This window comes from Saimiri boliviensis, chromosome 15 (genome assembly GCF_048565385.1).
Source record: "Saimiri boliviensis isolate mSaiBol1 chromosome 15, mSaiBol1.pri, whole genome shotgun sequence".
Taxonomy (NCBI): Eukaryota; Metazoa; Chordata; class Mammalia; order Primates; family Cebidae; genus Saimiri; species Saimiri boliviensis.
In genome coordinates, this window is record NC_133463.1 from 8,202,612 (window position 1) to 8,274,700 (window position 72,089).

General features: G+C 43.5%; 1 pseudogene; it reads left to right on the forward strand.

The window, feature by feature from the left end:
- The first annotated feature begins 8,160 nt into the window (after positions 1-8,160).
- Positions 8,161-49,751, forward strand: LOC101053558 (RNA-splicing ligase RtcB homolog; annotated as a pseudogene).
- Positions 49,752-72,089: the final 22,338 nt, after the last annotated feature.

Consider the following 72,089-nt stretch of genomic DNA (forward strand, 5'->3'; position numbering starts at 1 on the left):
TACTCAGGAGGCTGAGGCAGGAGAATTGCCTGAACCCAGGAGGTGGAGGTTGCGGTGAGCCAAGATCGCGCCATTGCACTCCAGCCTGGGTCACAAGAGGGAAACTCCGTCTCAAAAAAAAAAAAATGTGAATAGAAATCATAATGTACATACCTTTTTTGATGAATTTAATGAGATATCATTTACACACCATACAATTCATCTATTCAAAGTGTACAATTCAATGGTTTCTCATATATTTGGAAAGTTGCACAGCCATCAGTACAATCGGTTTTAGAACATTTTCATCACCACCATTCATGCCAAGCCAAAAATACCTACGGGTGCCAATGAAGAGTCTCTTCTCTTCCCCCGACCCTGCCCCGTTCCCAGACCTAGACAACCGTTTCTAGAGGGTTGCCTAGTCTCGTAATTTCACAGAAAGTGAATCGTATATGTGACTTCTTGCATCTGGTTTCTTTCACTTAGCGCAGTATTTACCATTCATGTGTGCTATAGCATGTATTTATATTTTTTCATTTTTATTGCAAAATAATATTCCATAGTATGAAGGTATCACATTGTATTTATTTATTCACCCATTGATGGCTATTTGGTTTGTTTCTACTTTTCGGCTATTATGAATAATGCTACTAGTAATATTTCTGTACAAGTTTTTATGTGGACACATGCTTCAATTCTTTGGGGTGTATACCTAGGAGAGGAATTGCTGGGTCATATGGGAACTCTATGTTTAACCTTTTGAGGAGCTGCTAGACTGTTTTTCAAGCAGCTGCATCATTTCATATTCCCACTAGCAGTGTTTGAGGATTCTGGCTTGTCCGTAACCTCAGCAACATCTCTTATTGTCTCTTTTTGACTCCAGCCATCCTAGTGGGTGTGAAGGGGTATCTTGTGATGACTTTGATTTGCATTTCCATGATGACTAATGATACTGAGCATGTCTTCATGTTCTTGTTGGCTAGCCGTATACCTTTTATGGAGAAATGTCTGTTCAGATCCTTTGTCCATTTTTAAAATAAAATTACTTATCTTCTTCTTTATTTATTTATTTTGAGATGGAGTTTTGCTCTTGTTGCCCAGGCTGGAGTACAATGGCACAATCTTGGCTCACCACAACCTCTGCCTCTCAGGTTCAAGCGATTCTCTTGCCTCAGCCTCCCAAGTAGCTGGGATTACAGGCATATGCCACCATGGCTGGCTAATTTTTGTATTTTTAGTAGAGACGGGGTTTCTCCATGTTGATCAGGCTGGTCTCAAACTCCTGGCCTCAAGTGATCTAGCTGCCTCGGCCTTCCAAAGTGCTGGGATTACGGGTGCCTGCCACTAGGCTGTCCTAAAATACTTTATTTCTAAAAAATGTTAACAATCATCTGAACCTTCAACAAGTCCTAATCCTTCTGCTGGTGGAGGGTCTTGCCTTCATATTGATGGCTGTTGAGTGACCAGGATGGTGGTTCTGAAGGTTGAGGTGACTGTGGCAATTTACTAAAATAAGACAATAATGAAATTTGCTGCATAGATTGATTCTTCCCTTCATGAGAGATTTATCTGAAACATGCAATACTGTCTGGTAACATTTTACGAATGGTAGAACTTCTTTGAAAATTGGAGTCAATCCTCCAAACCCTGCCACGCTTTATCAACTAGGTTTGTGTACTACTCTAAATACTTTGCCCTCATTTTAATAATGTTCATAGCATCTTCATCAGGAGCAGATTCCATCTCAAGAAACCACTTTCTTTGTTCATCCATAAGAAGCAGCTCCTCATCCATTAAAATTTTTGCATGAGCTTGCAGCAATTCACTCACTAGTCTTCAGGATTCACTTGAAATTTCAGTTCTCTTTCGGTTTCTACCATCACCAGTTCTTTCCTCCTCTGAAGTCTTGAAGCCCTCAAAGTCATCCATGAGGGTTGTAGTAAAATTCTTCCAAACTCCTGTTAATGTTGATAGTTCGACCTTCTCCCATGAATCATAAATGTTCTAATGGCATCTAGAACGCTGAATCCTTCTCAGAAGGTTTTTGCTTTACTTTGCCCAGATACATCAGAGGAATCTCTACCTATGGCAGCTATAGACTTAGGAAATGTATTCCTTAAATAATACTACTTGAAAGTTGAAATTACTTCTTCATCCATCGGCTGCAGGATGGATATTGGCTTGGCAGGCAGGAAAACATCATTAGTGTCCTTGTATGTCTCCATTGGAGCTCTTGGGTGACCAGTTGTATTGTCAATGAATAGTAATATTTCAAAGAAAATCTTTTCTTCTGAGCAGTAGGTCTCAGCAGTAGGCTTAAAATATTCGGTAAGCCATGCTATAAACAGATGTCTATCATCCAGGCTTTGTTGTTCCACCTATAAAGCACAGGCAGAGTAGATTTAGCAAATTTCTGAAAGACCCTAGAATTTTCGGAATGTAAAAAGAGCATTATCTTCAACTTGAAGTCACCAGCTACCTTAACCCCTGTTGAGACCCAGCCTGTCCTTGGAAGGCAGGAATTGATGTCTGCTGTCTAGCTATGAAAGTCCTAGACGGCCTCTTCTTCCAATCAAAGGCTGTTTTGTCTACACTGAGAATCCGTTCTTTGTGGCTACCTTCATCAGTGATCTTTCCCAGATCTGGATAACTTGCTGTAGCTTCCCCATCAGCACTTGCTGCTTTACGTCACACTTTTATGTTACAGAGATGGCTTCTTACATTTCATGAAGCAAACTCTGCTAGCTTCCAACTTTTCTTCTGCAGCTTCCTCATCTCTCTTAGCATTCAAGGAATTAAAGAGAGCTAGGGCTTTGCTCTTGAGACGAGGCTTTGGAGTTAAGGAATGCTGTAGTTGGCTTGCTCTCCTATCCAGGCCACTAAATTTTTTTCATATGAGCAATAAGTCTGTTTCACTGTCTTCTCATTCATGTGTTCACTGGAGTTGCACTTTTGTGTGTGTGTGTGTGTGTGTGTGAGACGGAGTCTCACTCTGTCACTCAGGCTGGAGTGCAGTGGTGCAATCGGAGTAGCACTTTTAATTTCCTTCAAGAACATTTCCTTTGCATTCACCACTTGGCTAACTGCACGATTCAAGAAGACTGGCTTTTGGCCTGTCTTGGCTTTTGACATGCCTTTCTCACTAAGATCATAATTCCTAGCTTTTGATTGCAGTGAGAGACATACAACTCTTCCTCTTACTTGAACCTGTGGAAGTCATTGTAGGGTTATTAATGGGCCTAATTTTAATATCGCTGTATCTCAGGGAAAGAGGAGGCCCAAGGAAAGGGAAAGAGACAGGGGAATGGATAGTCTATGGAGCGGTCAGAACACACACATACATTAATTGCTGTCTTACGTGGGTGTGGCTTGTGGTGCCTCAGAACAATGACAACAGTAAGGGCAGAGAATGCTGATCACAGATCACCATAACAGATATAATAATAATGAAAAAAGTTTGAAATCTTGTGTGAATTACCAAAATGTGACACACAGGCACAGAGGGAGCACACGCTGTTGGGCAAATGATGCCAACAGGCTTGCTTGACGCAGGGCTGGCACAAACATACGATTTGTTTAAAATGCAGTATCAGTCAAGTGCAATAAAGCAAAGCATGGTAAAATGAGGTGTGTCTGCCAGGCGTGGTCACTCACGCCTGTAATCCCAGCACTTTGGGAGGCCAAGGTGGGTGGATCACGAGGTCAAGAGATCGAGACCATCCTGGTCATCGTGGTGAAACCCCGTCTCTACTAAAAATACAAAAATTAGCTGGGCATGGTGGCGCATGCCTGTAATCCCAGCTACTCAGGAGGCTGAGGCAGGAGAATTGCCTGAACCCAGGAGGCGGAGGTTGCTGTGAGCTGAGATCGCGCCATTGCACTCCAGCCTGGGTAACAAGAGCGAAACTCCGTCTCAAAAAAAAAAAAAAAAAAAAAAAAAGAGGTGTGCCTGTACCTAGGAGCGGAATACCTGGACTTAAAGAACGTCAGTCTTCAGGCTTATTTGATATAGTTACATTCTTTTCTTTTTCTCTTTTCTGTACCAGCAGTGCATTCGAGATCTCATCAGTCTTCCACAGATGTAGACGGTGGTATTAATTTAGTCTCTGAAAATAAACAAAATGTTAGAGTATCTGGATATTTCCCTCCAGTAAGTTTTCAAAGGCCAAAAAAGTTCAAGAGTTTAATTAAAAATAGTTGGACCTCTCGACTCTCAAATGAAGCATTCTCCTTCAGAGGGAAAGGTAAAGTCAGGAAATCTTTCTAATACTTGGTATTGTTTGACATTTAAATCGTAGCTGATTATGGGCACGAGTTGGTTCCGATTGCAGTTTTTAGGATGAGGGCTGACTGATTGTCAAGCCTGCGGAGAACAGGAAAGCTGCTGGGCCTGTTTTGTTATCTGTAAAGCAGAGTCACAAAATTGTGGCCATAGTATGCTGTTGTGTGTCCAGAGCTCTGGAGAGCCGCATAGAAAGAGAATGATACGAAGAATTTTACGAGATACTTGTATGGTTTCTCTGTACAGCATTAGTGGTTAGTTGATTATGTTATATCATCGACGATTTTGACTATAGTATGGAACATATTTTAAATTTGTAATGTAAACTTTTTCCAGTTGAATAGTATAAAGTTCTAGAAATTCATTAGTATAAGCCTTTTGCAAATTCTTTAACCCCTGAAAGTTCTGCAAGAGCAGGATCATTTGCATTTCCATTCATTCATTTAGTCTTGATGTTAATAATGCCAATTCCTTCAGCATTTTCTCATATAGTTCGACTCAACTCTTTAATCTTGTAAAAGATAATTTTTTTTGGTAGTGCATACATAATGCACACATAGCTTTGCATAGCTTTAAAAATCAACTCCTCTTTCAAGGTGAAGATTAAATAACTGAGACCACTATCGTGTTTCTTGTTTGACATTTTTAGCAGAGTGGAATTTTACCAAATAGCCTGTTTCTACATATCTCATCAAAGTTATACTTAAATCAACATATTAGGTAAGTATTTAGGTAAGAAAGAAACTTTTCATAGTAAATGAAGGCTTTTCTCTCAGACTGGAGTCTGAAGAAGACTAAGGAGTAGCTTCAATTTGAATTGTGAATAGACCATGTTGTGAATTGTGAAATATGATTAGACCGTGTTTTTCAGCTGAGTTTCTCACATGGGTGTTGATCTGTTGCTTTTAATATGTGTAGGTAGATCCTGCAGAGTGAAACAAGCAAAAAAAAAAAATCTATGAATGAATTAGGAGCTTTCTTTTTTCTTTTTCTTTTTTTTTTGTTGTTTTTTTTTTTGTTTTGTTTTGAGACAGAGTCTTGCTCTGTCGCCTGGACTGGAATGTGGTGGTGTGATCTTGGCTCACTGCAACCTCTGCCTCCTGGGTTCAAGGGATTCTCCTGCCTCAGCCTCCCAAGTAGCTGGGATAACAGGCGCCTGTCACCACACCTGGCTAATTTTTATATTTTTAGCACAGACAGAGTTTCACCATGTTATCCAGGCTAGTCTCAAACTCTTAACCTCAAGCGGTCTACCTGCCTCAGCCTCGCAAAGTGCTAGGATTACAGATGTGAGCCCCCATGCCCAGCTAAAGTGAGGAGTTTGCTATGCCAAGAGCTTTATAAATATTGTGTCCCTTAATGTATACTTTGTGCTTTTTCTACATGCATTTTAACAAACTGGTTCTCTTGCAGAATGTTTGTATGTCACTGTGCTCATTATACATTCATTATATCATTTTCTGCTGACCAGGGTGTCACCAGACACTACTTCACTCATCCTGGCTTTAGCTATTTTCCAGAATCTTCCACAGATGTAGATGGTGATATTAATTTGGACTCTGAAAATAAACAAAATGTGAGAGTATTTGGATATTTCCCTCCAGTAAGTTTTCCAAAGCCAAGAAAGTTCAAGAGTTTAATTAAAAATAGTTGGCCCTGTTGGTTATCAAATGAAGCATTCTCCTTCAGAGGGAAAGGTAAAGTCAGGAAATCCTGAGATGTTCTAAGTCCTACTTTACTGAAGTGATAAAAGATAAAAGGTCAACCTCAAAGTTATTTTTATTGAAAACTGGGCAGACTCCAGTTTGCACCAGATTTTCTTGGCCCGACTCTTTCTCAACTCTCTGGGAGAAGCTTGGGGCTGTCTGCGCGGCTGGTGGGTCGTCGCCTGCGGAAGCGCCTCAAACGAAGGGCTGTCGGTGGCGGAGAGGAGAGGTTCTAACCCTGTTCCCAAACCCGTGATCATCCAGTGGTAGCACAGGTTTTGTATCAACACGACTGCGGATGTGATGTTGGCCAGACGTGGACACAGCATTGTGCATGAGAACAGATCTGGGTTGACTGAGAAGGAAAATGTCCCACTTCGCAGGCACTGCAGGGGTCTGACTTCTGCTGGTGGCACCTGCCTCTCACGCGATTATCAAATTGAGGAGGAAACTGAGTCAGGTCTGCTTGGCAGTTTAGCTTTGCCACATATCAGTTGCATGTCATTTATGTGTCAGTACCCTCATCTGTAACTGGGGGTACTAACAGAACAGTCCCGCAGAGCTACAGGGAGGATTAAATGAGATCAAATATGTAAAGTGCAGAAATAGTGCCTGGAAAAGAGAAGACGCTCAGTAAATGTCAGATAGATGATGGCTGAATTATTAGTAATGCATCCAACAAAGTCAGGGAAAAAGAAATTAATCCTTAATGTAGACAAAGAGTTGTGAATAAATCTTCAGCATTTTTAGAGATCAATCATGAGCATTCAAATAGATGCAGAATCATTGTAGGTCTTCTCAGTGCATGGTCAAATTGAACTTAAAAATAAAGGAGAAGTGGGCTGGGTGTGGTGGCTCACACCTGCACTTTGGGAGGCCGAGGCAGGCGGATCACGAGGTCAAGAGATTGAGACCATCCTGGCCAACATCGTGAAACCCTCTCTCTACTTAGAAAAATTAGGCGGGCATGGTGGCACATGTCTTTAATCCTAGTTACTCAGGAGGCTGAGGCAGGAGACTCACTTGAACCCAGGAGGCGGAGGTTGCAGTGAGCCAAGATCATGCCACTGCCCTCCAGTCTGGTGACAGAGCAAGACTCCGTTTCAAAAAAAGAAACAAAAGAAAGAAGAAAGAAAGAAAGAAGAAAGAGAGAGAAAGAGATAAAGAAAAGACAGGAGTGGGCCAGGTGCAGTGGCTCACACCTGTAATCCCAGCACTTTGAGAGGCTAAGGCAGGTGGATCACTTGAGTCCTGGAGTTTGAGACCAGCCTGGCCAACATGGCAAAACCCCGTCTCCACTAAAAATACAAAAACAGTAGCTGGGTATGGTGGTGTGCGCCTGTAATCCCAGCTACTCAGAAGGCTGAGGCAGGAGGATCCCTTGAATTGGGAAGGGTAGGTTACAGTGAGGCGAGATCACACCACTGCCCTCTAGCCTGGGCAAAAGGGTGAGACTCCGTCCAGGTCTAACCCCAGGGTTTTCTCATGAAAAGCAGAGCGGAGGAAGCCCTGTGAGACCTGAGTCTCATCCTTAGAGAGAATGCTTGTCAACCCAGCCCATTTGGGAGGCAAGAAAAGTAAAAGAGACTCACAAATAGCCACAGACCATTTCAGGAAAGAATAGGAAGGGAGAGTTGCTGAGCTGTGAAACCTTGGTGTGTTTGACTTTGGAGGTAAGATGAAAAAGCAGGAACGACCCACCGGTTCTTGACGGGAGAGACACCATGCTCCAAACGTTCCCAGAGTGTGGTGTTTAAAACCAGGATTTGGTTAGGTTTTTTTTAACTTTTAATGCAGAAAATCAGACAAGTCACAAATACATAGGTTAAATTTTTTTCATTGTGATAAATTATACATAACACAAAATTTGTTATTGGCACACTTTCTGGAGCACAGTTCAGTGGTATTAAGTACATTCACAATGCTACGCAACCACCACCAACTCAGAATGTTTTCATCTTCCCAGGCTGAAGCTTCATTTCCATTAAACATGAATCCCCCACTCCCAGGCCCTGGCAACTCCCATTGTACCTTCTGTCTCTATGGATTTGACTACTCTGGGTACCTCATGTAGAAGAATCACACAGATTTGGTCCTTTTGTGATGGACTTATTTCACTTAGCGTAATGCCCTCAAGGTCCAACTTGGTGAAGTTTATACAGTGGACCCACCCGTGTAATCAGCGTCCTGATGGAGAAACACGGCATTGCCAGCCACACAGATGTCCCTGTGCCCACCTCTGGTCAGTATCTTCTACCCTCACAAGACCCCGAAGATAACCTATCCTTTGTCAGCGAAGAGAAGGAGGCGGAAGGGGAAAGACTGAGGTTTCTGCCCCTCACCTCCCCAGCAGGGAAGCTGCACATTTTATCTGTTTCACACGCTAGGCTTTAGTCTCTCTGCCAAAGCAAATTTGGAAACTTTGGCTTTGGCAATGTTTATTTCACTCCCAGATTGTATAGATAAATGCCTTGTTTTATTTAGTCTGCCTTTGTTCAACTAACTCCCATTTTTGTGACTCCGTTTAGGCAGCCTCTTCTGGGGGAAGCCTTCAACCCTGTGCATCCTACAATCTGGAGACATTGCTGACCTATGGTGACTTAGCGCCAGACAAATGCCCGATGGAGGACAGTCTCCTTGGCATCTGTGCAACCTCAAAGCCCAGCACAGCATCCAACTCTCAATGGTTTCTACAAATGCAGGTTTAACTGGGCAGAGCTGGCCTAGGGCTCCCAGGGAACTGATAGATGGAAGTCTGTCTTCAAAGCCAAGCTCTCTCATTCTGCAGCTGTTTGCCCTCGGAGACATCATTTAGCTTCTCTGTCTGGGACTCTGGCGATATGAGGAAAAGGTTTCTATGAACAAAAGCCTAGGTCACCCTAAGTCAAACAGCAGTGCCACGTCGTCATTTAGTGTGCACGCTCCCTTCTCTTATTTACCTGAAGAGAGATTATTTTAAAAAATCTCTCGTTAATCAAACCACATTTCCTGATCTAGATAAAAAGATTTCAGAGTTTAATTAGACAAAAAGTAGGTCATATTGCATGAAGATTTACAAAGAAGCCAAATGTTTTTTTTTTTTTCTTTTTAAAGTACGACCGGGTAATAATAGACACGAGCATATTTTTCTTATTCCTAAATACATGTTTTATTTGGATGCTGTGCTCTGAGCTTTGAGGATTTAGGACACACTCTTTTTTTTTCTTTTCTTTTTCTTTTTTTTTCTTTTCTTTTTTTTTTTTTCAGACGGAGTTTCGCTCTTGTTACCCAGGCTGGAGTGCAATGGCGCGATCTCGGCTCACCGCGACCTCCACCTCCTGGGTTCAGCCAATTCTCCTGCCTCAGCCTCCTGACTAGCTGGGATTACAGGCACGCGCCACCATGCCCAGCTACTTTTTTGTGTTTTTAGTAGAGATGGGGTTTCACCATGTTGACCAGGATGGTCTCGATCTCTTGACCTCGTGATCCACCCGCCTCGGCCTCCCAAAGTGCTAGGATTACAGGCTTGAGCCACCGCGCCCGGCCTCTTTTTTTTTTTTTTTTTTTTTTGAGATGGAGTCTGGCTGTAACCCAGGCTGGAAGTCAATGGCTTGATCTCAGCTCACTGCAACCTCCGCCTCCTAAGTTCAAGAGATTCTCCTGCCTCAGCCTCCTGAGTAGCTGGGATTACAGGCGTGCGCCACCATGCCCAGCTAATTTTTGTATTTTTAGTAGAGATGGGGTTTCACCATGTTCTCCAGGCTGATCTCGAACTCCTGACCTTGTGATCTCCAACTCCTGACCTTGTGATCTCCCTGCCCCAGTTTCCCAAAGTGCTGGGATTACAGGCATGAGCCACTGCACCTGGCCCTAGGACACACTCTTTTAGTGTAGGTTTCAAGAAAACTGTGAAACACAGACACTAACAGTAGGTGAAGTCAGAAGCTCCTCTGTGCTAACTTCCAAAATGGCTAGCAGTCGGCCATTCTCTGATGGTGGCCTCACATCTAATAAAGAGAACATCCTGCCACTGCTCATGTGAGGAGCATGTCCCAGCGAGGGGGAGGACTCCAAGCTTCCAATCTTTCTTAGAATTTTAGATTGAGAATTGACAGGAAACATATAAATGCAGATAAATGAGCAAAGGTATTGAACAGACTCTTCATAACTGTACTTATGACCACAATAAAAATAGAAGAAATATAAATTTGAGTAAAATAATTAGCTATCTATTTGGGGCCTAGGAAATCACAAAATACGTTTAGAATTTAATTAGAATGATGGGTGATTTTTGTTTTCTTATATTCATTTGTTGTATTTTAGAAAATACTGAGTATGTGCTATGTTTATAACCACCCAATAGCATTTGATAATATGCTCTAAAACGAATGAGCCCAGTTCATTTCATTCATGTTCAGGAAGCTAAAGTCAGCCAGTGGAAACACTGCAGTGAGCTGGCTGTGCATGGTTTTATTTGTACCTGCCACTTACTTTGCTGATATCATGGATTGGTAGGCATAGCTCTTATTTTATCAGATACAAGATAAATGGTAAATGACACAGAATTCCCACACATGCGAAGGGGGCATTTTTTTAATTGAGCAGATACTATATCCTGTGTGTTATGCTCAGCACTTTACACCTGTACCTTATACCATCCTTAAATGAGACTGAGTGGGGCATTTTTTTTTTTTTTTTTTTTTTTTAAATGAGACGGAGTTTCACTCTTGTTACCCAGGCTGGAGTACAATGGCACGGTCTCGGCTCACCGCAACCTCCGCCTCCTGGGTTCAGGCAATTCTCCTGCCTCAGCCTCCTAAGTAGCTGGGATTACAGGCACGCGCCACCACGCCCAGCTAATTTTTTGTATTTTTAGTAGAGACGGGATTTCACCATGTTGACCAGGATGGTCTCGATCTCTTGACCTCGTGATCCACCCGCCTCGGCCTCCCAAAGTGCTGGGATTGCAGGCGTGAGCCACCGCACCCAGCCCAGTGGGGCTTTTCAATTGGAAAGAACGCTGTAGTCCAATGGCTAATAAACAGATATCAATATACAACGAAGCTTGGCATTAAAATTATTTTCACAAGATATGGGAAGACTGCTTTTTTTGGGTCTTGGATTGTTAGTAGAGCCTCAGAGTTTAATATCCGAGACCCAGGTGCCTAATTCCCCCCGCAAGGGTCCTGTCACTGACTCACTGGATGACCTTAGTGAAATCGTTTTCCGTCTGTGAGTGTATTTCCTTGCTCTGAAGATGGAACTAAGGATACTTACTGCCTTCATGGGTTATGGTAAGGACTAGCTGAGTAATCTTTACTAAGAAATGGCAACGTTTTCAAGCAAAAGGGGGAGGGGAAAAATGCCTGTTTCATCATATAGGAAACCCGTTTGGGAGTTTTCTGACCCTAAAGTGACAATAAAGAAAATAGAAGGCTTGTCTTTTTTGTTAGAGTACGAGACAAAGCTGGCTGAATTCCGGTGTTCTTTGGTGCTGGCTGAGAACAGCTCGGTCGCCCATGAGCAGCGCGGTCACAGGCTGTCTGCCAACCTCAGGGTATACTCCGGAGAAACCCTCTCCACCAGCCTGAACGGTGCTTCCCCACGGAGCTGACCCACTTGGGCCATCCAGCCTTCTCTCTCCCAAAGCTTCCAAAGCTCACTCTCTTCCAGGTGCTAGGTCCACCATCAATGTTTCTTTGACTAATCTAGTTTTATAAGTGGCAGGTAGAAAACCTGAAAAATAGATAGGAAACAGAAAAATTCTGCCCCACGTGCATTATTTTTTAAAATACAGTTTTATTCTTCTCTTTGACGTGAGTGTCCAGTTCTCATAGCTAAGAAGGTCCAGAGGTACAACTCAGAAGTGTAGCAAGAAAATGGGCTTCAAAGGAAAGGGTTTCCCTACTGGTTTTCCAACTGTCTTATGACCACCTTGCACACTAACCTCTTTGAGCTTCAGTTTCCAGTGGGAAAATGTAGTCCCGAGTAGCTGGGACTACAGGCACGCGCCACCGCGCCAGGCGAGACAGAGAATCTTGAAGGAGAAAGAAGGCTTAGGGTGGTCCAGTTCTGATTACATGACAAAAAGCTGCCTCAAGACTCTGAGGACATCATGGCCACCTTTGTCAAAAGAACATGAACTGTGCGGTGTAGTGTTAGCCTGGAAGCCTCCGGCTATGGAAACCCAGAGCAACTCTTCTGAGATTTCCTCTCAACCAGAGGCAAGCAGAGCTGTGGACCCTGCGTTTATTTCAGGGCTGGGCAAGAAAAATGTGAATGAACGGGTTAAGCCGAGTCCCTTGGGTTATCCAGTCTGCAATGTTGGAGACCAGGCTGGTTCCCGGGGAGACCGTGAAATGGGTGTAGTCTGTTTTGACCTGACTGCCTCCCATCTTCTCTGATGTTTCTCTAAAGATCCATTCCTCTGAAATCTTCTTTTTAAATACTTAATTTTTCTAGGGCAGTTTTAGGCTCACAGCACAATTAAGCAGAAGGCACAGAGATTTCCCACGATCCCTGCCCCCCATCCCTGTGCAGCCTCCCCCATCAACAACACCTTGCACCAGGGTGGTCCGTCAGCCGCAGCTGAGGAAGCCACACTGACCCGTCGTTACCACCCAGACTCCACACTGTACAGTAGGGTTCACTATCTCTTTATAGCACCAACAAATAACACAGTTTTAGTTGATGATTTTTAAAGGCTATGCAACCTATTGGGAGTGTAGGGTACCTCGCCTTGCCTGACAACCAGGGCATTTCAGAGCCAGCCCGCTCCATCTCCCATCACTCACCAAACAATCAAGCGCCCAGTGCTGGAATGGCTGAGGGCCTCACCTGGACACTCATCATTCTTTTTGAGACTTTGGAACCACATTCTTCCTCTTCATCCTCACATTTGCTTTCATTCTGGACACATCCGACTCTGTGACCTCTTAGCTCCTTAACCCAGTGAACTTGCTTTCCAGTGGGCCGCGGCTTCCCTTTCTCACGGTGCAGAATGTGAGTCTGAACCACGTTATCTCTTGCAACTGCCCCACCTCCAGCATCAGAGATTCAAACATCCTCCTCGCTGCCCGCAAATCCTGCCCTGCAGCTTCCTGCTCCAGCTTTCCCTGCACAGCCTCCTCTACTTCTGGGTGACTTTCCCTGACCCCTACTTTTTCCTTATTCGTGGCTCCCCACTGTTAACTTGCCTGACATCCACACTGGATTCTATTCCATCACGTCAACCGCGCCCTCTTTCTGTTGCACGTGCTGGCAAACTTGAAATCTGACAAACCCACCTACACTCACTGTCTGTTTGCTCTCAGACAGCTGAGGACTGAGGAGCAGCCCCAGCCAGGCAGGTTGGGGTCATTCTAAACTCACAGTCACCAACCACACGTGGGGCTCTGTTCGGCTGGCCATCTCATTACACATCTCTGACTTGCTCACTGCCCTGCCCTCCGAAAAAGCTTTTCAGACGCTATCTCCTTCTGCCTCAAACATCTCACCTCCTGCTCAATGACTTTGCTTCATATGTCGTACAAAGAAATGTTAATACCAGCAAAGACCACCCTCAACTTCTGGTCAGGAAATCTGGAACACACGGTGCATGTGTCCTGGTTTTCCTCTTCTCTCTTCTCATTACAGTGGAGTGGCCATTCCTCTTCTTAAAAAAACACTGATCTCCCATCCTGCTCTGGACATTAAAGTACTGAGAGGTGATTGTGTGTTCCCAGCAAGATGGGAGTCATGGGTGACCTTAATAAAAGCCATATTGAAGTGAGGTGAGAAGGAATTAGAAGGTGAAGAGAGAAGCAAGATAGTCACAGACAACTCATTTAAGCAATTTCACTATGAAGGGAGGCCATTGCTACTATCTCCAAAACCTTAAGCTGTCAGTTATTCCTTTCGCCTTTTCTTCCTCTCTACCCGTTGCCTTCAGCCCTTAAGTAGACAAAGGTCTGGATCCTCTTAACCACAGTAGCAGAAACTGCAGAAACAATAAACAAAAACCTCCTTCAGCCTTACGCCCCTCACCTGTTGCCCTCTTCATTGCTGCCCTTCATAGTCAGATTTCTCAGTGGAGTTGTCTTGTCATTTTTTTCATCTTCTAATCCTTTCACATTTCACCTCAATATTATTTTCTTAAGGTCACCAATGACTTTGAGATGACCAGAACTGCACCCCGCGCGGCAAAAAAAAAAAAAAAAAAAAAAAAAAAAAAAAAAAATCCAACACTTTTCAGCCTCCTGAAGTGTTTTTCACAGGTGGTCCTTGATGGAAGAGTCTTGCAGGTTTGGGGAAGTGACTTTCCCAAGGTTACATCATCAGGTCAACAAATCAACGGCGCATGCGCGGACGGCACACTCTGGGGAAGCGCGCTCCAGGCAGTTGAAATCAACAGGTGCGACAGGCAGGGAAACTGTCACGTGGGACTGTGAAAGCCCACGGTGGAAGTGAGGTGCCTGTGGGGCGTGGGGTACGGTGTGGGAATGGCATATGGAGCTAGATCAATGTGAGATCTGATCCGGAATGGCTGGGTGCTCAAATCCTGGCCTCTAGCCTATCGCTGCAATCCCAATCATGTCAGAATCACTATATTTAGCCTAGGTATGGTCCTAGGTGTTAGCAGGTACAGAATAAATGAAAAAATGGTTGAATTACTATTTTAGTTCATGAAATTCTACAACATTATTTGTGTTATTTAAGTTAAAATGCTAGGAACAGAGTCAGGCACAGAGCGCAAGAGGCAGTGAAACATAATGGTTAGGGCATCTTCCATGTGACTAGATACCCAGGGTTTATACCCTGGCTTCACCACTTACTGTGATTTTGGATAAGTTACTTAATCTCTTTGGGCCATCTGTACACTGGGAATTCTGACAGTGCCTGACTCACAAGGTTATGAAGGTTAAAAGAGTTTACAGGTATAAAGCCCTTAACCCAATGCCTTGTAACAATTCACAATAATTGTTTGCAATTACCATTGATGATAAGCCAGGAACAGGCTGGGCATGGTGGCTCATGCCTATAAACCCAGCAATTTGGGAGGCTGAGGTGGGAGAACTGCTTCAGCCTAGGAGTTTGAGACCAGCCTGAGTAACATTGCGAGACCTTGTCGCTATCAACAATTTAAAAATTAGCGAGGCATAGTGGTGCACACCTGTAGTCTCAGCTACTTGGGAGGCTGAGGTGGAGGATTGCTTGAGCCCAGGACTTCAAGGCTGCAGTGAGCTGTGATTGTGCCACTGTACTCCAGTCTGGGTGACAGAGTGAAACCCTGTCTCTAAATAAATAAATAAATAATATATAAGCCACAAACATTTATTGCCAAAATTTAAATTATGATTATTTATTGACCATTATGATTGAATCCCCCACAGAGCTCCGATTCCTAAAGCCCTCTCTCCCACACCAACTGCAGTCTTTTCCTGGTGTATCTTTTGCTCATTTGAGATTCATATCACTCACCAAGTGTATCTGTTAGCTGGTAGAACGTAAGTTACGTGATAGGCACGTGCATGGAGAATTGGAAAAATCATTCATTGACCTAAACATGATGCTATTCCAAAGCCTAGATAGCCCTTCTTCCTCATTTAAAGCACCATTTGATTATTGACATGTAAACCAGTATGTCTGTCTGGAATTACTTTCTTTAGGGCTAAAGAAACAATGATCTGACCTAGGTGTGCACTCTGGAAGATTCCCATGAAAATCTCTCCATATTTTTTGTTTATTGGCACGTCAGCTTTTTTGTTTACTGGCACATCAGTTTTTCAGAGGCACTGTTCAGCCAAAGGGCATGTGTTTTTATGTTCTGAAAAATTGTATTAACCAACAGTGTAAAACAACAGAAACCGGTTGCAAAGCTTTCACTTTTAAAGAGTTTCCAAGCACCCTGCCCTTTTCCTAAAGGACTCTTTTCCCTTTTATGGATGAGCACCAGGCTCCAAGACAGTGTAAATAGAGCTTCCTGTTCCAGGGAAGTACTGGCTCCTGCAGGAGCCCAGGGGTCCTTTGGGAAAAGTTGATAGGAACTATGAGCTTATGTGCCCTGAGGCTTAGGAGCCAGCTGAGCCAGGAGGGAGGGAAACACATTTAACAGCCCCTTTGTGCAGACTTCAGTCCCAGAAGCACTTCTGGGAAAATAAGTCCAGTGCCATACACACAGTCCTTGCAAAGAATGGCAGGGAAGCTGGCCGGGCTGGAGAGAGCCATTCCCAGATTAGATGCCTAAATCTCTGACCTGGCCACTTTGAGGAACCCAGAGATGTCTGTATTTCCCACAATCCAGGGATCCTGTGCTTCAGATGAGCGAGGTTTCAACAAACAGAAGAAAACTGAGTAGATGTTAACTTTGGTCCAACAGCAAATATTTTTCAGGGTGGTCAGTGTTTACTCACTGAGGACATGAAAATTAATATCTATTCTTCTCTCTTGGACTTTATTATCTTCCTGTATTTTAAAATGATAGTAATAAAATCATTTTTGTGTGTGTGTGGTTGAGTTGATGGGCCATTCACTCTGATTGTTTTGATCTTTGACTTTTGTGGGCTATGTAAGCTCATCAGTGGTGACAAGGAAACAAACCAGAAAAGCACAATTAATACTTTCAGACTTATTCATTATGATATTAGGACAATTATAAATATTATTTTGATGATCATTAACATTTACTGAACACTCATTATGTGCTGAGCAGTGAGTTAAGTCAATAGTCTCCATTAGGAAAAAATTGAGCATGAACTGACAAATTGTTAATTTAATACAAAGTATGTAAACGTACCACCATGCTATTATATACACTTACAAAGCCTGAAAAAAATTAAAACTAAAGGAGTTCACACTGCCATGTGTGTACCTATGCAACAATCTTGCATGTTCTTCACATGTACCCCAAAACCTAAAATGCAATTAAAAAAAAAAAACTAAAGGAGTGACATAAATAAACATAAATATCAGTTTTTATATTTTCTTCTTGAGTAGTAGCAGACTGTGTACCACTAGAATCTGGGCACCCCAGTTTGAAAACCACTCTGCAAATACTGTACAAACTGTTATTAATTCCTTGCCCAAGGCCAGTGAGTTACCTTTGTGTGTCTACTTTGGAATCTTACTACTTCTGTAGCTTTTCCATCAGCAGTTCTAGGAAGCCACACCATCATATTAGCGTATTCCTATTTCTGCTTCTTCTTAATCTAAGTATTAGATGCATGTATTTAAACAGTGTGTTCAGATTTGTGCCAGACTTATCATCTGAGATCCTTAAAACAGTTTGAGTCAAATTTATAGCTTTATTTTCTGATCAGACATAAGAATCTCAGAATGAGATTTCCTCATCTGAAGCTTCTTTCTTAATCTAGACATGAAGTCTAAATATCAGTTTTGTGGTGGGTAAGAGTAAGCTTGGAAACACAGATAAAATTAAGAAAATGGTCCCATTTAGAATAGCATCAAAAGAAAAATAAAATATTTAGGAATAACAAAAGTGGCGCAAAACATGTACTCAACCACAAAACACTGTTGAAAGAATGTTTTCCTTTTTTTTGGAGATGGAGTCTTGCTCTGTCGCCAAGGCTGGAGTGCAGTGGCGCAATCTCAGATCACTGCAACCTCTGCCTCCTGGGTTCAAGCAATTCTCCTTCCTCAGCCTCCCCTGTAGCTGGGATTGCAGACATGCACCACCACACCCAGCTAATTTTCATATTTTTGGTAGAGATGGGATTTCACCATGTTGGCTAGGCTGGTCTCAAACTCCTGACTCGAGTAATCTGCCTGCCTCAGCCTCCCAAAGTGCTAGAATTACAGGCATGAGCCACCATGCCCAGCCTGAAGGAGATTTTAAAAGTTCTAAATAAATGAAAAGTCCTCCCATATTCATGGATCAGAAGACTTAATAGTGTTAAGATGGGAATACTCGGCCGGGCGCGGTGGCTCAAGCCTGTAATCCCAGCACTTTGGGAGGCCGAGGCGGGTGGATCGCGAGGTCAGGAGATCGAGACCATCCTGGTCAACATGGTGAAACCCCGTCTCTACTAAAGATACAAAAAATTAGCTGGGCATGGTGGCACATGCCTGTAATCCCAGCTACTCAGGAGGCTGAGGCAGGAGAATTGCTTGAAGCCAGGAGGCGGAGGTTGCGGTGAGCCGAGATCGCGCCATTGCACTGCAGCCTGGGTAACAAGAGCGAAACTCCGTCTCAAAAAAAAAAAAAAAAAAAAAAAAAGATGAGAATACTCTTCAAATTGATCTACACGTTTAACTCAATTCCTATCAAAATCCCAGCTGGCTTATTTCCAGAAATTCAAACTGATCCTAAAATTAATGTGGAAATTCAAAGAACAGGGAACAGTCAAAACTGTTCCCTGGAAAGAAGAACAAAGTTAGAGGACTCATACTTCTAATTTCCAAACGTAATATAAAGCAACAGTAGTCAAGACAGTATGGTGGTGGCATAAGGATAGATAGATATATAGATCAACAAACAGAATTGAGAGTTCTGAAATACTCTAACATTTATAGTCAGTTGATTTTTGACAAGTGTACCAGGATAATTCAATGGCAAAAGAACAGCATTTTCAATAATGGTGTTGGGGAAACTGGATATTCACATGCCAAGGAATGAGGTTGGGTCCTTACCTCATGCCATATAAAAAAATTTTAAATAGATAGGATTTAAAGGTACGGGCTAAAATTTTAAAGCACTTAGAAGAAGTGGAGGTTTCTCAAATAGTTCAACATAGAGTCACCACAAGATCCAATAGTAGGCCAGGCGCGGTGGCTCACGCCTGTAATCCAAGCACTTTGGAGGCCAAGGCGGATGGATCACCTGAGGTCGGGAGTTCAAGACCAGCCTGACCAATATGGTGAAACCCCATCTTAAAAAAAAAAAAAAAAAGATTCAATAATTCCACTCCTAGGCATATTCTCAAGAATGATAAAACACATATCCACACAAATTGGTACCTAAGTACTCATAGCAGCACTATAATAGACAAAATGGAAACAACCCAAATGGTCACCAACTGATGAATAAATTTTAAAAAGTGGCATAGAGTGGAATATCTGCAATAAAGAGAAATAAAATACTGATATACACTGAAACACGGAGGAAACTTTGAGAGCATTACGGTAAGGGAAAGAAACCAATCAGAAATCAGCACGTATTGTATATTTATATGCAATGTCTAGAATAAGCAAATCTATAGAGACAGGAAGCAGGTTAGTGGTTGCCTAAAGCTGGGAGGGTTGGGGGAACTGGTATGACATCAGGGTTTCTTTGGGGGTTAATAAAAATATTCTTTAACAGATTATAGTAATGTGTATGCAACTCTGTGAATAGACTAGAGACCACAGAACTGTACGCTCTAAATGGGTGAATTGTGTGGTGTGTGGATTATAAGATAGTTTTAGAAGAAAGTAAGCACAAATGTTTAGTATTTATCTTGGTGGTGACTAAAGTACAAAGTTATAAATATTTATAGAAAATTTCAGAAAAATTCATTATTGACGCTCATTCCCCTCTCATACATGTGAATATAAACACGAAGTTGGGGCTATTCTCCTTGAGGTTAAGTTGGGAGAAGAGAAATCAGCTACCTTTCTCAGTGACAAAAAGTGATGACATAGGATTTCATTATTCTTTTCCTTCTCTTTTTTAAAAAACAGATTCATCGAGGTATGATTTACACATCATACAATCCATCCATTTTAAGTATACAATTCAATGATTTTTTGCAAATGTATACAATTGCCCAAATATCACTACAATTCAGTCCTAGAACATTTCATCACCCCGAAATGTCCCCTGGTGCCCACTTGCAGTCAATTTTTGCTCCTCCTCCATACCAGTTTAACTGCTTTCTTTCTCTATACTTTCTCTATTCCTTTTGTTTAGTTCATACAAATGTTATCGTACAATAGGCAGTATTTTATGTCTGGTTTCTTTCATTTTGCTTAATGTTTGTGAGATGCATCCATGCTATTGCATGTATTAATAGTTCTTTCATTTATTGCTGAGGAATATTTGGTTTTGGTTTTTGGGGTTTTTGTGTGTGTGTGTGTGTTTTTTTTGTTTTTTTTTTTGAGACAGTTTCGCTCTTGTCACCTGGGTTGGAGTATAGTGGTACGATCTTGGCTCACTGCAACCTCTACCTCCCAGGTTCAAACAATTCTTTTGCCTAAGCCTCCCTACTAGCTGGGCTTACAGGTGCCTTCCACCATGCCCGGCTAATTTTTGTAGTTTTAGTAGAGACAGGGTTTCACCACGTTGGCTAGCCTGGTCTTGAACTCCTGACCTCAAATGATCCACCCGCCTCAGCCTCCCAAAGTTCTGGGATTACAGGCATAAGCCATCGTGCCCAGCCTAATTTTTGTATTTTTAGTAGAGCTGGGGTCTCCCTAGGAAGCCGGTCGCTAACTCCTTTCCTCAGGTGATCAGCCCGCCTCGGCCTCCCAAAGTGCTGGGATTGCAGATAAGAGCCACCGCACCCAGCCACTGCTGAGTAATATTTCATGGAATGGATATGCACATTTCATTTACTGATTCTAGTAGATTGTCATTTGGTGTGTTTTGGGCTATTATGACTGAAGCTGCGATGAACACTTGTGTACAAGTCTAGGTGGATGTAATTTCTTTTCTTCTGGGTTGAATTTCTGCATTGTACAGGTATGTGTGAGTTTGACTTTCAAAGAAACTGTCATCTGTTTCCCAAAGTGGCTGGACCGTTTTGCATTTTCACCAGGGGTGTATGAGGATTGCAGTTTCTCCACATCCTTGCCAACACTTGGCACTGTCAGTCTGTTTACTTTCAGCCATTCTAGTAGGTGGATGCTGATCTGTTCCTTTTTCTTTTCCCTTTCTTTCTTCTTTTTTCCTTCCTTCCTTCCTTCCTTTCTTTCTTTCTTTTCTTTCTTTCTTTCTTCCTTTCTTTCAGACAGAACCTCATATGTTCTCCGGGCTGGAGTGCAGTGGTGCAGTCATCATCAGTGCAGCCTTGAACTACCAGGTTCAAGTGATCCTCCCACCTCAGCCTCCTGAGAAGCTGGGACCACAGGCGTGCACCACCGCACACAGCCTTTTTTTTTTTTTTTTTTTTTTGGTATTTTTGTAGACACAGGGTCTTCTTATATTGCACAGGCTGACCTGGAACTTCTAGGCTCAAGTGATCTGACCATCTCGACTTTCCAAAGTGCTGGGATTACAAGCATGAGCCACTGCCTGATCCATTCTTTTAAACCCCAATATAAATTACTTATGGATTTTATTGTTGAATGGGAAATGCCGAATCTCAGAGAGGGCCACAGGATGTGCTGGGTGTTGCAACATTCCAGGAGTACCTTGTGCTGAGTGTGCTCTGGGTGGAGGAGGAGAGGGAGAGCCAAGGACTCTCTGATCTCTCTTCTCCTATTTTCAGGGGGAAAAAAAAAAAAAAAAAGAAAAGAAACCTTGAGAAGAAAAGTAGTAAGATGAATTCAAGGAGAAGCACTGTAATATTTTTTCATTAAAAAGCACTGGAAATAGTTTGTAGCCTTAAATTCTAGTTGCAGCTAAACCCCTCAACAGCCCAATAAACATTTTTATCACTCTTGGGCCTCAGGTATCTCATGTACAAAGACAGAATTTCAAATACCACACTTAAGCATCCTTCTAATTCTACCTAGAAAGTTCAAGAATGTGGCTGACGTTTCTAAGATAAGATGCAGCACATACAGTGGTATTAGACGTTTGAAAATGAACATATTTTATTTTTGTCTTACTATTAATATTGTAGTCAGAAGATGCAAGCTGATATCATATTGATAAGATTAGAAAAGAAGCATTCACATGAGTTTCCTAAAGTCTATCACTTGGTAACACATTTGTTAGTTGTCTTTATTCATCCACGTGGCATATGCTATCATCCAGAGCAGTATAACCTGTGACATTATATTATGAAAGGAATAAAAATGCTTATTTCAAACATTTTCTTATCTGTTAGATGAAAGATGGATTGAGATAAGTGGGCCAGGCCCAGTGACTCACACCTGTAATCCTAGCACTTTGGGAGGCCGAGGTATGCAGATCACCTGAGGTCAGGAGTTCGAGACCAGTCTGGCCAACATGGTGAAAACTTGTCTCTACTAAAACTAGAAAAATTAGCCAAGTGTGGTGGTGGACGCCTGTAATCCCAGCAACTAGGGAGGCTGAAGCAGAAGAATTGCTTGAACATGAAAGGTGGAGGATGCTGTGAGCCGAGATCACACCACTGCACTCCAGCTTGGGTGACAGAGTGAGACTCTGTCTCAAAAAAAAAAAAAAGATACCGAAGTGGGCTGTTTAAATTTTGTACCAGGAGAAAGGTTGCTCCACAATTACCTATAGGTTAGCAATATGCTTTATGATTTCTGTATGGAGGATCTCACATACGAATTTTGTTTTAGAAAATAGTTATTTTTCATCAATGCATGTTACTTGTGTTGGCTATAGAAGATGTGTTATTTTAAATGGATAAATAACGGTGCTTAAAAGTGCTCAGTTTTAATTTCGAATATGCTTACTATCGATAGATATGACCCACATAAACAAAAGAATTTGGGTTTCTCCATAATTTTTAGGGCATAAAGAGTTCTCAGGGCCAAGAGACTTGAGGCCTGCTGGTCTACATGCCTCTCATCGGGGTTTCCTCATCTCTCACACATTTCTCAGCCCTCTGCTAATACTGCTTTTTCTTCTTCTACTGCTTTCCCCAAGCTCTTTGTGGTAAGATTATCTATAAATTCCAAATTTCAAAATCCAATGTACATTTTCAATCCTTATCTTGTTTGAACATCCTCAAGCCTCTTACATTGTTGTCTACACCCTTCTTTTTTCTTTTTTTTTTTTTTCTTTTGAGACGGAATTTCACTCTTGTTGCCGAGGCTGAGGCGCGATGGTGCGATCCTGGCTCACGGCAATCTCCACCTCCTGGGTTCGACTGATTCTCCTGCCTCAGCCTCCCAAGTAGCTGGGATTACAGGCATGCACCACCACGCCTAGCTAATTTTGTATTTTAGTAGAGACAGGGTTTCTCCATATTGGTCAGGTTGATCTCAAACTCCAGACCTCAGCTGATCCACCCACCTTGGCCTCCCAAAGTGTCGAGATCACAGCCATGAGCCACTGCGCCCTATATACACCCTACTTAAAAATCTTTCTTCCCTGACGTTGGGGTGACACACTGTCACCATCTCCTTCTGCCTCCCCTTCTCCAATCCTCTTTGGCTTTCTCCTTGCCCTTATATGCAAGTTATTTCTCAGGATTCCAACCTAGATTTTCTTCTCTTACTGACCTACATATTTTCCTTGGTATTCTTATTCAAAGTTTTGGCTCCAGTTGCTTCCAATATACCAATGATTTCCAATTCTGCATTTCTTTCCTGGGCTCGATGTCCTCCTTTCAAATGCATATACCTGCCGAGAAAACATCTCAAAATGAGCATGTCCAGCTGAAATTCACAAGTTTTCCTTCCTAAACTCACATTTATCTGCATGCTGTTTGGGTCAATAATATTATTATTCATTTATCTGGAAACAACCAGAAAGAAAATCATAAACGGTAGCTTACAACGTTTGTAAAGTTCTTTTTTCCTCCTCCTCCTCCTCGCCCCCGCCTCTGCCATGTAGAAAATCTCCAAATCCAATTCTAGCTCCAAAACCTCTTGTATCTACTTCCTGGTTTTCCTCCTGTCACTCTTGCTCACACCATCCTTTCCCTGAACAATCACAACTGTCCTGTTGATCACTTTCTTTTTTGAGAGGGAGTCTTGCTTTGTTGACCTGGCTGGAGTGCAGTGGCGTGATCTCGGCTCACTGCAACCTCCACCTCCCAGGTTCGAGCGATTCTCCTTTCTCAGCCTCCCAAGTAGCTGGGATTACCTGCCACCATGCCCAACTTAGTTGTTTTTTTTTTTTTTTTTTGAGACGGAGTTTTGCTCTTGTTACCCAGGCTGGAGTGCAATGGCGTGATCTCGGCTCACCGCAACCTCCGCCTCCTGGGTTCAAGCAATTCTCCTGCCTCAGCCTCCTGAGTAGCTGGGATTACAGGCACACACCACCACGCCCAGGTAACTTTTTGTATTTTTAGTAGAGATGGGGTTTCACCATGTTGACCAGGATGGTCTCGATCTCTTGACCTCGTGATCCACCCTCCTCGGCCTCCCAAAGTGCTGGGATTACAGGCTTGAGCCACCGCGCCCGGCCGTTTTTTTGTATTTTTAGTTGAGATGGGGTTTCACCCTGTTGGCCAGGCTTGTCTTGAACTCTCGACCTCAGGTGATCCATCCACTTGAGCCTCCCAAAGTGTTGGGATTACAGGTGTGAGCCATTACACCTGGCCACCTCCTACCCCCTTCTTCCCCACCACTCGTCCGGGTGATCTTTCCAGCATGCACGTGGCATTGTCACTTCCAGCGGTCAACGTTTTTCCATGCTTCCTCCTTTCCTACAGGATGAAATTCATGCTCCTTAAGCAGGCAAAGGGACAGGAGTCCTTCATTGTTTGGTCCTATGGAGTTTCCCACTGAGTGTCTTGCCACTCCGAGTTTCTACCCTGTTTCCCAGCCATGCTTTGTGATGGGCCCGTGCCTGTGCTCAGGTGGTTTTCTCTGTCTAGGGTGTCCATACCCTCTGACCTATGTGTCCCTTTTTAGAGGTCATCTCTCTGAGAGCTTCCTCTCTCTCAGCCCCAGGGACATTTGCTTGCTTTATCTAGCAAATTCCCAAATCAGTAGAACCAGGCTTTATCATCTCCCTGTACTGTAGATAGGCTTACATCTCTATTTCCCTACAAAGCTGTGTCTCTTCTGTGCCCCACACACTGTCCAAGGCAACTGATAGGTGTGCAAATGGATTCGTTTGGTGGATGGGGGGAAGTCAAAACAGGGATCCCTTACTTTCTCTTTGAAACAATTGCAGAGATTACTTTCTCTTCATTGTTAAATCAAGACAGAAATATTAAATTCCTTCACTGTGGGAAAAAACAGGTTCAAAATAAATATTTTGGGGGATGTAGATGAAGCAAAGTTCCCCTCACGGAGGGATCTGGGTTGTTCCCTGTAGGCTCATCGTTGGCTTCCTCCCATGGATTAGCAATGTGGACCAAGATTTAGAGGGAAAAAAGAGATGCTGGAATGAAAGCATTTGGGGGAAAAGGGAAAACCAGGTGGGTTACTTGGGAAGAAAGGTACCAAAGGAGTAAGGGAGATAGAACAAGAAGAGGAAAAAAGATTGTGGGAAAGAATGCACAGAAACAGTACTGAAGAATAGTCCATTTGCTGCCAATAAGGGACTACAGGGAAAAAGAAATACAGGAATGAGAGGAAACCCTGACAGGATGCAGCTTCACAATTCTTTTCAGGGCCCAAGCTCAGGCAGGCTTCTTGATATTGTCTCTAAAATGTGTGTTTGCCCTGACGCTCATGTCCATGTAATTTCTCTCTCTGAGGCACTCCAGGGTCAAAAGTCCAGCGCTCCTGCATGAGAATAAGAAACTGTCTTTTCGGATCAGAGGTGCCATCTTAGGAATAAACCTAGCCAAGGCTTCAATCATTTGATGAACTAGCTCCAATAATGATGAGTTTGGTTTAAGACATTGATGAGATGCTTATCAACCCCAACTGTTGTATTATTTCTTCTATATTGTACAATCATATAAAATTTATGCCAAATCTTAAAATTCTTCAATATTAAAAGTCATAAATAACTCTTCTTTTTTTTTTTTTTTTTGAGATGGAGTTTCGCTCTTGTTACCCAGGCTGGAGTGCAATGGCGCGATCTCGGCTCACCGCAACCTCCGCCTCCTGGGTTCAGGCAATTCTCCTGCCTCAGCCTCCTGAGTAGCTGGGATTACAGGCACGCGCCACCATGCCCAGCTAATTTTTTGTATTTTTAGTAGAGACGGGGTTTCACCATGTTGACCAGGATGGTCTCGATCTCTCGACCTCGTGATCCACCCGCCTCGGCCTCCCAAAGTGCTGGGATTACAGGCTTGAGCCATCGCACCCAGCCATAAATAACTCTTAATCAAAACCATATAAGAGATCTAGGCTACAGCTGGTAATGGCTTCAAAGAGTGATAGAGCTATAGAAATTTAATCTTAATTTTAAAATTGCAGCAAAACGTAAGGATTAAATTTACAAATCCCTCATTTTTTTGCAATGATTTCTCCAGAAATGAAACTTTTGTCTGCTTGGTAATAAGCTACACGTTGAATGAAATTATCCAAAGTTTCATTTGAGTATTATGTGGTAACAGTTTGAAACATGCTTTCTGGCTGGGCGCGGTGGCTCAAACCTGTAATCCCAGCACTTTGGGAGGCCGAGGCGGGTGGATCACGAGGTCAAGAGATCGAGACCATCCTGGTCAACATGGTGAAACCCCGTCTCTACTAAAAATACTAAAAATTAGCTGGGCATGGTGGCGTGTGCCTGTAATCCCAGCTACTCAGGAGGCTGAGGCAGGAGAATTGCCTGAACCCAGGAGGCGGAGGTTGCGGTGAGCCGAGATCGCGCCATTGCACTCCAGCCTGGGTAACAAGAGCGAAACTCCATCTCAAAAAAAAAAAAAAAATGCTTTCTTATTTAACCTCCTGGTAATGCTTGCCTGGCATTGAAAGATAACACTACATCTAATTATTTTAAAGTCAGCAGGGTACAAAAAAAAAAACTCTAAATATTTTTGCAAAGACAGAAATTATAACAACCTTCATTTGTATTTATTTATTTTTTGTGTGTGAGACGGAGTCTCACTCTGTTGCCCAGGCTGGAGTGCAGTGGCATGATCTCGGCTCACTGCAACCTCCACCTCCTGGGTTCAAGCAATTCTTGTGCCTCAGCCTCCCAAGTAGCTGGGATTACAGACGTGAACCACCACTCCCGGCTAATTTTTGGATTTTTAGTGGAGACAGGGTTTCTCCATGTTTGCCAGGCTAGTCTCGAACTCCTTACCTCCAGTGATCCACCCACCTCAGTCTCCCAAAGTTCCGGGATTACAGGCATGAACCACTGCACCTGGCTATAATCTTCATGTTCAAGGCACTCTCCCATCTATTATTAAGGCCTCTAAGAAAAATCTCCTTTTTGTCTATATTTTCAAGTCAGAATTATTAGTCTCCATCTTTCGTCTTAGTCTTCTTCAAAGGCCAAAGTCTTTACTAAGCATTTAGTTACAAGCAGTTTCACCAGTTCTATCATTCAAATAAGGTTTTGTAAGTTCTGCCTAGTGATTGCCCATCAGAGGGAGATGGATTTGTGGGCAGGAAAAAAAGCAGAAACCTAACTCCTCAGTGCCACGTACTTTTCCTTTTCTTTAACACTTTGTCCAAATCTCTCAAAACTTGCACCGCAGAATCATGGAGTGTTCAAGCCTGAAGGGAGTGGAGAGATTGGGCCAGCTCCTCTTGGATGCATCCTGAAATCAGGACCAGCCACGGGAGTGTCAGCTCCCCGTGTTAGAACACACAGAATAGACCACTCGAGAATCTTTTGTATCTGTTGACAAACAGAGATGAAAGAGAGGAAAGCAGGCAGATGGACTTGGAGCCGGACCTCTCAACATAGAAGCAATGTAGCTTGGCAGTTCGACACAGGGACCCGGCCTCACATTGCCTGGCTTCCTCCTCCAGCTGTGTTGTTTGCTAACCACCGTGTGGTGGGGGGCCAGCTGCTTGGTCTCTCTAGCCTCAGCGGTAGGGTTTCTGTGATGGCCACATGAGCTCAAAAATTTCCAAGGAGTCCGGCACCTCGTGAGCACACAGGTGTTAGCTGTTCTGGAAAGAGCTCCTTTTTATTCAAAGGAGCCCAGCATAACTCTGCGGGACTTGAGGGTGTCTTAGTCACTCATTTGCAAAGACGTGGTCTTTCTAGTACTTCTTTCTCTCTCTACTGTGATTCTACTAAGCTACCCACATTTAAGATCCCAGCCAAGTCACTTGGGTGCTGCTAAACTGTGTAATGCAGTGTGACCCTAAGATACCCATATAGGAATGCAGCTACGAATTTTTTAGGGTTCTCCCGAGTCAACTCATCTACCCCACACGGACTCTCTTGAGAGAAAGACACATCTGCTCCCTAAGAGGCCAGGGGGAGGAGTATCTTATTCCCGCCCGTATTTCACACATCCTTGAGCTGAACCCAAGACGGTGAGTCCAACCTTCATGTCAGTTTCAGACAGAAGGACCCAAGGCAAGAAGGAAAACACTGAAATTATTCAAGGATCTTCCCTTTCCCTCCATCCCTTGGGACAACATTTCAGGATTATTAGACAGTGTGTCTGTTAACATCATTCAGTTGAAACAAAACCCTGGGTGTGTGCCTTTTGGAGAACCATGTAAATCAACAAAGCTATACATAGCACAGAGAGATCACTCAGCAGCCAAGTCCCCCACAGATAGGCCGACAGATCACCCCGAGGAGAGGAAGCGCTGCATTTCCTTCTGTCTCTAGCGCCGTTCGCTTAGCAGTCAATCCATATCCTCTATACCGTTGTTGGCTCTTCAAATAAATATTGACAAATTGTATTCGTTTGTACCATGACACTATAAGTAATGGTAGAGCTCATTTCGGACATGTCAGTATTATGTGCATTTATTATTTTGGTCTTAATTTTAGAGGTGATTTAGAAATGGCGTATCGAAGAGTCATCACATATTTCAATTCATAATGAATTAGCAAATCTAAAACATCATTTACGTGTACTTTGAAAAACTCTACATTACCACTGTAGGGTTTCATTCAACTGAGAGACATTTAAAAGCGGAGATGAGCAGGCCTTTGTGCCATGTGTCTGATGCCTTGCTCGCATTTCCTTAATGCTCCTGTAATTACCCACAGAAGAACAGAAAGCCACGTGCCATCTGCCCAGCACACATGGCCTCCTGTTTTTCGTTTCCTTGCAGTGACATTTGGCACGTCTCCGGTTTTTCAGTTTCCAATTCGGAAGTGAAATTTGTTTCTTAATTTTTCTCTCAGGTTGTGTGAGGGAGTTTCTCATACATCCTAGGCAGACCCCTTTTTGGAGATCGAAAACAAAACAAGATCGCTGTGGAGCCCTGGGGTGAAATGAAGCTTCCAGGGCTGCCGCTGTTAGAGCGCTTCCCCTGTTCTAACTCCCTCTCCCAAAAAACCTCTCCTTCCAGGGTGCGCCATGCAGAGTCCTGATGCGGGCTGAGTGTCTTGTCTACTGCCAACCAGGGGCCAGCTTTTGCATTTGCTTTGGTGGTCTATTCCAGAATCTTTTTTTCTTTTTTTTTTTCTTTTTTTTTAAATTTAAGAGGCAGAGTTGGCCAGGTGCGGTGGCTCATGCCTATAATCCTAGCACTTTGGGAGGCCAGGGTGGACAGATCACTTGAGGTTATGAGTTCAAGAACAGCCTGGCCCCGTCTGTACCAGAATACAAAATTAGCTGGACGTGGTGGCACATGCCTATAATCTCAGCTACTAGGGAGGCTGAGTCAGGAGAATCACTTGAACCTGGGAGGCAGAGGTTACAGTGAGCCAAGATCTCACCATTGAACTCCAGCCTGGGTGAAACTCCATCTCAAAAAAAAAAAAAAAAAAATAAGAGAGACAGGCTTCAGTCTTGCTGTGTCACACAGGCTGGAGTGCAGTGGTGCGATCTCAGCTCACTTCAGCCTCGACCTCCTGGGTTCAAGCAATCCTCCCACCTCAGCCTCACAAGTAGCTAAGGCTACCGGACTGCGCCCCCAGGCCCAGCTAATTTTTTATTTTTTTTGTAGAGACACAGTCTTGCTTCGCTGTGAAGCAGTCTTTCCGCCTTGGCCTCCAAAAGTGTTGGGGTTATAGGTGTGAGCCACGGGGCCCACCTTTTCCTAAATCTTCAGGTGAAAATCTGAAGGGAGAAAGCAGGGCAGGCTTCGGACTAGCTTCAGTGGTGACTCGCTCTTCAGGGTCTTTGGTCAGATGAACCCTTCCATGCCGTGGTGCTCGAGGACCTGTACTTGAAGTGAGACGTCAGAGCGTTTTCTGTCTCTTTAAGCAGAACTGGGAAAGACATGGCATTCCTGAGGCCGACGATGTCCCAGGTGCTGTCCTCTTGGCTGCCTGGCAAATTCACCCTCCTTCATGGCTGGCCCCGTTTCCACCTCCTCATGAGAGAGCCCCATTGCTGGCTGTGCTTATTTTTACAGATAGGCCACTTTCTTAGGGAAGACAAAGAATACTATAATTTAGGAAGCAGATGTCTTCTCACTCCCTGAACGTCCTGAAGCTGTATGCCTCTCACTCACCCTTCAAGACTCTACCACCAGGCTTCATCATGAGAAAAGCCCCTCCTGGCCCTGGGAAAGCTCTAGAGCAGGGCAGGGCAAGGTCTGTCATCTGTACCCACATGCTAGCGATGTCGCTGCCTGTCACTTGTGTCCACAGCCATCATCCCACGTGACTTACGAGGTCTCGAGAGTGGGAAATAGGTCTTCTTCACCATCCTATCTCCCGACTTAGCAGGGCTCCATTCAAAATGCATGTGTGCCCAGCAACGGGAGTACACCCTCGGGCCCTTCCCAGAGCTCTGACTGGGAGCTGCAGCTACCTGCCAATTAGTGCACTCAGACATCAAACAGGTAGTGTTAAAATCACTGGATTCTCTTCCCCTCCCCAGAGCTGCGCCTGCCCCAGCATCCCTAGTCAACAGTCATTATTCACTTGATTGCCTGAGCCTTAGACCTTGAATCACACTTAGCTCCCCAATCTCCCCAGACGCCCCCCCCACCCCACCCCCAACATAGCTTCCACCTTTAATCAGTTACCTAAGTCCTGCCGGCTTCTTATCATTCAAATTTATCAAGTGCTCTTTATTTGCCCTCACACTCCCTTCATTTCAGCAATGTTAATACGTCACCTGAATTAATGTAACAGCTTCCAAATCAGTGTCCCTGTCCCCAGTGCAATGGCCATTCATCATAAGAACTGTCTCTGGCGCATACATTGTTGGCTCCACTGCTTGCTGGAAGGAGCTCAGCAGCCTTACTGTGGTTTCACGGGCCACTGCTGTTTTACCCTGTCCATCATCCACTCCTCCTACCTCTGGTCACAGTGCCTGATTTTCCATGGGGGCAACTCCCCCTCTCCATACCCTCCTTCCTTTTGCTTTGATCCCCGCCCCTTCCTCTCTACCTCCTCTGATAAGCCAGCTCCAGGCCAGAGAGGGATCATCCCTCTCTGATGCAGTGACTGATTCCACCAGACACACGAAAAATCACTCTTGGGAACTCCTGGGCAGCAAGCGCTCCTACTGCTGGGTTTGCAAACCAGTGGAATCCAAGCCTGGAGCTGCTAGTGACCATCTGGACACGGGGGACCTGGCCTGCAAGAGATGGGCGAGCAGCAGAGACTGAGCAGAGACTTTTCCAAGCTTGCTCAAACCTCTGCACTCCTAGCCTTCTGTTTAGATTCGTATCTTTAAACTTAACAACAAAAGAAACTTGACTGCTCCAGATAGAAGACCCTTGGTGACCAGGCCCTATCTTTTGAAGACTCCAGGCTTTCTCTTACCTCCCAATTACGGCTCAAGTTAACTCCTCTTCTGGAATTTCCTTTTCTTTTCTTTGCTTGGATATCTCCTCTTCAACCTTCGCAAGTCAGCTAAGACTTCAGCACCTGTGAGAAGCCTTTTCTGATCCAGCCAGACTCCTTGATCATTACCTTGTCATATTACATACTGATCACCTGTTTATCTGGGGGGACTTTCTCTAGACTACAGCCCCCTTAAGGCCGGTATTATGTTTTTTCATTGTTATATCTCCAAAATCATACTGTATTTGCTCACATGTATAAGAGAAGAAAATTAACCCTCAAAAAGAGACAAAAGAGCAATTATTATCTTGGTTTGATTTAAAATAATTTGTATATACTTGGCCCTCTATATCTGTGGATTCAACCCACCAGGGCTTGAAAACATTAGGAAAAAAAAACAATAAAAATAACAATACGATTAAAAAATCAAAAAAAATGAAAATGTAAGTTAACTACGATTTCCACAGTATTGACATTGTATTAGGTGTTATAAGTCATCTAGAGATGATTTAAGGGATATAGGAGGGTGTGCAGAAATTATATGGAAATAGTACACCACTTTGTATCAGGGACTTAAGCATCCACGGATTCTGGTATCCATGGAGGTCCTAGGACCGTTCCCCAAGATTACAGAGAAACAACTAACCGTATTTTAAAAGATCACTTCCCTTGGCTAAATCATAGAGAATGGACCAGCGCAAGGAGAAGTTTGGAAGCCTGGAAAGCAGTTGCAGCGATTTGGGCAAGAGATGATGGCATTGAGAACCACGATAGTGTGAGTAGGGGTGAAGAGCAAGGACCAGAGTCAAGACGCTCGAAAGACCTAAAGGTCGACTCTCAGGGAAACGTGGCCTACAGAGAAGGATGAAGTCCAAATGCCTCATAAGGTTTCTTCAGATAGGGAAACACACAAGGAGGAAGCATTTTGCAGCTAGGAAACTTTAGATTTCTTTGTTTTTTTTTTTTTTGTTCTTGTGGGGTGTTTTTGGTTTTCATTTTTTAATTTAAAATTGAAATATGGCCAAGCACAGTGGGGTGTGCCTATAGTCTCAGCTACTTCAGAGGCTGAAGCGGGAGGATCCCTTGGAGTCCAGGAATTCTAGGCTGTAATGCATTGTGCTGATTGGGTGTCCACACTAAGTTTGGCACCAATATGGTGACCTCCTGGGAGCATGGGACCACCAAGTTGCCTAAGAGGGGTGAACCAGCCCAGGTCAGAAATGGATCAGGTGAAAATTCCTGTGCTGCAGCCTGGTCAACATGGGGAAACCCCATCTCTACTAAAAATCCCCAAATCAGCCGGGTGTGGTGGCACATGCCTATAATCCCAGCTACTCGGGAGGCTGACACAGGGGAATCGCTTGAACCTGGGATGTGGAGGTTGCAGAAAGCCAAGATTGCGCCATTGCACTCCAGCCTGGGCAACAAGAGCAAAACTTCGTTTCAAAAACAAAAACAAACAAAAAATCCAAAACTCCTGTGCTGAACAGTAGTGGGATCGCACCTGTGAATTGTCAGCCTCAGTAACCTAGTAAGACCCTGTCGCTAAATAAATAAATAAATAGATAGATAGATAGATAGATAAATAAAATAAGATAGAGATGTGATCCACATGCCATAATGTGCACCCTTTTAAAATATACAGTTCAGTAGTTTTTAGTATATTCACAAGGTTTTCCAACCATCACCATTATCTAATTTCATCACATTTCATCACTTTTCAAAAACAGACCCAAACCCATTAGTAGTCACTCCTCATTGCTCCATCCCCCAGCCCTGGACAATGACTAATCCACTTTTTATTTTCATAGATTTGCCTTCTCTGGGCATTTAAAACCATATGATATTGGGTGGTTGTGTCTGGCTTCTTTCACTCAGCATGTTTTCAAGATTTACTCATGTTGTCACATGTACCAATATTTCATGATGTTTTACGGCTGAATATGATCCAATTATATGGATATACCACAATATATTTCCCCATTCATTAGCTGTGGGACGCCTGGGTTGTTTCTGCCTTCGCGCTATTGTGAACAGTGCTTTCGTGAACACTGGTGTAAAAGCTTTTGTGTAGACATGTACTTCCTATGCTTTTGGGCATATACCTAGAACTGGAAAGCTGGATTATATGGCAACTCTGTGTTTAACTTTTTGTGGAACTACCAGACTGTTTTCCAATGTGGTGCAACATTTTACATTCCTACCAGCAACTTATGGGAGTTCCCATTTTTTGACAAACTCGTCAACACTTTTATTAATATCTAGTGTTGTTTTGATACAGCAATCCTAGTGAATGGGAACTGGCATCTCATTGTCATTTTGGTTCGTATTTCCCTACTAACTAATGATGTTAAGCACGTTATCATGTGTTTTTTGGCCCTTTATATATCTTCTTTGGAGAAATATCTATTGAAATCATATGGCCATTTTTTAAGATGGAAAACAAAATTTTATTCTAAAAATAGAACTCAGCAAAATAAGATAACAAAAGGTAATAAAAAGGAAGAGAAGAGGTATTTTTAGATATTTAAAATATCTAAAAATCAGATTTTTGTTTAAGTGAATGAAAAGCTGAAGATGTCATCCTAGAATTGTTTTGGGGGCCAAGTTAAAAAAAATGTTAATCCTATTAATGGTATGTAGACAAAGAGAGAGAAGAATGTGGAAGCCTCTATCTCTGTTTCCTCCTGACTGTTCATAGCTGACATTCCTTCTGCCCCACAGAGCGAGCTGGCCCCAGCACAGCTGCCCTGGGCTTGGCTGTGATTGATACGAATGCTCCAAAGTCAACAGGTGTGTTCTGATGTCCGAGTTTTTTGTGTTTCCTTTGGATGCATTCCAAGCCTGGATAGAAACGTGTCTGCCTGAAATGGCTTATCTCTTCCACAAGACCGGGTGACTGGAAGATGCCTGAGACCCTGTTGCCAGAGAATTCTCTGTCAGAGTATGTCTTTACAACTCAGTAAGCTTCCAGAGCTGAGTTCTGTGTTGGGTGATACACAGGAAGTCTATGATTACAGGCAAACTAGCTAAAACGTTTGATTTGAAACCTTGAGGCCAGACGCGGAGGCTCATGCCTGTAATCCCAGTGCTTTGGGAGGTTAAGGTGGGTGGATCACGTGAGGTCAGGAGTTTGAGACCAACCTGGCCAACATGGTGAAATCCCGTCTCTACTAAAACTACAAAAATTAGCTGGGCATGGTGGTGGGTGCCTGTAATCCCAGCTACTAGGGAGGCTGAGGCAGGAGAATTACTTGAACCCAGGAAGCAGAGGTTGCAGTGAGCCAAAATCGTGCCACTGCACTCCAGCCTGGACAACAGAGTGAGACTCCATCTCAGAACAAAAACAAAAACAAAACAAAACAAAAAAATAAACCTTTGGTCCCCAGCAATATCTAAAAATTGTTCTTAATAAGAAATAGGGCTGGGCGCGGTGGCTCAAGCCTGTAATCCCAGCACTTTGGGAGGCTGAGGTGGGTGGATCACTAGGTCAAGAGATCAAGACCATCCTGGTCAAAATGATGAAACCCCGTCTCTACTAAAAATACAAAAAATTAGCTGGGCATGGTGGCATGTGCCTGTAATCGCAGCTACTCAGGAGGCTGAGGCAGGAGAATTGCCTGAACCCAGGAGGCAGAGGTTGCAGTGAGCCGAGATCGTGTCATTGCACTCCAGCCTGGGTAACAAGGGCGAAACTCTGTCTCAAAAAAAAAAAAAAAAAAGAAATAGGCATAACACATGGTAACTCCACTTCGTTGATTTCTAACTAGGTTTTTGGTCAGGAAACTCATGGAGATTTTGTTTGACTATATTGTTACTTTTAAACATAGGGTGCAAAGCGTGATATTTAGATTGTTCATATTAGAAGAAGCTATCGCAATGACCAATTTATTCTCATTCACCAATCACAAGGGAAGAAGAAAATCGTAGATCCATCAGAAAAATAAACTAAGGCATTTAATTAAATTATAAGATCTGCATGCTCACTGAAATTATTTCATGGGCTTAATGATCAATTCATTTAAGAAAGCTGTTTGTGTTTTCATTAGTTAAAGCTTAATTTAAATTATAGATCATATTATTTTCCTTCTCAAAGTTACTAACATCTCTCCAAAGCAGGAAAGGATTTTTGGTGTATAGTTAAAAATAAAAATATGGAGGCCGGGCGCGGTGGCTCAAGCCTGTAATCCCAGCACTTTGGGAGGCTGAGGCGGGTGGATCACGAGGTGAAAAGATCAAGACCACCCTGGTCAACATGGTGAAACCCCGTCTCTACCAAAAATACAAAAAATTAGCTGGGCGTGGTGGCGCGTGCCTGTAATCCCAGCTACTCAGGAGGCTGAGGCAGGAGAATTGCCTGAACCCAGGAGGCGGAGGTTGCGGTGAGCCGAGATCGCGCCATTGCACTCCAGCCTGGGTAACAAGAGCGAAACTCTGTCTCAAAAAAAAAAAAAAAAAAAAAAAATGTGATCTATCAAACTGACTGGGAGAATTTAAACATTTTTGTCATAGTCTAAACGGCCATCTTCCATGCTAGCTCAGGATCCTAATAAACTCCCCTCTTCCACATCAGGAGTTGTTTTATTTAGTTGCTCATTGAAATCAACTGGTTTTCCTTTAATAATTATAACCGAAGTCATATACTGTTATAATAAATATCAAAATTAGAATGTATTTAAAGGTCTGATTTCATAGGCTCCGGTCAGTTCTACCGAGAAAACAGAGAGAACTGGCCGAAAAGAAGCAAGCCTCTCTCCCTCCACTGCCGCCACATGAATTATGGAGAATAAAACTCTGCAGGACAGGACATTAACACGGATCAGATCAAAGGGCCTTTATTGAGAGTAAGAGGTGACATAATTTACAGAATAACTGCAGGAAAAGGAAATGTTCTGGAAGATTTTTAGATTACCTTTTATGAGAGAGTCCTGGCAGTTTGGAACATGTTTCACTAAAAGGCAGGCCATGCTTCCAGATTTCTGATTTATAATATTTTTTGAGTGCAATCAATATCTTTGTCTAGGACTGTCCCTATCTGGGCTGCCTTAGAACAAATCAACAGACACACAAAGAGTCCCTGCTCTCAGGGACCTTCTCCTCCGGGCCCCAACCTTCTTCTTGTATGGGTGGGTTCTTCCTAAATCAAACCAACCCACCTCCTTCAGTTCTCCAGATTTCCCTACTCCCAGCTCAGCTACCCTCACCCCAAGGGAGGGGTGGACGATAATCCAACTCCGGCACCCACCTCCCGGCTACATGACCCTCTCTGCAATGAGGCAGCCCAGCCCAATTACCTTTTATGGGTTCTAATAAAAGATAATTGAAAAGGAGCATCAGGGCTCCTGTCCGCCTCCCTCACCCTACCACACTCCTGTGGATGTGAGTGGAGTCCTGGACCTCACCATCTCTTAGGTCTCCCTGTTCTGTCACCCCCGGGGCCAGAGTGTGACAGTTGATGCCTGCTGGACAGTTGGGCATTCCTCAGTTCTACCTTGTTCAGAAAAGGTCTGTGTCAGCTGATGTCTGATCATCCGGCACAAGCTGCCAGTGAGGTTGAGGATTACCTCTAATTGCTGATTTTAGAGAAAGTAGGCACGGCAGGAGTAGGGAAGCCCATCCTTGTGGGGTAGAGGTTGATGCTCAGACTCTGCAGCTACCCCTAGTGAAGGGCTTCTCCCGTGACAAAAACCGCAGCCCTCACTGCTGGTGAGGAAACCACAGGGTGACGGTCACCAGCATTCCTTCACTGTATCCCTACCAGGGATAATTTTTCCAGCCTGTTTTCACCTTGGATCTCCACACCATGTTTTTGTCTTGTCTTGTTTTGTTGTATTTGCAAATAGGGTCTGGTTCTGTCTCCCAGGCTGGAGTGCAGTGGCTCGATCTCAGCTCACTGCAGCCTCTCACCTCCTAGTCTCAAGAGATTCTCCTGCCTCAGCCTCCAAAGTAGTTGGGACCATAAGCACATTCCACCACACTTGGCTAACTTTCCCTCTCTCCCTTCTTCCCTCCTCCCTCCCTCCCTCCTTCCCTCCTCCCTCCCTCCTTCCCTCCTCCCTCTCTCCCTCCCTCCCTCCCTCCCTCCTTCCCTCCTCCCTCCCTCCCTTCTTCCCTCCTCCCTTCCTCCCTTCTTCCCTCCTCCCTCCATCCCTCCTTCCCTCCTCCCTCCATCCCTCCTTCCCTCCTCCCTCCCTCCCTTCTTCCCTCCTCCCTCCCTCCCTCCCTTCTTCCCTCCTCCCTCCATCCCTCCTTCCCTCCTCCCTCCCTCCCTTCTTCCCTCCTCCCTCCCTCCCTCCCTCCTTCACTCCTCCCTCCCTCCCTTCTTCCCTCCTCCCTTCCTCCCTTCTTCCCTCCTCCCTCCATCCCTCCTTCCCTCCTCCCTCCATCCCTCCTTCCCTCCTCCCTCCCTCCCTCCTTCCCTCCTCCCTCCCTCCCTCCCTTCTTCCCTCCTCCCTCCATCCCTCCTTCCCTCCTCTCTCCCTCCCTCCTTCCCTCCTCCCTCCCTCCTTCCCTCCTCCCTCTCTCCCTCCCTCCCTCCCTCCTTCCCTCCTCCCTTCCTCCCTTCTTCCCTCCATCCCTCCTTCCCTTCTCCCTCCCTCCCTTCTTCCTTCCTCCTTCCCTCCCTCCCTTCTTCCCTCCTCCTTCCCTCCCTTCTTCCCTCCTCCTTCCCTCCCTTCTTCCCTCCTCCTTCCCTCCCTTCTTCCTCCCTCCCTCCCTCCCTTCATTTCTTCCTTCCCTTCTTTTTTTTCTTTTTTCTGGAGATGAGGTTTTGCTGGAGTAACTCGGGCTGGTCTCCAACTCCTGGACTCTATCTGCCTGCTTCAGCCTCTCAAAGCGTTGGGATTGCAGGTGTGAGCCACTGCCCAAGGCCTCATTCCGTGTTTTTAATTCACAGACCTGGCCCAGGAGGCATATTCCCCACTATCACTTCCCCTCCAGGGAGGGAAACCCAGCACCCACCCCTCTTCCTCATGCTACCTACTGCCCTGAGAGCAGTTCAAGCAAAGGCAGGCCTTGAGAAAAAACAAACGCAGGCTTCTCTGTTCATCCTCTGAGGGCTGGCAGGCAACAGGGACAAGAGGAAAAGAAGGGAATTGCCCTGCGTTAAGAATTCAGTAGCATTTTGTGGCCACATTTTCTTCCTTTCTTCTTCCAAACTCCCTCAAACTTACCAAGTTGATACGCTGCAATTCCTGACCTGTATTGTCTTGAGCAGTAAGGCAAGGCTGCAGGGAGTCCACAGAGAAGCTGCTGGAGTCAACTTCCTTATCGAGAACTCCTATCAGCTCAGATATGCCACTGCTCTCAACATAGTTTGCACGTTTTCAGAACATGCCCTTTCTTTTTAGTCTATGGTATCGTTGGCTTATTTTATTTTATTTTATTTTATTTGAGATGGAGTTTCACTCTTGTCGCAGGCTGTAGTGTAATGGCATGATCTCAGCTCACTGCAAACTCTGCCTCCCAGTTTCAAGCGATTCTCCTGCCTCAGCCTCCTGTGTAGCTGGGATTACAGGCATGCCTCACAACTTTCGGCTAATTTTGTATTTTTAGTAGAGACAGGGTTTCTCCTTGTTGGTCAGGCTGGTCTCGAACTCCCGACCTCAGGTGATCCACCCACCCCGGCCTCCCAAAATGCTGGGATTACAGGCATGAGCCATCGTGCTGGCCCTTTTTTCTTTTTTTTTTAATATAGAGGGTTAGGTATTAAATATATCTGCTTTCCAGATTATTTTAGTTTAAATGAGATAACTAAATAATATTCAAAGGGAAGGATTCGATCGGCATCATCTTAAAACCTACCTGAAATCTGTGTCTAAGCCCCAGGGTGCTCTGCATTGGTGAGCCTGCCCAGCCTCTGGGGATGATGTGGGCTGAATGACTGCAGGAAGGAAAGTGAGGCTGTGCCCTCTGTAAACCTCTTTCTGGGCTTTAAAGGGTACTCAGGGACCACCTCCCTGGGTGTCCTTCTTTGTGGAGTTTCTCATTCTCTCGGTTGTTATATTTACTTTGTGAATTACATTCCTTCTAAAGTGTAGCTAGGGATGCAGCAGAATGACTTAAAGAGTCACCATTTAGTTGAATGTTTGGTTTGAAATCTGCCAAGAAACAGATTAATATTGATGTCAACTGATGACTGTTGCAGGGACCATACTGAGTTCCCAGTGCTTTACCTCCAGCATTGCCTTGAGTCTCATTGTAACCCTGTCAATAGAATGAGACCACCATTATTACCTGCTTTAAAAATAAGAGGCTTGTAAGTCAGCCTGTAATCCCAGCCACTGGGGAGGCTGAGGCAGGAGAATCCCTTTAAACCGGGAGGTGGAGATTGCAGTGAGTCAAGGCCACACCACTGCACTCCAGCCTGGGTGACAGAGCGAGACTCTGTCTCTAAATAAATAAATAAATAAATAAAGGCCAGGCGTGGTGGCTCAAGTCTGTAATCCCAGCACTTTGGGAGGCCGAGGCGGGTGGATCATGAGGTCAGGAGATCGAGACCATCCTGGTCAACATGGTGAAACCCCGTCTCTACTAAAAATACTAAAAATCAGCTGGGCATGGTGGCGCGTGCCTGTAATCCCAGCTACTCAGGAGGCGGAGGCAGGAGAATTGCCTGAACCCAGGAGGCGGAGGTTGCGGTGAGCCGAGATCGCGCCATTGCACTCCAGCCTGGGTAACAAGAGCGAAACTCCGTCTCAAAATAAAATAAAATAAAATAAAATAAATAAAAATGAGATACTGGAGTGATCTGCTTAAGGTCACACATAATAAGCAGCAGGACCAAGACAAGAAACTAGACTTTTAGACAAGTTGCATAAACGGTAGTTTTCTCTGGATGGCTCCTTTCCCCATGAGTTTATAATGCATTATTTACTGAGGACAGAAAGTTCTGGAAATGAGTTGGTCCTCATAAGACATGACCTTGGTGCTGGAGTTATGGGTCGAGGGATGGAAACTCTCCCATTTCCCCTACAGTCAAAGAGCTGGCCTCCTTTGGCAAGAGGCTGAAATTTAATTTAGCACTGCAAACACGGCTCCTCCAGGTCCCCAGTTTTGACTGCCGTAACACACACAGAAAATACAGGAGTCGATTCTCCCCGCTTCTTCCATTCCTTTGGGTCTTACTCTTCACTGTTCAGCGTGTTATTTGGGTGTTTTCAGTCATCCACATTCCTCCAATCAATTCCTTTTCTGGGAAGTTACCCAAATTCCACTGCTGTAGCAAGCACTCAAAGAACCACATGTTTAGGGTACTTTTAAAATTCATGGCACTGTATGTGGCAGCAACTGCTTTAATCCTAGATATAAGACGTTCCGTCTAAGTGACGATATCCTGAGGCACTGGGAAGAAACTTTCTCAACACTGAGCAACAAACCAGAGGAAGAATCTGTGCATGTCCACCACTCCCTACCCGCGATCCTAAAACCAAAGCAGCTCTAAAAACCACTGGCAAAACCTGGTCTTATCTGATACGCGGTTGTCTCCGGTCCTTACCTTGATTAATATAATGAAATTCAAGCTGTGACTCACAGAACTCATGCTCCTCCCCGTTAACGGATAATGGTCCGGAAGGTCCCTCCACTTCTATGGTCATCCTCCATTGACGGCTCCTCTTTCTCATAAATGTCAGCAGTTTCCAGGGATTGGTGGGGTAGGAGGGGGCTGTAAGTTTCTCAGGCAAATTTGCAAATCTTGGACCAAATCCCGACAAATGCATAAACATATGGCAAGTAAATTTTAAAATTCCTACTTTCTGATCTTTTATGCTTGGGGAAACCCTCTTTCCCTGTTTTTTGTTTTTAATTTTTTCGTTTTGTTCTCTTTTGTTTTTTTGAATCTCGCTCTGTCGCCCAGGCTGGAGTGCAGTGGAGTGATCTCAGCTCACCGCAACCTCTGCCTCCCAGGTTCAAGTGGTTCTCCTGCCTCAGCCTCCTGGGTAGCTGGGGTTACAGGCACGCAACACCACGCCTGGCTAATTTTTATATTTTCAGTAGAGACAGGGTTTCACCTTGTTGACCAGGCTGGTCTCAAATTCCTGACCTCAAGTGATCCGGCTTCCTCAGCCTCCCAAAGTGCTGAGAGTACAGACTTGAGCCATCATGCCCGGCCTCCCCTCTGATCTTCAAAGAGGACCTGAATGAGAGTTTACTCTGCCCTGGGTGCAATTGTGTTCTGATGTGAGGACCACGTGAGCTGGATGGATTCTTTTCCAAGTCCACAGTGCACACCTGAAATTGTAAAAATAAGCAATCTAAAAAACCCAACAACCCAACACTAAAATCAAAATTATTTTTACAGCTTATTTGGCAGAAAACAACCTGATATGGAGGGTTCTTTATAATTTCATGTTTCAGACCTCTCTGGGTTATTAATAACTGCATGGCTTATGCATTTTTTTTTTTTTTTTTTTGAGACAGAGTTTCACTCTTGTTACCCAGGCTGGAGTGCAATGGTGAGATCTCGGCTCACCGCAACCTCCGCCTCCTGGGTTCAAGCAATTCTCCTGCCTCAGCCTCCTGAGTAGCTGGGATTACAGGCAAGTGCCACCACGCCCAGCTAATTTTTTGTATTTTTAGTAGAGACGGGGTTTCACCATGTTGACCAGGATGGTCGCCATCTCCTGACCTAGTGATCCACCTGCCTCGGCCTCCCAAAGTGCTGGGATTACAGGCTTGAACCACCGCACCCGGCCTGGCTCATGCGTTTTATTCATTTTCTAGTTTGCCCAAAGGCTCTGAAGAAGAGATTAAGATCCTGTAATGTGTTCATTTGAGAGCAAAAGGCCTAGGTGATCTTTCTAGTCACCACTTATCTTGAACAGCACAACTTTCACCAACAAAAAAATTATTTAGCATACTTTTTTCCAGCTAGTGAATACATTTTATGGTGTAGAGAGTAGAAGTTTACTGCCTATTAGCCATTGCTACAGTTAAGTTTCTGATACTTGAAATGCTAGCTAACCACACCTGCTATTTAGCTGAAATGTAATTTGCATAGAAATAATCATCACATAGACACTATAGTATTAGAAGCACCAACATTTTAAGAAATGTGAACCAGCCATGTATAGGGGCTCACACCTGTAATCCCAGCACTTTGGGAGGCCGAGGTGATCAGGTCATGAGGTCAGGAGTTCGAGACCAGCCTGACCAACACAGTGAAACCCTGTCTCTACTAAAGATAGAAAAATTGGCCGGGCGCGGTGGCTCAAGCCTGTAATCCCAGCACTTTGGGAGGCTGAGGCGGGTGGATCACGAGGTTGAGAGATCGAGACCATCCTGGTCAACATGGTGAAACCCCGTCTCTACTAAAAAATACAAAAAACTAGCTGGGCATGGTGGCGCGTGCCTGTAATCCCAGCTACTCAGGAGGCTGAGGTAGGAGAATTGCCTGAGCCCAGGAGGCGGAGGTTGCGGTGAGCCGAGATCGCGCCATTGCACTCCAGCCTGGGTAACAAGAGCGAAACTCCGTCTCAAAAAAAAAAAAAAAAAAAAAAAAAAAGATAGAAAAATTAGCTGGGCATGGTGATACACACTGTAATCTCAGCTACTCAGCAGGCTGAAGCAGGAGAATCTCTTGAACCCGGGAGGCAGAGGTTGCAGTGAGCTGAGATCGTGCCACTGCACTCCAGCCTGGGCCACAGTGCAAGACTCAGTCTCAAAAAAAACTAAACTATTTGCTATGGAATTATTTTAAGATTCCTTAAAAACCTGCCCATATTTTTAAAACAAAAAGGTTTAAACTGTATTGGAAAACCTACAGGAGTATGATTTCAACAGCGGACAAACACTACGAACCTCTGCATCCAGTTTCACAACAGTTTCACCGTCTCCTAACTATTAAAGAGGTGTCGCTTGGTGCCACTGCAAGCAAACACAGGTCCAAGCAGGAGACTGGAGCTGTGAGCGGTTGTTAGGAGCTGGTTATCCACACAACTAGAATGTATCTATATTGATATTTTTAATCGACCAAAATCAAAACATAAAATTGTGGAGAAAATCCATAGATCCCCAAGAATATGTCTGAGGTTTCCTCAGGCCCATGATCCCTACTCTGAAAAACAATAAACAATTCCTCTGCCATTGTATGTAAAATCCAGAAGGAGAACTGAAGACTCAGGGTGATCCCAGAACACGGTATCATCTTAAAGCTATCCAAGCAGGCGAATTTACTCAATCTACCTACAGTTCTTCTGCCTTCTGCCTTCAAGCAGTCCCCTGGACTGCAATAAAAATTTATGTGTACTGGGCATGCAATGGAATCCTGTCAAGAAGGACAATTGTTTGTTACACATGCTAAATAAACCTAAATTTCTAAAAGTTATTGGAAGTGAATTCAAATGAACCAGTGCAATTTTGAAATGAACCAGTATAAGTATAGTTTATTGCAACTGAGTTCATTTTAAATTTTAAATACCTAGTTTATATTGCTGGAGGAAAAAGATTGGTGAAGAAACTTCATTTATTGCATTATCAGAATTTATTAAAAATATTTTGCTTGGCCAGAAGCAGCGGCTCACGCCTATAATCCCAGCACCTTGGGAAGCCAAGGCAGGTAGATCACCTGAGGTCAGGCATTCAAGACTAGCCTGGCCAACATGGTGAAACCCCGTCTCTACTAAAATTACAACAAAATTAGCTAATTTTTTTGTGTTTTTAGTAGAGACGGGGTTTCACCATGTTGTGGTGCATGCCTGTAATCCCAGCTACTCAGGAGGTGGAGGCAGGAGAATCGCTTGAACCCAGGAGGCAGAGATAGCAATGAGCCGAGATGCAATTTATTTTTATTTTTGAGATGAAGTCTGGCTCTGTCGCCCAGGTTAGAGTGCAGTGGCATGTTAAATAAAATACTACATATTAAATTTAAAAAAAAAGTGGTAATGTTGTGATAGATTTTTTTTTTTTTTTTGAGATGGAGTTTCACTGTTGTTACCCAGGCTGGAATGCAATGGTGTTGGCTCAGCTCACCGCAACCTCCGCCTCCTGGGTTCAGGCAATTCTCCTGCCTCAGCCTCCTGAGTATCTGGGATTACAGGCGTGTGCCACCATGCCCAGCTAATTTTTGTAATTTCAATAGAGACAGGGTTTCACCATGTTGACCAGGATAGTCTCGATCTGTTGACCTCATGATCCACCTGCCTTGGCTTCCCAAAGTGCTGGGATTATAGGCGTGAGCCACTGCACCCAGCTGATATATAGATGTTTAATGAAAGATCAGTTTTTAAATTATTCATTTTTCAGTATTAATGTAACAACAATACATGGTATATATGGGTCTCTATCTATACAAAGACATATATATGTATATAATTTTAAATTTACCAGTGATGAAAATTGGTAACTGTTGTAATAACACAGGAAATATAAACAGGCTGGGCGCAGTGGCTCATTCCTGTAATTCCAGCACTCTGGGAGGCCAAGGTGGGAGGATGGTTTGAACCAGGGAGGTCAAGGCTACAGTGAGCCGTGATGGTGTCACTGCACTCCAGCCTCATTGACAGAGTGAGACCTTGTCTCAGAAGAAAAAGAAGAAGAAAAGAAGGAGAAGGAGAAGGAGAAACAGGAAAAAAGAAAAAAGAAAAAGAAAATACATACAAATAATTGTCCTGCTATCGTGCACGTGTTTTTGGTTGGTTCTTAAACATCTGTCTCTAGTCAGTTGTATGTTTCTCTGCTGTAATTGCATTTTTTTTCTTCTCAAGACTTAAAGAAATAACAAAAACCCCTCCAGTTTACCCAGATACTTTTTTTTGTAGATCCAAGAGGGTCTGATTGTGTCCTTGACCTCAAGGGCCACCTGAAGAGTAGTAAGAAGGCCTTTTCTTATGGGATGTTGGAGCAACTCCAATCTGTAAACATGCCCTAGTTGCTCAGTTGAATTGAAAGCTACCTTCATGTATTGACGTTTTGAACACGACTTCCATAGAGCCCATTTCCTCCTGATCATTTTGAATATTTTGTAGACGTTGCTCCTCTTTTCCAAAGGAGGTTATAGTTATGTATATTGCGGGCAACATAAAAATGAATGAATCCTGACTAAATGTTTAGTGCCACCTATTGGTAGTCAAGTATGTGTTGCTTCTTTGTGACAGACATTCTCACTAAAGAGAGAGCAGAAATAATTTTGATGATTCTTTTTCTTCCAGTGTATATGTCTGCATGCATGCTTTATTATGACTATTATATTTAAATATAAACATATTCTTAAATATTCGTAATAATGCAAATATGGAATTCTTCTAAGTTATGAGTTGTATTATTTAGCTTCACAATACCCTTAAAGTAGAATGCAGTGATAATCTACTTTTAAAGAGTAAAAAGAAAAAGAAAATTCTATGCTGGGTACAGTGACTCATGACTGTGATTGCAGCACTTTGGGAGGTTGAGGCAGGAGGATGGCTTGAGCTAAGGAGTTCAGGACCAGCCTGGGCAACATAGTGAGACCTTGTCTCTACATAAAAAAAAAAAAAAAAAAAAGAGAGAGAGAGAAAGAAAAAGGAAAATAAAATTATAGGGAACAAGGAAGAAACAACATTGTCACATGTTGTTTCTTACATTTGTCTTGAAATACAGAGTCACCTATACGCAAAGTATCCTGAATGTGCTCTGTATCTTTTGAAACAGTCTTTAAAATGGTTTTCCCCAGAAATTTGAGTTTGAAATAATAACATTATTTAAATTCGATTACTTCTCTGTGCTAAGAATAAACTGGCCACAAATGGTGCTGAGACAACTGGATATCCACACTGAAGTAAAGGAAGTTGGACCCCCTACCTCATACCATATATGACACTAAAATCAAAATGGATCAAACACCTAAATAAAATGTAATATATAGGCTGGGTGCAGTGGTTCATGCTGGTAATCCCAGCACTTTGGGAGGCTGAGACAGGAGCATTGCTTGAGCCCAGGAGTTCAAGACCAACCTTGGCAACATGAGACCTCGTCTCTATTATTTTTTGAAAAGTAATATATACATGTAATGGAATATTATTTGACCTTAAAAAGAAGGAATTATGACACGTGCTACAACATGCATGAACCTTGGGGGGCATTATGCTAAATGAAATTGGCCAATCAGAAAAAGACAAAGACTGTAGGGTTCCACTTATAAGAGGTAATCAAATTCATAGAGACAAAAAGTAGAATACTGATTGCCGGGGCTGGAGGCAGGGAGAAACTGGGATTGTTGTTAATGGATACAGCTCCCTGGGCCGGGCGCGGTGGCTCAAGCCTGTAATCCCAGCACTTTGGGAGGCCGAGGCGGGTGGATCACGAGGTCAAGAGATCGAGACCATTCTGGTCAACATGGTGAAACCCCGTCTCTACTAAAAATACAAAAAATTAGCTGGGCATGGTGGCGCGTGCCTGTAATCCCAGCTACTCAGGAGACTGAGGCAGGAGAATTGCCTGAACCCAGGAGGCGGAGGTTGCGGTGAGCAGAGATCGCGCCGTTGCGCTCCAGCCTGGGTAACAAGAGCGAAACTCCGTCTCAAAGAAAAAAAAAGTGGAAACAAACATATCTATTGCCTGGTGAATGGAGAAATAAAATGTGGCATAGCACACAATGGAATATTATTCAGCCATAGAAACAAATGAAGTACTGATATATGCTACAACACAACTGAGCCTTGAAAACAACGCACTGAGAGAAGCCAGTCATAAAAGATCACATATGGTATAATTCCATTTCTGTGAAATGTCTCAATAGGCAAAAATGAAAGGCACCTAAGAGTCATATAGAGATATGAAATAGGGTAGTGCTTTCCTTGAGCCATATCTGGGGGATAAACTGCTAAAAGTTTCTTCTTGGGGTCATGAAAACATTTAAAAATTAATGGTGATGATGGTTTCAGATATCTGAATATACTAGAAGCCACTGAATTTGTACACTTTTAAAGAATGAATTGGCCAGGTGCAGTGGCTCACGCCTGTAATCCCAGCACTTCGGAAGTCCAAAGTGGGTGGATCACAAGTTCGAGACTAGCCTGGGCAGCATGGTGAAACCCTGAGGTCACAAGTCTGAGACTAACCGTGCCAGCACGGTGAAACCCTGTCTCTACTAAAAATACGAAAATTAGCCAGGCATGGTGGCACACACCTGTCATCCCAGCTACTCGGGAAGCTGAGGCAAGATAATCACTTGAACCCAGGAGGTGGAGGTTGCAGTGAGCCAAGATCGGCCACTGCACTCCAGCGTGGCCGACAGAGCAAGACTGTATCAAAAAAGAAAAAAGTATGATAAGAAAAGAGTTAATGGGTCAGCACTAGATCCACCACTGTCCACTTGTGACATTGATTTAAAAATAACTTTAGGTGGCAGGGTGCGGTGGCTCAAGCCTGTAATCCAGCACTTTGGGAGGCCGAGGCGGGTGGATCACGAGGTCGAGAGATCGAGACCATCCTGGTCAACATGGTGAAACCCCGTCTCTACTAAAAATACAAAAAATTAGCTGGACATGGTGATGCGTGCCTGTAATCCCAGCTACTCAGGAGGCTGAGGCAGGAGAATTGCCTGAACCCAGGAGGCGGAGGTTGCGGTGAGCCGAGATCGCGCCATTGCACTCCAGCCTGGGTAACAAGAGCGAAACTCCGTCTCAAAAAAAAAAAATAAAATAAAATAAAATAACTTTAGGCTTGGAAGGCGGTGCTCTGGGAAGCCGGACGACGCGGCAACGTCTCTTCAAAGTGGAGCCTGAGTTTTGCTCTCATTGTCTCCACCACGAGTTGCAACTATAATGATGAGCTGCGGTTCTTGGAAAAAATGAATAAAACCTGCGGGAGGATCACGAAGGGCTTCGTGCCCAACATGCAGGTTGAAGGCGTTTTCTGTGTGAACGATGCTCTGGAGAAATTGATGTTTGAGGAATTAAGGAATGCCTGTCGAGGTGGTGGTGGTGGTGCTTTCTGCCAGGCATGAAACAGATTGGCAATGTGGCAGCCCTGCCTGGAATTGTTCATCAGTCTATTGGGATTCCTGATGTCCATTCAGGATATGGGTTTGCTATTGGGAATATGGCAGCCTTTGATATGAATGACCCTGAAGCAGTGGTATCCCCAGGTGGTGTTGGGTGTCACATCAACTGTGGCCTCCGCTTGCTAAGAACCAATTTAGAGGAAAGTGATGTCTGGCCTGTAAAGGAGCAACTTGCCCAAACTATGTTTGACCACATTCCTTTTGGGGTGGGATCAAAAGGTTATCATTCCAATGAATCCCAAACACTTGGAGGAAGCCTTGGAGATGGGGTGGACTGGTGTGCCTTAAGAGAAGGGTAAGCCTGGGCTGACCCCAATAAGATCTCTGCAAGGGCTAAGAAAAGAGGCCTTCCTCAGTTGGGGACCCTGGGAGCAGGCAACCATTATGCAGAAATCCAGGTTGTAGATGAGATTTTCAATGAGTGAGTTTCTTCACTGCTAAGAAAATGGGCATTGACCATAAAGGACGGGTGTATATGACGATCCGCAGTGGAAGCAGAGGCTTAGGCCACCAAGTAGCCACAGAGGCGCTGGTAGCTATGGAGAAGACCGTGAAGAGAGACAAGGTTACAGTCAATGATCGGCAGTTGGCTTGTGCTTGAATGGCTTCCCCAGAGGGTCAAGACCACCCGAGGGGAATGGCAGCAGCTGGGAACTGTGCCTGGATCATCCGTCCTTCCATGACCTTCCTAACCTGTCAGGCTTTTACCAAGGTCTTCGGCACAATCCCTGATGACTTGGACCTCCACAGGATCTATGAAGTTTCTCACAACATTGCCAAAGTGGGGCGGCCCGTGGTGGACGGAAAGGAATGGACACTGTTAGTACACAGGAAGGGATCTGCCCTCGCGTTCCCTCCCACCATCCCTTCATTGCTGTTGATACCAACTCACCAGGCAACCAGGGCTCACGAGTGGCACCACGGGAACCTGAAGTTGTGTGCTTACTGGCACTGAACAGGGCATGACTGAGCCCTTTGGAACAACCTGTCATGGAGCGGGCTGAGCATTGTCCCAAGCAAAATCTGGACGTAATTTAGATTTCCAGGACGTCTTAGACAAATGGGCAGATATGGGAATTGCAATCAGTGTTGCTTCACCCAAACTGGTTATGGAAGAGGCTCCTGAGTCCTATAAGAATGTGACAGATGTGGTGAATACCCGCCATGATGCTGGAATCAGCAAGAAAGCCACTAAACTGAGACCAATTGCTGTGATCAAAGGGTAGAACCTCAGACAACAGGGCTGCCAGACACCGCCGACCCTCTCTGAAGTGGAAGTGGACGGACGTGCTCTTCCGACGTCAGAATCAAGGCCGGACAGCTTCCAAAGTGCGCAGCCGGAGGCGATGGTGCCAAAATGACTGACATTGGGGGCGGGGGGGTGGCTGCTGCTTTCAGAAGCTACTGCTTGTAAAATAACCTTCCTGGAAGAGGAGCATTTGGAAAGGGAAGAATATACCTTTTCCTTGGTCGTTCCACAGAGTTTTAGGAAAATCTGTTAGGGATGGGTAGATGTCAAGACTCTGCCTTAGGCAGTCATATAAGTCTTTAGCCATCAGCTTGAACTTCTTTACACTAAGCTGTTTACATTTCAGGAAGTGTCCTGAAGAAAGTTCTATTAAATAAGATTTCGGAATGCTAAAATAAATAAATAAATAAATAAATAAATAAATAAGCAAATAAATAAACAAATAAATACCTTCAGAATGAGGAAGACTAGTGAAAGAAAAATGTGAAATATCCTTCATGGTATTAAGGACTAAAAAACTATTTGTATTTAGATTTAATGAATGTGAGTTTATTACGGGCTTTATTTACAGTAAATAATTTCCACTAAAATTAAAGAGGCATTGGTCTTATCATTCGTTATCTCTATACTCACTCTTTTCAGCAAACAATATGAACAAGCATCTTAAACCCAGAAATTGTCCTCCAGCTATGACAATTGCTCTCTTTCCTGGAATTGCCTTTCCTATGTGTTAATTTCCTCGCTGCAAAAGCTTTAAGAATGTTGAAGATACCCCTAGGAAAACTCATTTAAAAAGTCTTGATCTTCACAGCCTTCTTTGGCATTAGAAGCTTAAGAGATATCCTAGGGCTGGGTTTCTCTCCAGTTTTTAGGAACCATCTGCAAAAGCTAGGTGAAAATGCAGATCCATGGAAGCTAGTTCAAACCTATCAGGTCTGTCCCCAGGTAATTTTTATACTAATACACACTAGAATGGGATAAGGTTTAAAATATTCTACTTCCCTACTGTATCAGAGAGGTGGGAGTTTTGAAATCTCATTTCCATGCAGAGGACCACAGCCCAGAATGTGAAAACTGAAAGGCACCTAAGAGTCATCTAGGGTGGTCCTTTTATTCTGTGAAGGAAGAAACAAGATGATTAGCCCAAAGCCACACAGATTGTCAGCGGCACAACCAGCACAAGACTGAGCAGGAGACGGGGCTTGGGTGTTCTGACCCCCAGCGAAGCTTTTTCAGCTCAGTTAGGGCAGAATTAGGTTGACTGGGCACCACTGACATGTATTCTACATCCATCCACCATTAGACGGAACCTCCAGTTTTAGTTCTCCTTATTATTTTATATTTTATTTTATTATTTTTTGAAACAGGGTCTTGTGCTGTTACCGAGGCTGTACTGCAGTGGTGCAATCGCAGCTCACTGTCTATTTTTCTTTTATTTTGTTTTATTTAATTTTATTATTATTTTTTGAGACAAGGTCTCATGCTGTCACTGAAGCTGGATTGCAGTGGCGCAATCACAGCTCACCACAGCCTGGAACTCCTGGGCTCAAGCAATCCTACCACCCCAACTCCCTGGCAGCTGGGACCACAGGCAGGCAACCACCATGCCTGGCTAATTTTTTAATTTGTAAATATTTTTGTAGAAATAGGGTCTCGCCTTGCTGCCCAAGCTGCAATTTTAGTTCTATATAAATACAGTAATCCTGGGAAAAGAGAGGGGAGCTATCCTGGGGAAGGAATTACTGTAGAGGTGATTTTTAAAATTTTCTCTGCTACAGCTCTTCCACATTTACTCACATAAATCTGAAGTTTAATATTTAGTCTCCAGAAAGCATTTCATGCTGTCTTTTAAAATACGATGTGTATACTAAGAAAGCTTACGTCCGTATTTGTAGAACTGATTATTTCCCCTTTTCTTTGTGAGGACTCGTGGCTCTCTATTAATATTAAGAATTTCCTAAATGTTGCAGTTCTTCCACTAAGCAATTTCAGAAGATAGTTTCTTTTCCTCCCCTTGCCTACCTTTCTCTCTCTCTCTCACTTTTTACTTCCAGTCCTGGAAATTGGCCAGCAGAATTATTTATGGCTCTTAGTTCCCATCACATCTTAATAATAAACAGAAGCAGTTTCCCTTTGTTTTAAAATTTCAACAGTACGGTAGTTAAAAATTGGCTCCCACCAGAAAACTCTTTCTCCAAGTCTAATGTGCTATGCCATGTATATACATGATTAACCAGTACAGTACGTACAGCAAAGAAACCAGGAGAGAGATTTATTGATTCTGGCTGAAACAAATTGAACAGTAACCTTGAACACTTTGTGAAGTCCATAATTGAGTTCCACAAATCAACTTTGGAGCCAGTTTACCATGTCCATTTAGTTGAGGCAAGGAGCCTGTGTTTGATCTAACTTAATAAAGTAATTCCAGTGTAAAAAGTAGGTCAAAATGACTGCCTTCTAAATTTCAAAGTTCCTTTTTTCACTACGAGAAATTATATTTATTTCAAACAGAACTAATGATACTATATTTAGTAGACTGAGATTTTCTTAGATATCTTAAGGTTAACTTCTACTGACTAATACTTTGGGATAGTCTTGTGGGATTCATGAGTGTCCCCAAGTTCAGAGCTGATTTTAAGCAAAACTCAATGACTCGCCCTTCTAGCAAATTATCTTGCTTCTGATAACTCAAAATTCAAATCGAGACTGTAAACTATAACAAAGAAGTATTTAGTGTAGGTGATATTATAAACAGGTATCTGTTCTGCCGATAGCCACCCCATTTGAGTTAAATATGCCATGTGACAATATTAAGAAGCTATGTCTTCTGAAATTAAGTGTAAGCTTTAAAAAATGTGAATAACTAGAATAGTATACAAAACAGTAATTATTAAACCTTCTCCCACCAATTCACTTTCTGAAATCAGAAATGGAGAGCTGGTGTGTTTATAAGCACATGTGAGTAATTACAACAGCACATACACGATTTTTAATTCAAATTTGTTTTTGTTTTTTGTTGGTTTTGTGTCTTGTTTGGGAACCATAAAATAAAATGACTAAGTTCTCCAAAATATAGGATAATAAAAAACACCCAAATGAGTAGAAGTTATTCATTCTGACTGTAATACACTATTTGGTTTTGGTAGAAAAAAATCTTCGTAAATTTAGAAACTGAATAGTAAGCCTTTGGTTAATCACTTAACATTAGAACTCCTATTTTCTCTTCTAACAATTGGTTCCAAACAGAAATAAGACCACAATCAGTTTTAGAAAAATGTTTCCCCTTTGAGGAAGGAAGAAAAAATAAGATGTTTAAACTGCAGTTGGTAAAATCATTTGCTAACTCTCTGCGTGGTAATGATGCCACATCACCTGAACTTTGCTGTCTTGATTTATGCAGAAGCGACAGTGTTCTTACACCCAAGTAGAACTCTGTAGCAATTTCCGCATTTTGGCATATTGTCACAGACACTCATGGTTAAATAAAAACAATCTGGTTGGTATAAAGCTTAATTTGCAGAGAAATAACTATTCTCTTTGTCATGAGTCCGCAGGCACCCGAAGAAAACCTTTTCACACAGAACATGGCTATGCACCTTTCAAATCCATTTGCAAAATAGTTTATTTTCTTATATAAAAAGGTGAAATATTTACTACTGATAAAAATTTCCTCCTACACAATTATTTTTCAGGCTCATCCAATCCGACCCTTACTTAGTATTAGTGAACATGAAACTAAATTCATCTGGTATATTTCACTAAATCCCAAAATGAACAGGGAGTGGATGCTTGATTTAAAAAAAAATACTAGCCCAGTGGGGCGCAGTGGCTCACATCTATAATCCCAGCACTTTGGGAGACCGAGGATGGTGATCACCTGAGGCTAGGAGTTCGAGACCACCCTGACCAACATGGAGAAACTCTGTCTCTACTAAAAATACAAAATTAGCTGGGCGTGATGTGACACGGGAAGCTACTAGGGAGGCTTAGGCAAGAAAATTGCTTGAACCTGGGAGGGAAAGGTTGCAGTGAGCCGAGATCATGCCATTGCACTCCAGCCTGGGCAGCAAGAGCGAAACTCCGTCTCAAAACAAAACAAAGCAAAACAAAACAAAAACTAGCCCATACGTAAATAAGGAAACAAGGGTTGTAGGTTAAGTGGATTTTCTTTCATGCACGTGATTACCCGAATGTCATTTTTAACTTGGTTAAGTTCACGTAAACTTCTCTCTCTCTTTCTTTCTCTCTTTTTTTTAAGGTTCATCAGTATTCCGTACAAACCTTAATTGCCATTTTATTTTAATAAAACTGAAAAAGAGAGAGTGAAAACTCATGTTACCCATTCCATGCAGGAAGATGGGAAAAAAGGAAGCATGCCATTCAGGATTCTGAACTGACATGTACAATGTCTTAGGCAAAACTCTTCCAGAAATATCTATGAATTCAGGTTGAACGTAAGACACAAAATTACAGATAAAGGTTAAAATCAAACTTGTCAGATGTTAACATTATCCTGACTACTCATAAATCAATTCATTTATGTGCTAGAACATTTGTCTACCACGTACCCTGGAGGAGAGAATCCATTTACTGCGAATGTGGAATGTACTGCATGGGGGAGGGGAGGGGAACGAGAGAATCCTGACTGGTTCTATGTAAAGTGGCTGCACCTTTCAACCAGTTTCCAATTTCAAACAAGACTTTTAATATCTATGTCTTTGGGTTGTCTCTGATTTTTAATTTTTGAAATGACTGTTTTATTAAGATATGATTCAGATACTAATTTACTCATCTAAAGTGTTCAGTTCACTGATTTTTTGGTATATTCAGACTTGTGTAATCATCACCATAATCAAGTTTATAACACTTTTGTCACCCCAAAAAGAAACCACATACGTTTTAGCCATCACTCCTTAACCCTTTTTTATCCCTTGGCCCCAAGCAACTCATCGTCGATTTTCTATCTACAGATCTGCCTATTTTGAACATCTCATATAAATGGAATCAGGCAATCTGTGGTTCTTTGTGATGGGCTTCTTTCAGTTAGCAAAATGTCTTCAAGGTTTAATGTTCAATGAATTTTTTTTTTTTTAATTCAGGAATCCTTTCAAATTTACAAAAGTTGCTAAAAAGCATTGTTTGAAAAGCCTCCAGGTATCCCTTATCTAGATTCATGTATTGTTCATCAGGTCTCTAAGGTTTCTAATGTCTGTTATTGTAGCAATCAAACATTCAAAATGGTTATAATTATACAAGAATGGTCTGCAAATGCTTATAAATAATTTGGATTGTCATTTGGAGCATTTCTAAAAATGTCGTAGAACTTAGGGCTATGGAAATCCAGTGGTAGATGTGTAGCTGATGTAGGCAGGTTGAGTTTCTGTATGTGCCTGGCATTGCTAGCCATACAGCCATATAGTCTTGCACCATACAAGAACCTTAGGTCTATGACAGACTTCATATACGATGGCAGCCCCATAAGATGACACCACCGTATTTTTACAGTGTTCTTTCTGTGTTTAGATATGCATAGTTACACAAATACATTTGTGCCTATAATACTGCATTACAATTGCCTACAGTATTCAGTACAGTAACATGCTAGGCAGCCAGGAGCAATAGGTTGTATCACATAGCCTAGGTGTGCAGGAGGTGACACTATCTAGGTTTGTGTAAATCCACTGTAGGATGTTTTCACAAAGACCAAATCATCTAAGGAAGCATTTCTCAGAATACATCCACATTGTTAAGCAACAGAAGACCATACAAGAAAGCCGAAGACTCTTGCAATCAAAATGAACACATAGGAAACAGGGCTTAAGAAGGTCATAGAGCTGGGCACAGGTCACAGGTCCGTCCAGCAGTTTGGGAGGCAGAGGTGGGTCGATCACTTGAGGTTAGGTGTTCAAGACCAGCCTGGCCAACATGGTGAAACCATGTCTCTACTAAAAATACAAAAATTAGCCAGGCTTGGTGGTGGGCACCGGTAATCCCAGCTACTTGGGAGGCTGAGGCAGGAAAATCAATTTAACCCGGGAGGAGGAGGTTGCAGTGAGCCGAGATCATGCCATTGCACTCCAGCCTGGGTGACAAGTGCCAAACTTTGTCTCAAAAGAAGGTCATAGGGATACCAAGTCCTTTTCTATCATTCGTAATCAGTTGGAAGAATTACAACCAATTAGTATTTGTAAGCACCTACTTTATGTCAAACATTAGTACAAAGAGGTAAGGAGTAGTATAAAGAATAAAACAAGGTGGTCAACTTTAACAAGTGGTCTACACTGTGACCTGAACTCTGTCGCAAAATTATGACAAAATAGCTATGAAAGACATAAAGCGTGACTGCTTTCTGGGAGTAAGACACCACTGGAATCACAAAAGAGGATGTACTCAACAAAGCTTAGAGTCATAACTTTTTTTTCCTTCTGACATTAAAGATTACCAAGGCTCTAGCTCTCTTATGAAAAAAAATATATAAGATAAAGTTAAGGGGATCCTTTCCTCACAAGTTTTATTATTTTACAAATAATGAGAGGACTAAGAACCTAAGATAGTTCTTCTTGTTGTTGTTGTTGGCTTTTTAGGAATAATAGCACCCAGGGCATCCTGGATTTAAGCTTAGCATAGGTGATAGTTTTCATCTATGTTGGAACAGTTATCATTAACCATTTACCAATTTTAATATATTAAGGCATTGCATCCCAGCCTTGGCTAGGGAACAGAACAACTGGGGTGCTCGAATACAGATACCCAGGGCTCTCTGCAGGTCCCCTGAGAAGAAGAACTGTGGAAAAAAGTTTGGAAAACTGTTTGCAGCATGCTCCTTTAGAGGTTTATCAGCTAAATTAGGACGCTCGGGGTTACTGTATTCATTACTGACACCTAGTTTGTGGACATAGAAAGTGTCCTCACTAACATATTTAATAAGAAGCATGTTCTACTGTCTTTGAACCAAGCCAGAGTGCTCTCAGTAATCAAGGTGAACTGACCTGGGCGCCGTGCCTCACGCCTGTAATCCCACACTTTGGGAGGCCCAGATGGGTGGATCACTTGAGGTCAGGCATTTAAGATGAGCCTGGCCAACATGGCGAGACACTGTCTCTACTGAAAATACAAAAATTAGCTGGGCATGGTGACAGCTGTCTGTAATCCCAGCTACTCAGGAGGCTGAGGCAGGAGAATTGCTTGAATGTGGGAGGTGCAGGTTGCAGTGAGCTGAGATGGCGCCACTGCACTACAGCCTGGGCAACAGAAGAAGACTCTGTCTGCAAAAAAAAAAAAAAAAAAAAAAAAAAAAAGAAAAAGAAAAAAGTGAACCAAAGTCCTTCAAGTCTTGGGTAAATGCTACAGTGGCTAACAATTTCCCTCTTCATGTGTAAAACCGTGTTAGCAGCAGGCCGGTTACGGTAGCTCATGCCTGTAATCCCAGCACTTTGGGAGGCCGAGGCGGGTGGATCAAAAGGTCAAGAGATCGAGACCATCCTGGTCAACATGGTGAAATCCCGTCTCTACTAAAAATACAAAACATTAGCTGGGCGTGGTGGCGCGTGCCTGTAATCCCAGCTACTCAGGAGGCTGAGGCAGGAGAATTGCCTGAACCCAAGAGGCGGAGGTTTCGGTGAGCCAAGATCGCATCATTGCACTCCAGCTTGGGTAAGGAGCGAAACTCTGTCTCCAAAAAAAAAATCCGTGTTAGCAGTTTGGGACACAGACAGCATAAACTGTGATATGAGAAGTTTCAATTCTTCCTCATGTGTGATCTTGGGGGAGCCCTTTCATCCTTCTGAACCTCCTTTCCTCTTGTAGAAAGAAAAATGGAAAGAGTAAGAATATCTAGATGGTAGGGTTATTTTGATGATGAAATTGAAGTGTGTATATAAGAGTACTGTGCACTATGTCAATGTTATTTTATTTTGTAAAACAACCAATAATTTTTCCACATTCATGTCCTTTAGAAAGCAATGGCAACTATTTTAACAACTTTTTTCTTTACGAAATGACATACCATTTTAAAGATATCATGCAAGTCTATTACATCTGAAAATAAATCTACAAAAGAAACCATTTTCCCCTTTTGCGCAGTGCTCTATGCTGTATTGATTTTGATCCGTTCACAATTTCCAATCTCCTGTATACAGAAAGTTCTCACTCTGAAAGACTTGATGATGTTTGTGAATACCCGGGTTAGAGAAAACGTACAGATACATAAAATAATAAAACAACGATTTTAATTCAAAGAAGCAATTTATAAAGAAATTTAACATGCGAGGAATATGGCTACCCAATTTAAGCATCTTTGAGAGTGTAGCTATGTGCAATTTAGAACGAAAGGAATTGTGGATAAACAGTTCAAGTGCCTGCCTAGAAAATACAGTGGCACATTAAATAATAATTTTAAGTCCTCTGAACAAAGGCTTTAGTATGGTAATAAGCGGTACAAAGCAACCAGTGTTTCATATCTTCTAATTTTCCACATATGGAAACTTGCAACTCCAGCTCTTTGTTGGCTGTGGTGGACACAAAAGGAAGATGGGAATTTAAAGGGAATCCAAATGTATTTATAAAGTTAGAAGTTGCAATGAGTTCAAAGAGAGCGCGAAAGGCATGAGTTGAAATATCTAGGTGAGGAGAGTTTGGATGTAAACCCTGATGCCATTAGAAAGCCGAATGGCACCTCCCAGGTGTGGAGCAGACCTGTCACATCTCACAGGCGGGGCCGCGGGCACAGGCCAGGGGACGCGCACTCTAAATGCTGTGGGTAAAGAACTAAACCCTTTAGCTTGGGCTTCTGCCGCCAGATCCTCTAGATTGGCTATTAGAAACTTCACTTCCATTTCTCCATCAGTAAAACAGAAAAAAAAAAAAAAATTAACGTGTAGGAGTAGCTATGGTTAACAAAATAGGTTTAAATATTTGGCAGCAGAAGAAAGAATTCAAATCTGTGATTGAGAAGCAGGTCACTGGAAGGTTAAGTTAACCTGAAAACTCCAATTCCCCCTTTCCTCTGTACCACATAGTTTGCTTTTCAGTCCTTTCACTCGGTCTACACCTACACTAACCCCCAGCAGCAAAGCTGAAGGCATTCACGTCTCCACTCACCGGGGCACCTGGAACCGAATGATAAGGCAAATAACCTAACTTGCAGCAGACAATGCAGTCAATATGCGGCATAGTGTTCATTTGGTGCTTATGAATGACAGAAGTTTTTATCTAATAGCACTTTTACAATCAGTTTAAGGTCTCATTATATTTTCTTTCTTTCTTTCTTTTTTTTTTGAGACGGAGTTTCGCTCTTGTTACCCAGGCTGGAGTGCAATGGCGCGATCTCGGCTCACCGCAACCTCCGCCTCCTGGGTTCAGGCAATTCTCCTGCCTCAGCCTCCTAAGTAGCTGGGATTACAGGCACGTGCCACCATGCCCAGCTAATTTTTTGTATTTTTAATAGAGACAGGGTTTCACCATGTTGACCAGGATGGTCTCGATCTCTTGACCTCGTGATCCACTCGCCTCGGCCTCCCAAAGTGCTGGGATTACAGGCTTGAGCCACCGCGCCCAGCCTTTTTTTTTTTTTTTTTTTTTTTTTTTTTTTTTTTTTTTTTAAATAAGGACCAGTAACATAAAATTGGGGGGAAAAAGGCTGCTGTCTTAAGGCCCCCTGTGAACTGTCTGTATCCCACCTGCAGGGGAAGTACAGAAACTGCAAGCAAGCCAGTTGGGAATTTGGGAGCAATTTGAGAGGAACCTAACACCTGCTGAAATCTTGAATAAAAAATGTGAGCTTGGCCAGGCAAGATGGCTCACACCTGTAATCCCAGCCTCTTGGGAGGCCAAGGCGGGAGGATCACCTGGGATGGGGAGCTCGAAATCAGCCTGTCCAGTAGGGCGAAACCCTGTCTCTCCCAAAAATACAAAAAATTAGCCGGGCGTGGTGGCAGGCCCCTGTAATCCCAGCTACTTGGGAAACTGAGGTGGGAGAATCGCTTGAACCTGGGAGTGGGAAGTTGCAGTGAGCCGAGATGGCACCATTGCATTCCAGGCTGGGCGCAACAGAGTGAGACTCCGTCTCAAAAAAAAAAAAAAAAAGCGAGTTTGTATTTCATATGCCTTTGTTTTATTTTTCTAGTGATTTATTTTTACTGTATGTTAAAAGTACCACTGTGTGACAGATTGAAAATAAAGGAAAAACTTGATTTTGCTCTACAGATAATCTGTGAGAACATGGAATTTTGATGGGTATTTCAATGACTGAGTTATTTTCTCCATAGAAAGAGTGACACAAGGGCGGGGTGAGGGGGTGGGGAGGGAGCCCTGTCTTCGGATCTCCTGTTGTTTGACTTGGGGTGAGGAACTTTCTGAGTCAACCTGCAGGTGGCTTGGCAGGGATTCCTTCTTCCCAGCTCCTGGCTCCAGGTGATAGCTGTGGTCTCATCCCCTCAGCAAACACCTTCAAAGAGCTCAAAGCAGATATGCAGTGGGCAGGGAGATTGGCTTTCTCCAAACACCGGGGAGATTGTGGAGGGGGAGCAGGTGAAAATCATATTCTTCATCACAAACAAACACAATTAACTGGCAACTGGATTAAGATATCTAATCAGTCAAAATTATTTAGAGGCTCTTATAACCATTATCCTTCTTTCGGAAGTTCCTGCTTGCTCTGTGAGATAATGCTCTTTTAATGAAATACAAGTCAGTAGGGGTCCCCTGAAGGGGACATTCCTCCTCTTCAAGTGACATATTGAAGCTTCAATAAAAGCTCTAAAGGGGGAGAGTGTTTTAAAGAACAAGAGGAGACATGAAAATGTGTGGTCAAGGACAAACCAAGAGTCGAAGGCTTCCCCAGCCTTGGTCCCTCTGTGGCTTTAAAGAAATCCTTCAGTAAGGTGCCTTGAGTAAGGTGCCTTCTCAGGTGATCTTTCATTCACTCAACAAATCTTGTGGAGTTCCCATGATGGGCCAGCTGCCAGTAGTTCTGGGCATGGGGGTGCTGGGTACAGCAATGAACGACACAGGGAGTTAGCATTCTAATAGGCAGGGGATAGATAATACAAATAAATAGGCCGGACACAGTGACTTAGGCCTGTAATCCCAGCACCTTAGGAAGCTGAGGTGGGTAGATCACTTGAGGTCAGGAGTTCGAGACGAGCCTGGGCAACACGGTGAAACCCTGTCTCGCCTAAAAATACAAAATTAGCTAGGTGCGGTGGTGACTGCCTGTAATCTCAGCTGCTTAGGAGGCTGAGGCAGGAGAATCACTCGAATCTAGGAGACGGAAGTTGCGGTGAACTGAGATCACGCCACTGCACTCCAGCCTGGGCAATAGAGTGAGACTCTATCTCAAAAAAAATATATATATATAATTAGACGAGCATGGTGGTAGATGCCTGTAACCCCAGCTACTTGGAAGCCTGAGGCAGGAGAACTGCTTGAACCTGGGAGGCAGAGTTGCAGTGAGCTGAGATCGGGCTGCACTCCAGCCTGGGAGAGAGAGAGTGAGACTCCATCAAAAAAAAAAAAAAAAAAAAAGAGAAGAAAAGAAAAGAAAGAAAGAACCAGTTCATGTGGGACCTTGTAGGCCACCAGCATGGATAGGATATTGACACAGGATTAAATCAAAATTGGTGATTGTGTACAAGAAAACGCAAGGGGCATTCATTAATAAAATGTACCTAAATCAAATGCTAGGCAAAAGGTTAAAAAGCAACTATCCATTACCATCTTTATAAATATGCCATTATAATTCATGTGTAAATATGAATTATTTTCTATATAAATGTGTTCTGGCAAAATCAAATCAGCATAGGGCCTCCGACTGTTGAAGACTTAGACGGCTCAAGAATTAAAGCTTCAGTTTGAACAACCAGCCTAAAACTGAGTTGACATGTTAGATATTTGTGGGTCACACTACATACAATGACCAAACCACTTAGTAGGTATGCATATAATTGCTATTTATTAAGTCATTCATGCTCCCAGTCTTGCCTAACCAGAGGCTGCCCCTTCTGGTTCTGGGATGTCCTATCATTACCTTTTCTGTAGACACACCCTGTCAGATTTTCCTCCATTAGTTCTGGAAAGGAAGAAAAGATTTGCCAAGGAGAGAAGAGCCTGTTTACATGCCCTGGGTCATCCACTGCAGCTACACTTTTGGGGTATTTGTTTTTTGACACAGGATCTTGCTCTATTGCCCAGGCAGGAGTGCAGTGGTGCAATCACGGCTCATTGCAGCCTTGACCTCCTGGGCTTAAGTGATCCTCCCACCTCAGCTTCTCGAATAGCTGAGACTCCAAGTGTGTACCACCACACACGGTTATTTAAAAAAAAAAAAAATGCTGTAGAGACAGGCACTCATTGTGTTGCCCAGGCTGGTCTCAAATTCCTCGCCTCAAGCAATCCTCCTTCTTCTGCCTCCCAAAGTGCTGGGACTACAGGCATGAGCCACCATGCTTGACCTGCAGCTAAACTTGTACCTGCTTACCGTCGGGTTTGCTGAGGCTGCCAGCAGTGCCGCTCCTGAGCTCCCTAAGAGAAAGCACCATACCGAGGATACAGAGCCACTGAGCCTTTGGAGACAAGGGGGTTGGTCTTCATCTTGATGTAGTTCCAGTGAACTTTCCCTCTCACACTGAAGATGGAAATGACTCAGGGGAATTCAATCGTGCAAAGAAGCAGTATAAATTAGACTGGCCAGTCTCTGCACTTGGAGCAAGTCATGCAATCCGGCTTGTTATGCGTTATTTTCTTCCGGCTTGTTATGCATTATTTTCTTCATCTACGATTATGGAGAGTAGTGTGTGTGTGGGTGTGGCTGACAGTAGGGAAAGGGAATATATTTATGAAGTATTTCCTCAAAGCTGCCATGAATTTTATTAATACATCTGGAAAATACTATTTAATGCCTACTCCTCTTTCTTTCTTATGGTTTTTAAGAAAAGAAATCCTGGTCTCCTTAGTTGCCATGCCCAAACCAGTGTATGATAACCCGGGTATCAGTGTGATAACTAGGGAGACAGAAGAAAAACAAAAAAAGAAAAAGGCCGGGCGCTGTGGCTCACGCTTGTAATCCCAGCTTTTAGGGAGGCAGAGGCAGGAAGATAGCTTGAGCTCAGGAGTTCGAGACCTGCCTGGGCAGGGTAGCGAGACCCCGTTCTCCACAAAAAGGAAAAAAATCAAAAAGACAAAAAAACGAAAGAAAAGAAATCCAACTAGATCAAGGTAATCTCTAGTTTTGCTTTAGCCATGACTAAAAGCCCAAGGCCCAAGCAGTATTTTTTTTTTTTTTTTAAGACAGGGTCTTGCTCTGTTGCCCAGGCTGGAGTGCAGTGGTGTGATCTTGGCTCACTGCAACCCCTGTGCCTCCCGGGTTCAAGGGATTCTCATGCCTCAGCCTCCCAAATAGCTGGGACTATAGGCACATACCATCAATTTTTTAGTTCTTAATGGTACAGTCTTACAGTTTCAAATCGATGAGTGACTGTATCCAAGACAAACAAAAATATTGCCTTGTAATTTTGTTTTTAACTGATGTCTGAGGCACGTGCCAGCAGGTAAAGGGAGTGAAGAAGAAAACATCGATTAGCTTAGACTTTATGGTCACACTGGATACTTAAAATAATTTTTAGTTATTTATTTGTTTGTTTGTTTATTGAGACATAGTCTGGCTCTGTTGCCCAGGCTGGAATGCAGTGGTGTGATCTTGGCTCACTGCAACCTCTGCCTCCCACGTTCAAGCGATTCTCCGGCCTCAGCCTCCTGAGTAGCTGGGACTACAGGCATGTGCCACCATGTCTGGATAATTTTTTAATAGTTTTTTTAGTGGAGATGGGGTTTCACTGTGTTAGCCAGGATGGTCTCGATCTCCTGACCTTGTGATCCACCTGCCTCAGCCTTCCAAATTGCTGGGATTACAGGCATGAGCCACCATGCCCAGCCAAAGTCATTTTAAAATAGATTTCAACAAGTAATTCTTTCTTTCTCTTGCTTTGGGACATGGAGGAAGTAGGTTGCTGGGAGAAGCCTGAACAGAGTCACTGGCATGCCTGGAAGCCAAGAAATCGGGGGCTAGGAACAGGCAGTGGTATGGTTCGAAGCCTGATTCTGGTGAGCACTTTTGTGCACATGTGGAGGGAAACAGAAGCCAGGTTCCTCACTGTGGGAAAAGGGATTCCCACACTGTATTCCCACACTGTCTTCCCACAGAGTATTCCCACAAATACAGCAAAGGAGCAGTCTAGAATGAACCCTAAGATGCTGGATAGGAATTGTAGACTAACACAAGATATACATATACACACACGCACACACACACACACAGAGGTAGATTTAGACATAGTTATAGATAAGTGTGTATGTGGACACATATGTATATACAGATGAACATGCATTATTTCCTAGCTGTCTGTTGAGGGTGACTGGAAGCAGTGAAGCCCCAGCACTGATGAGAGCCCAGATTTCTACTTCTAAATGCCACCCTCCATGCAAAGATGCTCCTGATCCTTGGAGAAATGACTGGATCTAGGGCTAAATGCAGAGAAAATTCAAATGAGCCCGGAATATCATGTTGTATGAAGAAGTATGAAAATGGTCAAAGGATTATAAGCACATATCAAAAGAATACAGGAGCTAACTCGAAAGGCACCCCACTGGCCAAATCTGTGGCAACTGCAGCACCCACACTGTTGATACAAACCACTGAATAAAAAGGAAGTCCACAGAGATATTAAAAAACAAATGAATAAAAGAAGGGAGACCTTCCTAACCTTAGAAGGAATACATACCATTTCATTGGCAGAGTTCTCAACACAAACACACACATGCACACACACACACACACATACACACAGTTCTCAATTACTATGGGGAAAATAGTGACCTGAAGGTAGAGAAACTGGGTAGACACCAACTTGACCAGGTAATCAGATTAGCATCACCAGTGATGCTGAGACGTCTGACACCGGCCTTCCTTGTCATACCCTGATGGGATCACACCGCCATATCTGTGATTTTCCTGCAAAGAATGCATGAGCCAGCATCAGACCGACCAGGCTGTGGGAGATCCTTGGCACAAAAGGCCTGCACTCTTTAAAACTATGAAGGTTATGGCCGGGTGCAGTGGCTCAAGCCTGTAATACCAGCACTTTGGGAGGCCGAGGCGGGTGGATCACGAGGTCGAGAGATCGAGACCATCCTGGTCAACATGGTGAAACCCCGTCTCTACTAAAAATACAAAAAACTAGCTGGGCGTGGTGGCGCGTGCCTGTAATCCCAGCTACTCAGGAGGCTGAGGCAGGAGAATTGCCTGAGCCCAGGAGGCGGAGGTTGCGGTGAGCCGAGATCGCGCCATTGCACTCCAGCCTGGGTAACAAGAGCGAAACTCCATCTCAAAAAAAAAAAAAAAAAAAAAACTACGAAGGTTATAAGATAGACAGAAAAATATTGAATACCTTTGATAAGTAAATGTAAAGTGATCCTGAATTGGATTTTGGACCACAAACAGAAAAGAGACATTGTTGAAGCAGCTTGCAAAATCTGAATTTAGTATGTGGCTTAGATGGCGGTAATGTCCATTTCCTAATTTGTATGGCATTTGATGGTTTTGGGGAGAGTGTCCACATTTTAGGGGAATACACACTGGAGTATTTAGATTAAGTGATGAGACATCGTGCCACAGCTTGCTCTCAAATGGGTCAAAAAAAGACTAATGACATACATACACACATACATATAATTCAATATAGAATATGTAACAATATATCCATATTACATATTTATGTAGCATCTGTAATTAGATATTAAATATGTAAGTATATATTTATTATATACTAATATATATTTCTATTGTTTTATGTATATATATTTAGAAAAGAATGAGATGGAACAAATATGGGAAAATGTTTATGTTTATTTATATAGAGATAGAGCAAAAGATAAACTGCAGGCGAGGCTCATGCCTGTAATCCCAGCACTTTGGGAGGTCAAGGCGGGTTGATCACTTGAGGTCAGGAGTTCAAGACCAGCCTGGCCAACGTGGTGAAACCCCATCTCTACTAACAATACAAAAATGAGTCAGGTGTGGTGGTGCACGCCTGTAATTCCAGCTACTCAGGAGGCAGAGGCAGGAGAATCGAGTGAATGTGGGAGGTGGAGGTTACAACGAGCCCAGATCGTGCCACTTCACTCCATCCTGGGAGACAGTGAGACTCAAAAAAAAAAAAAAAAAAAATTGAACACAGCAATCTCAGAAAAGGTGATACAGTTCTTTGTGTTACTCTTGGAACTTCTCTGCAAGTTTGACATTATTTCAAAATAAGTGATTTAAAAAGAATACCTGTGCATTTAAATAGTTGAATAAGTAACAAACACTTGCATTTTTAGTGGAATATGTGGATTTCATATGAAAAATATTTCCATATTTCAATACTCTTTCTAGGAATTCTGGAACTTGGAAGGCAGGGGGTGAGTTATATAGTCTTTTTCAGCCCCTATAAAAATGTTATATAACCAGAAAATGCCAAAAAGAAAGAGTTGTCTATTCTCTCTCCAAATTCCCAAATTCTCCTTTTAGATTAGCCACTGAATCGATTAACTTTACTAACACAATGGCCCACACAGTAAATCCATAGTCGAACTTCATAAAAGTAGAATCTGCTTTCCCCTGGATCAAAGGTGAGCTCTTCTGTGCAGTAATTAATTTCAAATATTTTTAAAAAGCCTTTGCTGTATAAAAAAGCAGTATTCTATTATTACCCAAAACGGTGTAGTCTTCTTTACAATCCCTGGCTTAGATTTTATCACAATTTGCTATTTTTTTCTGTATAGAAAATTTTCTCTAAATTGTTATATCTTTAGACACACACACACACACAGAGTTTTACTCAGCACTTTTAGCATACAAAAGACTTTGTGATCATTTTTTCACTTCTTTATCTGACAAAGATCCAACATTCTCCCCTTTTTTTGGGGGGAAAATTGAGGGTGAGGCTGTTTAAATGACTTGCAATTTACCTAGTAGAAGGTTACTGACAAACCAAGACTAGACTTTAGAGTCTTTTCACTCTACAACACAGAAGGATCTAGGCTAGGTTATTCTTCCTTTAAAATACATGTATACCAGGCACACTTATTAAGATTGCACTTTGCCTCTGTATGTCTTTAGGAGAAGAATTTAGGCCTACTGACGAAAAAGCTAATTTGCAAGGCATCTCTTTGCATTGCAAAGATATACTAATAGATCACTGAATGCTTTGCAATTGTATTTTTGCTTGCCTGTTGTAACAGGGTTTTAAAAGGTTGACATTCACAAAACAAAGGCTTCTTTTACCACCATAGTAAAAATGTTCACATTCAACTATAACTAGAAAGTGTACAATCATTTACAGAGAAATCTCTGAAAGTTTTGCTAGTGTAAGACAATTTTGATTAAAATACAATGCTCTTACTAGTTATCATAGATGTTAACATATGATATTACACATTTCATCTAGCTGTTATAATGCATGTATCCCCAACACTGTGGTAGTTTTATGTTTTCTCCCAATGTTTTCATATGCTGACAGGCATTTACTTAAATTTTATTTTATTTATTAAATACCTGTGTAGAACTTACTACGTGCCTGGTCCTATTCTAAGCAGTTGAGGAATAATGAATGCATTTTATCCTCACAAAACTCCCTGAGGACATTACTATTACCATCCTCCAGTTCACAGATGGGGGGCATAGAGAAGATTCAGCAACATGTCCACGGATACACGGTGGTAAACTGTAGAACTAGAATTCCAGCCCAAGCAGTTCACCTCCCAAATTCGTGTTCATAACCAATGCGTCATGCTGTGCTAAGCCTCAGATTTACAGGTGTTGGATAATTATTTGTTGATTAAATGAACAGATTACTCTCTTGTCTCTTAGGCCAATTTGAAAGCATTAAGCAAATTACCCAATTGTTCTGTAACTTAATTTTTCACTTTGTAAAACAGAATGGATAAGATTTGCCATCCGTTTCTCTTCCAAACAACAGTTAAGAATGGAGAGCATTTACTTTACCTACCTGCTATATGTTTTTATGTCTTTAAGACTGGATCTGCAGTGGATCTAGAGCAGGCTCACAGCATATACCTTAAACAGGTAACAAAACCACAATTCAGTACAATTAAGTTGCTTTCCATGTGAATGAGCATGAAGTAGACAGGCAAAAGTTAGAGAACTTCAACCTCCTTACACATGAACTTCATTTCCATTTAACTCTGAACTGGACTCTCTTTTGTTCAGTTAAATCGGAATTTGTTTGTATAAAATAATAGTTAAAATAAATGAGATGTCATCTAGGGCTTAGATTATGTGATCTAATCAAAATATCAAGTTATAGATCTTCCAAATGAAAATGCTTTCTTCTTACAACATACATGTCTAATATTTAAAAATGATCATGACCTGCTAGGGATAACACAGGAAGTTTCTGTGCCAAGGGTCCTTACTCCATCTCTGTCTATCCACGCTCTTTATTTTGTCCCTACACATTCCATTAGGTTCCTTATTGATTGTAGCAATGGCATGAAAATAAATTCAAAACAAGACTCACTAATGTTTTGTCTTTTAGAGATAGGATCTGGATCTTGCTTTCTTGCCCAGGCTGGAGTGCAGTGGTACAGTCATGGCTCAATGTAGCCTCCAAGTCCTGAAGACCCACTACTGGTAGCAGCAAGGGCAGATAGCTGGTCCAAGCACTCTTGTGTGCTTTTGAGCAAGTCACCTATCCTCTCTCAGTCTCAATCTCCTGAAAAATGAGGCTAATAACCAAGGCTGCCCTGTCTACCTCCAGGGTTGTCAGGAGGGTCAGAGGAATTAGTGAAACAGCTTTGAAAACTGCCCTCTACCATTATGAAGAAGTTAATACTAAAGATCAGTTTTGAAAATTTTTTCAAATATAGACATTTGCTTTTGCATTATATGCACATGAAAAATTGTCCATGTACATTCTTGGCCTGGACTTCCAAGTGGAATGGGTTCAGAAAAGAAACAGAATTTGACTTAATCTTTTAAAAAGGTGAGATTTCGGATGCTTAATGTCTGAAGACTGAACTCCTGGTGAATGAGAAAAAGAAAATGACAGACCTGAAGTCAGATGACCACAGGGCTACACAGATGTGTCTGAGATGAGAACAGTCTTTGCTAAGGTCTACAGAGATCATTCGCGGTGCTTTGCCTTACAGGGAGATGACCTTCTGATTCCATCCATGACAGCTGTAACAGTATACTGAAGAATTTATCGAAGATCTGTGAATTGCATGTGCTCTCGAGACATAAAGATGAAATGTACCAAAGACCCTGTGTTGTTATTAAAGAGCACTGACAAAGTTGTTAGCAAGGTCCAAAAAGTGGACAGAGAAGAAAATTTAGGCAACAGGTTAACCAAATACTGACTGCAAAGGAATCCAACAAGGATCTCTCATATTTTCTCTTCTGTTCAGAAACTTTGGAAGCCAACTCATGTACCCTTTCACAATCTGACATGTGTGTGGCTAAAGTTGTACAAAAGACTGGGTAATGAGTGCTGTCAGAAGTGGCCTGTCCTATGACTTATTTAATTTCGATCACTTCCATGATAACAGAATGCACACCTTGCCCTCACCAAGCATCTGGCACAATCCAGCCCTGCTTACTAGGGAAACTTGGCAAGCCAGAGTTTTCAGAGTGGAAAGGCAACCTATTATCTCTACTAAAAAAAAAAAAATCTAAATCTCAAGGTGCTTGACCTACTGATGTCAGCATCACCTTTACATGCCAGGAACAAATTATTACAGAAGACCATAACCTAGAACACCCAGCTGGAAGTTAATGAATCAGGGAAGAAGACTAATGACACTGCGCGGTACATTCCTCCGAGGCAGGGACCGCGTCCGCTCTCCTTCGGGTGGGAGTGGAAGTGCCGTGAGCACAGTGGGCACGCTGCTGATAAGGCTGTCTGGTCAGTTGAGGACACAGGTCTCCAAGGAAAGCCCTGGCCTCTCTTAGAGTGTGGATGGGGAAGGTGGGAGTAGGAGCTCAGCCTCAGCGCGGGTGTGTAGACGCCCTGCCACTACTGAAATCCCTTTTAAGGCTGCGCGGCAGACCTGAAAGGGGTGAGATTTCAGTGCTGTGTGTGTGACAAGTCTTGGGTGAGGAGCGGGACCCTGGCCCTCATTCCCAACGCCACCACCCCCTGGAGTCTGAGGTTCCACAGGCCAGGCAATGAAGGGAAGTAGCCCACACACTTCAACCCGGGGCCACAGTTGGAGGTGGGGGGATCTAAGAAACACCCCGCCGATGAGTTTCTGAGTAGGGAAGTGGACCGGGAACAGCGCATTTCCTGCTTCGCCTGTGCGATTCCCAGGCGGGGCCGAGCGGGAACGGGGACGCGGTCAAAGAGTCGCCCGCTGCCAGGGCGGGGTTGGGGGGGCAGCCTTGAGAAGACTCGGTGGGACAGGGGAGGGATGCGCGCGGAGGGAGGGGGAGAGGGCATCCAAGCAAAATGTATGCTCCCATTCTCGAGGGGAAAATACCCTCTCTCCGTCGCCCCCCTCCTTTTTTTTTTTTTTTTTTTTTTTTGTCCCTAAGGAGAGGCCCGCACAGCCGAGGAGCAACGCAGGAGCTGTGTGGGACCCGCGCTGCAGCATCTGCCGGGCTCCGACCTGGTGGGAGCCTCCAAGGCCCGGGACGCGCGGCGGCAGAGCTGGTGGCCGCGATCTTCCGGGCCACTCCTTCCTCCCTACCCCTCCCCTCCCGCCCGCGACCTTCGACCTCCATCCCGGACCCACGGGGGACTGGCCCCGGGAAAGGGAGGAGATGTGAAAGGTATCTAGGGGCGCGGCGCCGCCGCCTAGACGGCGCCGGGGCTCGAGGTGCGAATCCGCGGCGTCCGGCTGCGCGGCCCTACCTGGGAAGTGCGGGACCCTCCGCCGCTCTCCGAAGCCGCGCGCCACCTCGAGCCGGGCTCCGGGCGGCAGCCGCCCGCGCACGATTTTTAAATGCAAAGGCCTTATTGCTGTTCTTTGTTCCAGGGATACCATTGTCTAGTCGTCCACGGGCCTCTCGGAGTTTTCCCAGGGTTTGCGGCGCGCACTCTCCTCCCCCGCCCCCACAGACTCGCTCTCCAGAGCCAACCCGGATCTGCCTAGGTGCCCACGATCCTTCCCGATCGACTTGAGTGTCCTTCCTCCAGCTCCTGCTTTCCCAGCATCGAAAACACAAAAGCCTGCCGGAAATCACCCAGCCTTTGCCTGGTCACTCAGGGGCCCAGGGATAAGCGTGGCTCCGATTTTTCCAGGTCAGCCCCACCGTTTGCCACCTACCCGAGTTAATTTCTGCGCCCGCTGACCAAAGGCCCCTACTGGCCAGAGGTACAGCTTCTTGGTGCGCTAGTCGCTTCCTTGCTCAGCCTTTCGAGCCTCCCGGGGAAGTGAGCGTAATTAGTAGCCAGGAGCCCTGCGACCCTGACTGCTGTGCGAACGCACCAGGCCGGCTACGAGAGCTTTGTACTCGGCTCTTTCTTGTGAAACTTGTTCCCCTCCACCCCCCTGCGTAAAACTCTCGTGTTGAGAAAAGCAAGGCTTGCAGGAAGCCACTCCGGATGTTTGCTGCTTTACATGTGGCATTTGTGGCTGGCTCTGATAACATCCCGGGTTACCGCGTATTAAAGTGAAGAGACTGAAATAGAAGACTCCACATACAACCGCGCGCGGGTCAGTGACGCCGCAGCCCTCCACACTGCCCCCCGAAAATACGTGACAAGCGAAGGATCAGAAGAAATGACATCTAGGTCACAGTATGTAAAAGGGACTAGTTTTGGAAAGCCACCACAATTCCTCCCTGGTAAATTTGTAAACTGCGACTTTATGATCCCAGGAAGGGTTTTATAAGAAGTGGGGGGAGAGGCGCCAAAATCTGAAGCTCTTACTCCAAACTAGGATGTGTACTTTCACCTGATTTCTCTTAACCCATCAAGATCAGTCCCCAGGAACAAGGGCAAATAAAAATAGGGAAACCCTGCCGGGCGCAGGTGGCTCAAGCCTGTAATCCCAGCACTTTGGGAGGTCGAGGCCGGCGGATCACCTGAGGTCAGGAGTTCGAGAACTGCCTGACCAATATGATGAAATCCCGTCTCTACTAAAAATACAAAAACTAGCCGGGAGTGGTGGCCTGCGCCTGTAATCCCAGCTACTCGGGAGGCTGAGACAGGAGAATCGCTTGAACCCGGGTGGTGGAGGTTGCAGCAAGCAGAGATCGTGATCGCACTCTAGCCTGGGCAACAAGAGCAAATCTTCGTCCGAAAAAAAAAAAAAAAAAAAGAAAAGAAAGAAAGAAAGAAAAGAAAAGAAAAAATAAATAGGGAAACCCCGCGTTTTCT